This window comes from Cupressus sempervirens, chromosome 1 (assembly GCF_028749045.1).
Source record: "Cupressus sempervirens isolate cs-2001-9-10 chromosome 1, ASM2874904v1, whole genome shotgun sequence".
In the NCBI taxonomy this organism is placed as follows: domain Eukaryota; kingdom Viridiplantae; phylum Streptophyta; class Pinopsida; order Cupressales; family Cupressaceae; genus Cupressus; species Cupressus sempervirens.
This window is the reverse complement of record NC_143118.1, coordinates 266,613,177-266,685,265: the sequence shown is the minus strand read 5'-3', so window position 1 is coordinate 266,685,265 and position 72,089 is coordinate 266,613,177. Positions and strand designations below refer to the sequence as shown.

Here is a 72,089-nt window from a genome sequence, read left to right as displayed (position 1 = left end):
GATTCAAGGTAGAATTCATGAATGGGAAGGCCAAGTTGCTAGATGGAAAAGGAAATCTAATTGGATCTGGCAACCAAACAAAAGGTAACGTATTCTACCTAGATCTTAGTGAAAGTTCATGTTTCATTGCTCAAGTAGAAGAAAGTTGGTTATGGAATAAAAGGTTATGTCATGTGAACTTTGATAACTAGATAAAGATAAGCAAAAACAAAAGAGAGAGAGGTTTTCCTAGTCTAAGGAAACATGATATGGTTCCATGCAAAAATTATCAAATTGGTAAGATGGGCAAGACAAGTTTCAAGAGCAAGAACTATCATTCTGAAGAAGTCTTGGAGCTGGTTCATACAAACCTTTGTGGACTTATTTGCATTGAGAGCTACAGTGGAGATAAGTACTTTATTTTATTTGTCAATGATTATTCTAGAATGATGATAGTAATGTATCTGAAAGATAAATCTGAAGCTTTTCAAAAGTTTAACTGGTATCTAGCAAGAGTAGAGAAGGAAATGAGAAAGAAGCTGAAATGTTTGAGATCAAATAGAGGTGGTGAATTCATTTCCAATGAATTCAATGAATTATGCACTGGAAGATGAATGAAAAGACAAGTATTAGCCCTTGATACACCTCAATAGAATGGTATAGCAAAAAGAAGGAATAGATCAATCATGGATTATGCAAGAACCTTGATGATAGAAAAGAATGTTGCAAGAAAATACTAGAAAGAAGCAACTAGTACAAAAATTCATATCTTGAATAGAGTATAGCTGAAGAAAGACTCAAATCACACTCCTTATGAACTATGGTATAGCTACAAACCTTATGTAACTTACTTTAAAATATTTGGTAGAAAATGTTATATTTTGAAGGAGACTAGGAAGGGAAAATTTGATGTCAAAAGTGATGAAGGAATATTCCTAGGATAATCTAGCAGAAGTAAAGCATACAAATGTTTGAATCTAACAACTCATAAGATCATAGAAAGTGCACATGTGAAGATTGATGAATTTGCATAAAAGAGTGATGCAATAGCAACAAAAAACCTAAAGATTATAGAAAATTTGTATACTTTGAACCTGATACATTGCCCAATCCAATTGGAAGTCAATAGACTTCACTTGCAGAGTCCCCAAAATCTCTAGAAGCACCCGAGTTATAGCCAATTACTCAAGTCACAATCTGAAGGACCCGAGTCATAATCAGAGGCTACCAAGTTATAGCCAGTGCAACTTGAGTCTAAATCTGAAGGACCTGAGTCACAAACAATGGGACCTAAGCATGATGTAAAAGATCATGATGAGGCAAGTGAAACAAATTCTAAATCCAAAGTACCTATACTAGCAAGATATTTCAGAAGGCATCGTGCACCTAAGAAGATCATTGGAGACAAGTCATATGGTATAATGACAAGGAACAAATTGAAACATACATGTTTTCTTACTGAATTTGAATGTAGAAAAATTAAAGATGCTTTGGATAATAAAAGTTGGATTGAAGCAATGAATTAAGAGATAGAATAAATAGAAAGAAATAAGACTTGGACTCTTGTTCCTAGACCGAAGGATGAGAATGTGATTGGCACAAAGTAGGTTTTTAGAAATAAGCTAAATGAAGATGGAGAAATTTCAAGAAACAAAGCAAGGTTAGAATGCAAAGGTTATTCCACTAGTAAATTTGAACTCAATTTTCAACGAATTTTGGTCAAAATTTTGATGCAAGTTGGTCAAAATTTTGACCAAGCAGTTCGTGCTAATTTTTATTGTCAAATTTTTTACCAACCTGCACATTGGTCAAAATTTCGACCAATACATTTGTCAAAAAAAATTAATTTTTGCTATCTCTGATTTATCATTGTTGGTCGAAATTTCCACCAATGTTTGATCAAATTTTTTTAGAATTGGTGGAAATTTCGACCAATTCTTGGTAGAAAACTATCAAGAATTGGTCAAAATTTCCACCCATGTTTGGTCAAAAAAAAATTATAATTGGTGGAAATTTTGACCAAGTCTTGGTAGAAAACTATCAAGAATTGGTCAAAATTTCCACCAATGTCTGGTTAAAAAAAAATTATAATTAGTGGAAATTTTGACCAATTCTTGTGCCGGAGAGGATCAGAGGCGCGCTATATCTCTATCTAAGTGTTCGAACGAAGGGCGTACTGCCCCTTTTCCATAGTACGACATAACTCAACTTGTGCATCGTGGTCGTACTATTTTATGGGAGCAAGCATCGACCCGAAAGATAGGAAGAAAGAAAGTTGTCTAGAAAACTATCAAATTTCCACCAATGTTTGGTCAAAAAAAAATTATGCTATATCAAGCAATTGTTTCTTATCTAAGCCATTTAATTTGCAACCTTTTAAAAGTCTACAAAGATAAAATTGGAGCAGGAGAATTTTTCTTCTCAAAGGTGTCCTCTTATTGTAAAGCAGACAATTAAAGGACACCTTTGAGAAAAAAAAATCTTCTACTCCAACTTTATCTTTGCAGAGATTTAAAAGGTTGGAAATTAAATGGCTTGGATAAGAAATAATTGCTTGATACAGCATGGAACAAAGAAAAATATAAACATATAGCATGGACATGTATTCTTTGAAATGAAAGCATCCAAGAATGTAAGAAAAAGTAGAACTATTGAAGTGTAACATGCCTCATTATGCACTCTTGATATTGCCAAAGTTGACAAAAAAATTTCCAACTATGAATAATGATATATTATATAATCAAAGTAATAAAGAAATTTCATATGATGACAGTAAATTTTCAAAGTATAGTACAGGATAGTACATAAGTTGAAGAAGAAAAGTATCCTAAACTGAACACCACTATATGAAAATTATGCATTTTATCCCACAAGAACTTCATCACTGGAAAAACTACTTTTGAAGTTTATTATGGAACAACTACTTTTGAAGTTTACTTGTGCAGTCATTTTGCTCTTTTTTAGAATTTAATGACTAAAGAGTACTTCAATTTCTTTAAATTGTTATGGAATTCATAGTTTTACTTGTCCAATGTATCCTTCGTTTGCTCCTTAAGAAACGCTCTCTATGAACTCCTTTACATCAAACATAGAAGTTGGATCCTTCTTTGTAATGATACCCTATTTTACACAGCACATTTTGAATATTATACACCAAAATATATATCATGGTTGCACTTGTACAATGTATGAAATGAAGAAAACCAAGTTTGAGATCAAATTATATTTTTTTTGAAATGATAGTTTATTCACAAAAGAGTAGATATGACAATGCACATTTTCAATTATAATGGTTGAGATAAGATTTGAAGGGGTAATATCAAAAGTAGGGTTCCAAACAAAAATCCCAAATGGAGCTACCTGTTGACCTTGGCCACCAAGAGCATGACTTAGTTCTTTTGGTGACCTCTCTTCAATTATTATATACTCACTAGAGGAAATTAAGAGATCCACTAAGGTCAAAGGAGCAACTACATAAATTGGTATTTGATGGTGGAAATTTGAGAGTGCCAGATTATATGTCCCTATTTTAGTTGTTGTGTCACCTATGAAAATATAATTTTCCAACTCAGCAAGCCTTAAAATACAAGAACAAATTTTGTTGGCAAACTTCTGTCAGCCAATCATCTAATGAGATTTAATTTGGTGAACATCAATTTCAAATATCATAGCAAAGAAATTGCAGGATATTAATAATAATTCTACATACCATTTGTTGCAATCCTATCTGCTCCTAAAGTTATAGCATCTACATTACTTGACTTCTACAATGTTGCTATTACAGAATCTACTATAAGGACTGCAGGTATGTGATCATGGACCAATTCATATGCAGTGAGACTTGATCCCTGAAAGAAATGCAAAAAATCTTCAAGTCGATATAAATCTTGATATTCAAATCATACACGATAAATTTGTTTAGATATAGAATTTCAATAAATTGCAGATTTGGATCAAAATGTTCAACAATTTTCATGTTTCATCAACTTTGAGGGATACAACTTTCTTGCGAAAAATGCTAATCAAAAACTTATGTTGCTTTTGAAAACCAAAAATAGTAGCACAAGTAGGACTAGCTGAAATTAAATATTGTGAAAATTTCCACCTAATCTCTTCAATAATTAGTAAGCTTATGAAATTGTCAACCATCAATATACTCTCTATGTTTAGAGAGGACCCTTGATCAAATAATAACTAGAATAGTCTCTTGACATCAAATGAACAATCAGTTGGCAGGTGAAAATCACTACATATGCTAAAGTAGATGACTTTTTAAATTGAAATAATCTATGATAACTTTTCGAGTCAAAATTGTTTATGATAATTTTTCAAGTTACATTAATTATTAGAATCTAGATACAAACAACATTGAACAATTTTCTTGAAGATTTTTGACATGAAGTGAATTCTTATAAACTAAAATGTAGAGTTTGGTCACAGAAATTAACAAAGAACCATCCACAGTACCTAGTTGAATGGTCTTGTCTTTGTGCAAAAAGTAGTCTCTAACAGTCCCTCAAAATGAAGTGCATGAATCACACCAATAGCAGTACCATATCTAGCAGTTGCAAGACTAGCCAAACACATCACTAAGTTATGTTAGAATCATGTAGAGTTCACAAAGAAATGGATACATCAAACATATTATTGAAGTTCTGCCACACCTTCCAGTATTACAATGAGTCAAAAAATTAAAGTTCTAAGTTTTTTTGGTCTAGCATAGAATTAAGTTAGCCCCATCTAAATTGATTGCTTTGTTAGAATTGACATCATCTATCAACATTTCTTCAGCGGCTTCACTATAGGCCTATACTCAAGAAATTTGAAAATGCCATTAGAAATTTAGAAGTATATATATACAAAATGATTTGACCTAAGTATACATAGATTATTAGACCTCAGCAATACTTCATGTCATTACTAACTCAAAGTGCCTTCTTCATATTCCCCACCAAGTCCTCTATTGATCTATCACAACCATTAGTTTCTACATTAAAAATTGGTGCAGGAGCACCAAGGTCACAGGCAGGACTCATGAAGTGCACTAAGGTCACTAATGGATCCTTGGGAGGGTTGGAAGACAAATGGCCTTATAAGTTCATTAAAACTTGTAATTATATTAATCATGGATGTGATATTATTTTGGTCATAGATTGATCATATTGTAATCAAAGCTTTAATGTAAGCCTCAATGGCATTATTGAGTCTAAAAGGTACCTAGGGGTCACTAGGAATGGATTTGGGTTGATCCTAGGTTAGGTGTTAATAGAACTGACCTATAAGGGTCTTAATAGATGTAATAAGGCTAATCAAGCCTTTAAATGTTGCTACAAACACTAAGAGTGCACAATATTGTAAATTTCCTATAATGGTAAACTGGCCTAAAATGGGCTTAATGGGGTTAGTTGGGTTAGTAAAGGTTATAGGGTGATAAAGGTTATCATTAAAACCTTTAGAAGTCTTTTGTTTTGTCATTATATGTTTAGGTTGTCAAGCTGAAAAATTTGTTGTCAACTTGGCAACAAATCTCTAAGTATTTTATGTTAGTGCATAGTCAGTTTTGACTATTGTAGGTAGTTAGGGGAGTTAGTTAGAGGTTGGCATCAGTTTCTTGGAGTGTAGAGGTTTTTTTAGGGGTGATTTCATGTGAGTGAAAAACGGTAAAGGTTGATGTGTAATGGCACAAGTTTGTAATAGTTTCAATCAATGAAAAATGAAATTCTCTGCAATTTTGGAACTCACTATTCCGTGGGTACAATCTAATAATAGCGACTTGTTTGAATGTTATCTATTGTGATCTTTTCTCTAATATGATCTAGGAACATTCCCTAGCATTTTGTTTTAATTCCTTACTTAAACATTTCACTATTTTGTTGATTGGCAATAACGAGAACTTGACTAGTGCTGGAATAGTCATCGGTTACAAGGTATAGTCAGCATTAAAAGTTCGGAAACCTCCTTGAAATGTGAGGCACTCCCACCACTGTGCTAACTATGGTTTGGTGGGAAATGCAAATGATACATTGTGTATATAAGATGTGACGTTGACTATAGGGAAGGGTGCTAGTCGATGGGGAACAAGGAAAAGACTTGTTAAAGTCTATTTTTTTGACCCTACACAGCAACAGTGATTGGTTAGATGGATCCCAATGAAGGAAGGGTATGTTTTATGGGTGATTATGTCTATAAGAAGGTATTTGGAGGTGTAAGAATCTTTATTGGATCTATGTGTTGTAGGGAAGGGAGGTTTTAGTAAAAAAACCTAGGTACCCTAGAAAAATTATGTTTTAGAAGGTCTATGAAGACTGTTTCACACTTGGGAGTCCTGGAGTTAAGTGGGGTGTTCAGTTCCTTCTTTGGGAAAGGGCTAATTAAGATTAGTTGAAGGGATAGGTTGTGAAGGAAGTGTTCATGGTGTAGGAGTACACTCAAATTTATCCAAGGGATAAGATATTTTAACTCTTCATTTCATATTTGTAATAAGTCCAAGTTTATAAGGCCAAGGGACACAAGGTGCATTATAAGCCTTGTCTTCTAACTTGGGTCAAATTGGACATTTATTTGCATTTGCATAATAAGAATGTGATCCTAGGATTTATGAGTTTCTATTGGATTTTTTTAAAAACATGTTTCTAAACTCCTCTAATCAGTTCTTGGTTGGCATTTTTGGAGTTTACAACTTTTTGCATAAAGTTGTCAACTTGCTTAATTAGCAACTTTTTGTCAAATTACAAGTTTTTTGCACTAAGTGAAAAAACTACTCAAGAAACACTTTTTGGTTGGAAAAAATGATGTTTCTAGTAATATGGAGGATTTAATGATGTCCATAGGCAAGGAGATGAAGTGGTTCTATAGCAGGGGTTTTGGAATCAATTTAAAAAAAAACTATGTTTCTACAAAAAATTGACTATTTTTAGCATTGTATGGACTTGTACAAACTTATTTTTTGGAAAACATGTTATGGTTAGATAGAGGTCTGAGATAGCTTTCGAATGCAATTGGTTTGAAGTCTCTATCTATCATAAATCTCAAGTTATTGATATTTTTGTGTAGGTTGCAGCATTGCTACCCATACCTATGGCTTCATTACAAAATTGCTCATATCATGCAACTCCACCATGGGAAAAATCTGAAAACTGGTGATTTGTAAGGTATGAGGATGTACTTTAATATTATTTTGGTTTCATATAGTGGAAATGCAGGTCGTGGGAGAAAAAGCTAAACCCTTGGGATAGGCATTAAGATGTGACTATCCTTCAATGTGCTATTAAGTGCATGGAAAGAGTTAGGGGTGGAATTTTCTCATGAAACCCAAGATTTGGTGTTTATTCATGATATTAGACATGTTCCAAGTTCTAAATTTGATTAGGAGGTTGTAAAAGGACCACTTCCTTTGTCCTATAGCAAATTAGGCCTAGTCCCTAAAATGGTTGTAATAAAAGTTAGTGGGCTTAACCAAAGGTTTTGATTTCCATCTTTTGGAATATCATTTAGTAGGTGTCCAAGGCCATCCAAAACTATTGGTGGGCTTGGAGTGATTTCATAACCTTAATATCAATCTGATCCATCAAATATGGCATTCTCAAAACTTTCTCTCTAAGGACAACTCACATGCTAGAGGAAAGAACTATAAAAAAATAAATATAGATCATCACATTTGATGACCATAAGTGTTCACTTATTGAGAGATAACATTGGCAAGATTAGCTCTAGTAACACCTAACCTAAGAATGAGAATAAAAAGAGGAAACATCAGGGCATTCAATATGTTGTTGGCCCCTGCAAAAGTTTTAAAAACCACACCTCGGGAACAAGCTTATGTGCATGCACAATTCAATAATTTCAAAATTTATAATATGTGGACATTATAAAAAAAGTTGAAATAGTAGTCTAATGAAAGCCAAAGTGAATTAAAAATCAATGAGTGAGTTTGAAAGTGTAGGGAAATCAAGATACCATTTTGATTTATATTAGGATACAAGAATAAAATACAATTTTAAATTTTAATGCAATTGCAAGGGGTACTGACAAGACCATTATACAGGGAAAAGATATAAATATAGATTAGATGGCATAAATACATAATAGCAGTAAAAGGAATGAATGGACTTGCCAAATCGTCATCTTGTCTCTATAACCCACACAAAATGTCAAATATAAGTACCTCACTCTCAATGGTATCAATTTGTTTTCATATGTTATAGATGTCAGGCATATAACTATGGAGGAAGCAAGAGATTGTATAATCAGAACTGAGCATGCATTCACAAGAGTGGAAGTGGGCTTAAATAAAATGTATGAAAAAATGAGGAATAACCTGGCAAGAGATCTCAATAGAAAACTACGAAAGGAGAATGTGGAGTCTAAAGTTATGGTGCTGCCAGAGAAAAATAGAAATAGGTTGCATGAGATTAATATCCTAAAAAATCCTCTTAAAATGCTTCCTAGTGTGTTGAAATAACAATTGATATTGTTTCAATGACTTTTCCTTGCTTTAATCTTGATCCTGTCATCTAAATAATGGAGATGTGTTGTTTCAAAAGAAATGTTAATGGAAGTCACTTTTGTCAATTTATAAAGTTACTTGTTATCAAAATGCCATTTTCCACATGTATAAGCAGTCACTAATAATTAATGATCAAGTCATTTAACTAGCACTATGTTGATATAAATATTGATACTCAGCTGCTAGAATCTTGTGACCACAAAACTTGGCCTTGGTTATGCAAACTCCATTAAAAAATCTACAAAATATATCTCTATATTATTAGCTTCCAAGGAAAAGTAAATGTTCAAGAATATAATTATATGCTGTAGACATTAAAAGAGATAAAACATCCACTTAAGAGAAGCCAATTACAAACTTCCATCAAAATCATATCCATACCTTTCCATCTACACCAAGGCTTAAAATGCTAGCTTCGTCAGGTCTGAACTTCAAGTTGCATATTGTTGAATCATGTGTAGGACAACCAGTTATTGGCAAGCTAGCAGACATATCTTTTACTTTGTCGAGTACAACATATCCAACAGCTAATATTCAAGGACCACACAACATAATATTGAAACATCTCAATACTTGATGGGAAACAAAATGGTAAGATTTATAAGGACAATAGCCAAAAGCATAAACCAAACATCAATTTTTGCTTAAATGGAGACAAAATAGTAAGTTTATAAGGATGATTTGACAAGTTGTAAACCAGACTCGCTAATTTTTGCTAGAATAGACAACAAGAAATTTTCTCTATACAATCAATTGTCCAATCTATTTCCATGCATATTGGACCAATGGGTAATCCTCCTATGCATCACATCAAAGGATAGCAAACATATGGATCATTCTATCTATTGTAGAAGCGGCCAAAATTTTCCCATTATGGTTGAAATAGATAGAAGTAATTGCTAGTGGATCCTCACCTAGTGGAAGAATTGTCTGCAAAAACCAAAATAGAATGTATTTGTTTAGGTAAATAAATTAAATAGCATTTTTTTTCTTTGGAACTACAAATACATTTAAGTGAAGGAAATTGTAGAAAGGATTTTTGTATACCAAAGGTTTCCAAGTCTTCATATTCCATGTTGTTAGGGAGGCAAATCCCATTTTCTCAATGCCTTTACTGCCATGCTTGGAACCACCAAACTATTTGTTAGGCTACGGAGTACTTGACGCACATGTTCAATGCATGTGTGTCTAGTTATTTTTGTATGAATGCAACATATCTAAAAGGTTTTTCATTTAACACTAATCAAAAAATTGTAAAGTTTATGCTAATTCCTTACTCTAAATCAAAATTTGAATCCAATCTTTAAATGCTAAGAATGGACTTCTAAGAATTCTAAATATTAATGAAGTTAGCACCTATTTTGATGTAGATCCAATAATGAATAAGCGACCTTTAATGAGTATCTCTGATATAATTTGCAGGATATAGATGCTTAGAGGAGTAGACTTTGTTGTAACTATGTGTCCTCAATTTGCATCGATAACCTCCCTATATATCCTTCCTAAAGGATATGTCACTCAAAGGGACATAAATCTTTTTCAATAGAGGAACAAAATGTTGGTGTTTCTTTCACTATTGTTGCACCATGATGGATTCCACTGCTGAAATTAGGGCTCTGAAGTAGAAGCTTAGTGAGACAAGCCAAGGGCATCAAGGGGTAAATATATCTACTTGATATCAATGTGGTAGTAAATGATTCACTCATTTCAGAAAGAAATAATCCATTAGAGGCATGTAGTGTGTATACTACCTCTACATAGTGTGTATTTAAGGCCACCAAATCTGAGGAATTGGTGCATGGTATTCAAGTCTCGAATCTAGAGTATCCCAATGTCCCTATTTACAAAATAAAGATGTTGTGGTCATGAATGAGTCTAAAAGGAATTTTTTGCATGATGATGTTTGTGAAGGCATGCATGGCTATTGCTGGCATAGATGGTATTTGCTCATATTCTGTGGATGTTAACTTGTGTAGATTTAAGCTATAGATATTGCCTTGTCTATAGCTTACAACCTTATTCTTTGTAATCTTCCTATTTATTTTTTTATCAAGGTTCAGACCCCAATAAAGCTCTCAAGTAATTATCCCCTCAGAAAAAAAGTAGATGTTCAAGCATTAACATGGTTGACTGCAAGGAAAATTATGAATTTCGTCTTCATTTATAACCATAGCTAGTACTAGCATATAGTGCATCAATATCATTAGAATAGAAGCAATTTAATGAAGAACTGTCACTATAAGGGAATGATTTTCGAGCATCCCACAGATAATTTTTCAATTCTCTACATTATCCTTAATAAAACCAATCTTTCTCATCACACTACAAAAGTAAACAATGGCTGCTTTGATCTATTAGAAAGCACATTCCTAAGCAGCAAAAAGTGATAGAATTCCACTTCCAACACCCACATCAACCACAATACAACCCTGAAAATCTATATGATTTTCTATAATAGCAGCATAGTAAGATCCTGAAAACAATAATAATGCATAAGAATTCAATAGAGATACATCTACACATATAGATATGGAAAAAAATAGATGTGATTCCACAAAAGTTTAAACCATGACTAAAAAATTGAACGTAGACATGCATAAAGCTAAATTAAGGAAATTTTTATTATATTATATGAAAAAAATGGTCTAAGACTCTAAATGTTGAGTTCTAAATAGCCAATAAAATTTCTTCAATACAACCTGTGCACACATAATCTTGTAACATGTTATGCTAACGAAGTTGTCCATAATAATGGAATTACATTTTAGCAGACAATGACTCAATTTTCTTATCAAACTTGCTCTAGTTCCAAGATGTATCGCATGAACCATTGGCCAACTCCCTCCCTAAAACATTACCACAATGTATCAAAATCAAGGAAATAACATTTTAATCAGCTAATTATGTTATTGCAATCAACTAAGTCTTAACAATGATTGGGACTGTTCTCCCAAACATTTTGAAACATCTTTAGTGGAGACGTGATAAAATTTGATAATGTGCAATTGTGTCTATTTAAACTTGAAATATTGGCCATAGGCTTAAATTAGTTGGTCTATTTTTTGTTAAATTTCTATGGCATCCACAAGGAAAATTAGTCACCATACGACATGTACTCTATCAAAATAGAGAATTATATGCACACGTAAACATAAATAAGGTAATAATTTCCTAGAAAAAAGTGCATAACAGTCACTAGTAGTACAACTATAACACTAAAAGGGTTCTCAAGAATCAGTTTCTATAATAGTATATCAAAGCCAAAATTCAAAATGTTTGGTCTATTGCAATTTGCACCATCACTTTTAAAATAGTAAATAAGATCATTTTCCAATCTAGTAAAAAACCAACACAAACATAATTCAAAACAAACAAAAAAGATCAAGAGACAATAGGTAAAGGATCATTAAAAGAAATGATGCAATTTCCAATGCAAACCAAATTTAGAAGAGGAATTAGGAATGCTAGAGAAGGGTTGAACACTTGCCATAAGTCTCACATTTTGAATATTTACCAGATTCTTGCGTCATAAATATTGAACTATGTCCTGTAAAGTCTATTCACCTTCTTGCCAAGCTTTTAAAACTTCTTCATCCTCACTTAAATATTTTATTATTTCAAAAATTACAAAATTATATAACTTATTTTCCAAACATATGCAATGCATTGTCCTTCACACATTTAAAAACATACCTTTTAAACCACTAAAAATAAATTATATCATTAAACTTTCAAATTTTAAATGCACAAAGTTCCAAATTATTACAAACTTGGTGCTACTAGAAGATCCTCCTTTACCATATTTCCACCCCTTTGATGTTATTAGAAGAGTTACATACCTATTATTTGGATCATAGTACCTATTGTTTGGATCAACAACCCTTGAGAGAGATTGATAGGTAAGTGGATATGCACAATATATTAGAGACCATTTTGTTAAATTTTGATAGAATGTCTTGAAGATGAAATTTTAAAGATACTTTTGGGTATCATTTTCAGCTAGAGAATTAAGGAAATCCTATATATGCCTTACCATTCAAGAACTAAGTTTTGTATTTCTGAAACTATATATTTTTTCTCAAGGAATGTCACAAACACCAAACTTACCCAGATCTATGAGAGGTGGTTAAGCCACGTCGCAAACCCCGAAGGAGGTGCTAACCACCAAGTCAACAATCTCCCCCTCAGCACCAACTGAGGGTTCTGCACCAACAAAATGAAGGAGACCTCCTAAGATTCAAACTTGTGACCCAAGGTTCTAATACCAATTATTGGTATGTTTGTTGTTGCGCCAAAAGCTCAAGCTATCAATGAACATCACAAACACTAGACTTATCCAAATCTACAAGAGGTGGTTAAGCCATGTTATGAACCCTGAAGGAGGTGTTGACCACCAAGTCAATGTATTTATATCCCCATTTCTATCAATATTTAAAGGTATTCGTTGCTAAGTGCATTCGATTTCCTTGCAGTTATTATCACACACATGTAAGGAAAAATGTCACTTGTGCATTGATTGTTCACGGGAGTCATTTTTAGATGTTTTAAAAGACACATGAGTCAAGTCCAAAAGTTAAAATTCTAATTAAAGGACCACGTAAAAGCTTTCAATACCTAGCACAATTTTAAGATTTGGTTGTACTTGGGGTTGATCTCACATTGGCAATAATTTGGAGACTTCACTAACTTATAAGGCATTACATGCTCCAAAGGTTTTGTTAAGGGAGAAAGGGACTAGAGGGTCAAAAGCACAAAGTGTTGGATTGCAATCATTGTTCCTTTGATATTAACAAATGCTTGGAGGTGCCTGTGTACTAAGTTTCCCCATTGTCTTGTAAATATTACTACAAATTTACAAACTGAGAAGACATATCATTGATATAGTGACTATCAATGGTGATTACCTTTGAGAAGACTAAAAAATATGTGTTGAATCTTATAGACATATAAAAACTTTCTATTTAATTTTGGTCATGATATCAAACTAGTTAAGTCAAATCTGCAATATAGTTCCAACACTTGAAGAGACATTATGGAGATGAGAAAATTTTGTCTTTCGAATATTAAGGATATCATTATTTTATTTGCTTCACAATTAAAACAAAAATTAAATTAATAGTTCCCATGCTTCACATTATATAAACTATCATTTCTATTTCAAAATTATTGAATCACCACCATCTTAAAGGCCTCGAAGTTCCCTCACTTTTTGTTGTTATCATCCTTAGTAACTTTCTTTGCTTTTTACAACAAATTCATGGTGCTTGAATTTATAAAAGTAGTATAAGTGTTGATCCCTTCACTCAGCTATATATGAAACCTCCATTGCACGTAATTCTTGCTTTTACCTTCTTTCCTATTTCACACATATATTACCTCCTTCAAGACAACAATATAGAATAACTCCTAGATTTGTTAGGTAATCAGGTACTTCATTTCTTCTCAATCTTGTTTTCAAGTGAATATTCAACATGCTTGATTATTTTTAAATTGTAGTCATAGCCTATTAGGTCAAGGTCACATATCACAAAACTTAATGCTTGTGTATAATTTTCTAATCTTGTTAGATAGGTCAAATTTTTGAAGTTTCAAAACCATACTATATCATTTAAGAGTACTGCTAGTGATATCAAACTGAATCTCTACAAAGATGTCTATGTTTATTCCTCTAAAGTCTTCATAAGGAGCATTCTAGATATTTCTAACACTAGAATGCTTCTTCCTCTTTTTTGTTGGGAAGATCCTATTCACTTTCTATACAAGTGTACAAAATATATGTATGGTGAATTGTCCAAATTACACCTTTGCAATGTTGATTGTTAAATTGGCTATAAGACCAGTAATTGCATACTAAATGATTCCCCTCCTATTATGTAATCCATTTATCAAGTCTCAGTAATAACATTCCAATTAATTTTACTTTTTCCAAGATTATTTATAGGTAAAACTATAAAGCACTATTGCAAAGTTTTTGTAAACAACCATTGCAACCAATTGCAACTATCTTTCTTATCAAAAATCTGTTGCACTCTCCATATCTATTTTATAGAATATAGTTGGTTTGCATTTATTTTCTAACATCCAAGTCTTAATTTGGAATTTTATTGTAGGTTAAAATTATTTACTAAGAATGGTCATTACAACTTGCCATCTTTGATTTTCTTTTATATTTTTTGACATGTGACACAATACATACATGTTGCCTTTCTTATTTTCTTGAATGGAAGCCATTGCAACCAATTGTAGCAGCCTTTCCTATCAAAAATATATTGCACTCTCCATATCTATTTTATGGAATATAGTTGGTTTGCATTTATTTTCTAACATTCAAGTCTTAATTTGGAATTTTGTTGCAAGTTAAAATTCTTTACTAAGAATGGTCATTACAACTTGCCATCTTTGATTTTCTTTTATATTTTTTGACATGTGACACAATACATACAAGTTGCCTTTCTCATTTTCTTGAATGGAATTAACAAATCTATTCTTTCTATTCTTTTGGATTCAGAGATATCAGACCTAAAGGATATTGATGATAAAGATTATTTAGATGCATTATTAGAGAGACCAATGCAAAGAGTTCCTACCAATGTGTTTTCCTAGCAAAAACTTGTTCATTCTACAAAAATTGTGCATCCTGATGTTGTTATAGGAGAGGTACTTTAGTTGTCCCTTTTTTTGTGTGTTAATGAAGGTTTTATATTTTTGCAATGTTTTCATCTCTTGTTTGCCCTTACGATTATACCAATTTCAAATTAATAATATATTAGCCAAAGCTAGTATATTGTTGGTATCAGTCATGGTTGTATCCTTATATTTCAAACAAAACTTATTTTTGGGTTATCGAGCATGCTATCATTTTTAATTTTCTAAAATCAAAATACCATTATATCTTTTATGAAACACAATACAATAATTAGGTCCATGGAGTTCTATGGTTCAAGTTCTTGTCTTGATAAATAAAACTATAAGATTGACAACACTGCCATTTCAAAAAACATCAATATTGCTAGATATCATTAAAATCCTAAAATGGCTTTTACTAGGTCTGCAAAGATTAGACAAAATATTTAGGTTACTATTTCTATATTGCATATTGGTTGAAGCTATTGTAAGACTACTGCGGAAGACTGTAGAATACTTAACAAAATTTCTATATGTACAACATTCATTAATATAAGTGAATTGAAAATCTAGACACAAATACTACAAAAAGTGATAATGACAGAAGCCAGGAAGGAAACTAAAAGTAGGAGCTCCCAAGCAAACTGTAAGAAGCTAAATCTGGACTAATTATCAAAGTATGTTTTGGGGTTCTACAATTCAAGTTCTTGCATACATAAGAAATGTTCTATACACAAAACATTCAGTTGCATAACTAAATTGAAAATCTAGACACAAATACTTTAGAAATTGATAATGACAAAATCTATGAAGGAGGCTAAAAATAGGATCTCCCAAGCAAATGTTAAGAAGCTAAATTTGGACTAATAATCAAAGTATGTTTTGGAGTTCTATAGTTCAAGTTCTTGCCCTGATAAATAAAAATTATAAGATTGACAACACTGCCATTTTAGAAAAGACCAATATTGTTTGATATCATTAAAATCCTCAAATGGCCTTTAGCAAGTCTCCAAAGATTAGGTAGAATATTTAGATTACTATTTCCATATTGCACATTGGTTGAAGCTATTGTGAGACTACTAGGACAGGTTGTAACATACTTATCAATTGTTCTATGCACACAATATTCTGTAATATAACTGAATTGAAAGTCCAGACACAAATGCTACATGAAGTGATAATGACAGAAGCTTGGATGGAAACTAAAAATAAGAGCTCCCAAGAAGGTTGTAAGAAGCTCTTCAAACACTTGGAAAATGACTCACTGCACTCTAAATTTTTTACCACTCTTATATTTTGGGGTGTTTATTCATTGCGAAAACCAATAACATTGTATAGAAAATGATAGCAAAGATTGCATTAAACTAAACAATACAATCTCTAAGAAGTAATAACATATTAGGAAAAAACCATAATTGATTATACTTCATACCAATCAAAATATTAGTAGACTATAATGTCACAAGGAGAATGCATTTCTTTTGTCATCTACAAAGTCTAATTTGATAACTTACATACCCGAATTGATTGTATGCTTGTGTTTACTCTTCATGATGCCATAAGTAGCTTAATATGAGAAGGGAAAGTTTGCAACTTAGTTGATGGAGATTAGGATGCCAATCTCTACAAACCATCAACATCTACACTAAACACCTCCAAGGAAGCCATCTAGAGAATAAATGGTAGTTCTGAAAGTTTGAAACCCTCTACTATATCAAGCTGATAAGATGCCAAAGATGTCACTAAACTTTTCTACTAAAAATTGATAGGAGGATGGAGAAATGTGATTACCAATCCGTGATTCTTCCTCAAACCCTAACCATCCCACATATAAGGAAATTCATATAAATAACATCTCCAAACATCCTGAAACCACTCCATTATTATTCGTGAGTTTCCATTCCCTACTTTTCTAATCAGTGGTGTACAATAAACAAGAAATGATATTTTCAACATTGCACATATATATTTTATTTCAAAGCTTAGACCTAACAATCTTACATTGATTATGATCATGCATGGAATTAAAATCTCACTAGGTTGTAACCTTCAAATGGAAAATCATGTGGATTCGACTTGTCTGAAGAAGATCAATTGCATGATAAACTTTGTGCCAAACTTTGCAAGAACATGATCTTCCTCCAATGATTAATTAGTGACCCAATATTACCTGTGAAGCCCCCATTCCTAGAAATCTCCCCAAAGAATCAAGAATTATTATCCATAACCATGGCCTTTTCAAGAATTATTATCTTGTGCACTGCATTGCTTGTATTGAGCATTTGTGCATTTGCACAAGACGAGTCAGATCTCATTCTGTGCCTTGAAAAAAAGGGCAAAACAAACCTAACCATTTCTAATTCCTCCTTTGTGTATGATTCTCTCTTGCACTTTTCTCTACAAAACTTGAGGTTTACTGAACTAGGAGTTTGTAAGTTGTATGTGTTGATTCTACTGTAGAAGAGACAAAAAACCTAAAAATTTCCATGGTACCCTATGTGGGAATGAAATAACGTACTACACAAATATACAAGATTAAATTTTGACATACTTTTTGACCAATACTAAGAAATACTTTATGACTAATACTAAGGAAAAATTTTGACCAATACTTTATGACCCGAGTTAGTCAAAATTTCAACCAACTAGGGAAAATTTAGGAAATTTTTGACCAATACAGGGATGAAAACCCAAAAATAAAAGAAATCATACCTTTGGTCAAAAATTTTGGTAGAAAAACAAGTGCAAATGTACTAGTGTTCTCAAGAAGAAAGTATTGATTATGGTGAAACTTTTGCTCATGTTGCAAGATTATAAGGTCTTGGGACTTTACTTGCTTATGCTACATATAAAGGATTTAAATTGTATTAGATGGATGTGAAATCTACATTGTTGAATGGAATTCTAGAAGAAGTTTACATAGAACAACCTGAAGGTTTTGTAGATCCTAGAAAAAAGGATGTGGTTTGTAAACTGCAGAAAACATTGTATGGTCTCAAGCAAGCTCCTAAAGCTTTGTATGAAAGATTACATAATTATTTGATGAATATTGGTTTTCAAAGAAAAAATGATAATAGTAGTCTATACATCAAAGAAGGACCAGACAAGAAGATTGTGTTAGCGAAAATCTTTGTGGATCACATTTTGTTTACTGGAAATGATGATTTGTGCAAAGATTTTTCAGAGGAAATGAGTAAGGAATTTGAGATGTCAATGTTTGGAGAAATCAAATTTTTTGCTGGCTTATAGATTCAACAGAAGAAAGATGGTATCTACATAGCTCAATCTAAGTATATCAAGGAGATATTAAAGAAGTTTGGAATGGAGGATTCAAGACTAGTTGGAACACCTATGTCTACTAAACATAAGCTTTCCAAAAATGATGATTCTAAGGAGGTAGATCAAACCATGTACAAATCAATGATTGGAAAACTTTAGTATGTTGTACATACTAGGCCTGATGTTGCTCTTGTAGTTGGTATGGTGGCAAGATTTTCAACTAATCCTAAAGAAAAACATATGATGGCAATAAAGAGAATCATGAGGTATCTAAAGGGTACTGAAGACTATGGATTATGGTACAAGAAAGGAGACAATTTGGATTTGAAAGACTTTACTGATTCAGATTGGACAGGAAGTTTTAATGACAGGAAGAGCACTAGTGGTGGAGCATTCCTTCTTGGTAAGAGACTAGTGTCTTGGACAAGTAAGAAGCAAAATTGTATTTCTCAGGCTACAACAGAGGCAGAGTATGTTGCAGCAATAGTTAATTGTTCCAATGTTGTTTGGTTCAAGCAAATGTTGGCAAGTATGAAGGTAGAAATCAAAGATCCAATGGTTATCTTCTATGATAACACAAGTTCAATTAATATATCAAAGAATCCTATGATGCATACCAAGACCAAGCACAATTCTATAAAATATTATTTTCTGAGAGAATTGGTGCAAGACAAAGAGGCAAGATTGGAATATGTGAATACTAAAGAACAAATTGCAAACATATTCACAAATCCATTACCTAAGGATGCATTTTTGTATCTAAGAGGTAAGTTAGGGGTTATTCCCCTATCTAAAGATCACTAAATGAAGTTTAGTGATGCATCAACCAGAGCATGTTGAAGATTAGTCAAGTTGATGCAATAATGAAAAGGTAGATTGCATATGAATCTATACATTAGATACATTGATATTCATTGAATATTGTCATTGTCATAAGATGTCAAAGAGGGAGAGTTTTTGTGTGTCATATCACTAAAAATTTCTAAAGAGGGAGAGTATACATTTTGGAGAAATTTTGTTTGAAGATGTCAAAGTGGAAGAACTTGGTCTGATATCAAAGAGGAAGAGTTTTCTATCAAAAGAAGATGTTGAAGACAGAGTTTTCTGACAGAGGGAGAAACTAAAATTAGAGGGAGTTCTCATGGATGATAATCGTAATGAAACTAAGGATATTTTCCTTACTTTATTTTTCTCTAAAATTTCATTGTATTATGACATGTTGTTTTTCCATCAATGTCAAAGAGAAATATTGTTGATGAATTTTATATTGTCTTTGATGTTACACAAATGTCATATCTTTACTAGTCAGTGTATGTCGAGCTCACAAGGGCAATGAAGATAGTTTTCCATGTCTACCGAGCATTCCAATGTTTGCCAAGTTCAAAAGACAGTGTCTACTGAGTTCACTCAGGTAACAAAGGAAAGTTGGATGGAACCAGTGTTAACTGAGCTCACTTAGTTGCTAAAGGAAGTTTGCAAAGATGTAGTGTTAACCGAGTTCACTTTGTTAACATAGGAAAATCATTTATGAGTTAGTGTCTACCAAGCAAGGTCAACTAACAAAGGATTTTATTTTTTTGGCATATTAAGTTTAATGGATTTGTTTGTTGGTTCTAGCTGACTAAGGAGATGAATATTAATTATTCTAGGTTGTTTTCAATCTAACTTGGCAATGTCCATTATATAAATATAAGGTCAAGTTGAGGATTGAGTGTGTGTAAGAGTGTGTGAAAGATAAGAAGATGCTTAGAGGATGTGAATTGGAAGGATAACCATAATATCCTTGAGGAGCTACAAAGATACATTCAATCAGGAAGGATCAAGTATTTGAGCCAAAATTGAGATCTGAAATCAGCAATACAGTTGCATTAGCAATCAAGTCATATCATTGTTACTCTTTAACCATTGTAGTAGTGTATCAAATCTCTTAACAAAGTTGGCTTAATAGCTATTTTTCAAATTCTCTAACAAGGTGGCATTTCTAGATTGAAGTGTCTAAAGACCTCTAAAATGGCCACTCCTAACAGGGTGATTAAATCCTCTAACAGGGTCACACCTAGCAGTGTGTTTTGTAACCTTTAATAGGGTTGGCTCCTAATAGGGTGTTGGTGTTCTAAAATATTAGGTTTCAAAAACCCAATGATAGGAAAAAATACATATAGGGGAAGCTAATTCCCATGTACAATGTACCCATTCGGACACCAGGGCTAATTATAAGGCTATACTCCTTCTTCTTCTTCAGGCTCTGCAAAACCTCAGTGGGTGAACCTATATATTCTTTCATATGGTACTAGTTTCAAAGCATACAACTAAATTTTATAAAGAAGATAATACCCTTAATCTTCTATTGCTTATGGAAATAATCATAGTATTGAAATAGCTAATAACATGACTCATGAACTTGATAAACTAAGTGAGGGAAACTCTTTTCAACTCTTCAACAAAAAGGGAAAAGGATTTTGATTATAATATTGATTTCAACATCAACAAGAGATGAATGAAAAAATACATAGATCATATAGTTGATCACTGCCTTATCTATTGGGCAATTCCAGAAATCATTAACATACATCCTTGGAAAGTATTGGTACATCTCATATATCAAGACTTCCAAATCTATTCGTTCACCTTGTGAATCAGACATCTACATCACTTCTGAGTCTCATACCTGACCTATCCCTTCATGAAATTGGCAACCCTGTGATGATAAACTAAGCATTTACATGACTCCTTGAATCACAAGCAAAACATATCAACATATACAACCTAAAACAGATTGGAACTGAGTTTTTTGTGCTTTGTTCACAAACTATAAAAGGTTACAAACAACACGAATAGGAGACAAGATTCAAAATCATGCAATCCTTTACTAGATGACCAAGTTCTTTGCATACATAGCATCTTTTGGTAGGATCTCTTTTTCTGAGGTGGGTCTTAATGTAGTTCGGTCCAATGTGCCTAAACTCTCCACATAAATAACATCTACACCAAGTGTTGTAATCCCAACCAAAGATAGCTTTAACAAGTTGTTCAATAGGGTTCCAATACTTGGTTCTACACTCTGAAGATTTATGACCCTGTTTGTTCCATTAGAAACATTTTCCTTCAAATTTTGGTCTCTATGTGCATTCACTTGCTCTATGCCCATGCTTGTTACAACTATACAACATTTGCCATTAAACTTTGACTTTCCATTACTCCAACACTTGTTTGAAGTATGCCCTATTTTTTCACAATGATTGCATGTAGGTCTTTTATTATTTTGAGCTCCTTATTGTAATGAATCTCATTGTTCAGTGTAGCCCAATCTTTCTTTACCTTTCTACCTTTTCTAGGATATCTCAACTAACTAATTCATGCTTGCTTGTGAATTTATCATTCTTTCATTGGTTTCTTTTTCTACTCTAAGATCATTCATGAGTCTTTCATTTTTTGTCCTCAAATGGATGACTTCTTGATTTGAATTGTTCAATTGATTTACCAAGTCTACCTAATGTAGTGAAATCTAGTGGATTTCATTATTATTTTCTTCTATCTTGGTGTTTATTAGTCTTCTATCTTCTTCTACCGTATTTTTGTCATTTTCAAATTGATTCTTTTGTTCCATGGATTCACATATTCTGAATGAGTAGATCTCTTGTTCCCTTTTCAATTTTCTACGTTCTTCTTGAAGAATAAGGTTCCTTCCAACTAGATATTCTATAGCTGCATCTCCTTCATTTGAATTTCTCTCTTTGCAAATATCTTCCACTTTCTCTTCTATGTAGAGATTGGCATTCGTCTATGCTGCGAATTCTTTTCTTCTTCTTAGGGATTGAGAAAGTTAGTCCTTTAGTTTCTTTATTTTCTCCTAGCCATAGGTAGATCTAAATTTTCATTCTCAATGGCCTTCTCTAGCTTGTACAACTCCATTATGTCTGATCTTTGCTCTGAAGCTGCTAAATTTTCTAATACGAGAACTTAGCTCTGATACTAATTGTTAAAAATGTAATACAAACTAGTTGACTAAGAGAGGTGGGGGTGTGGGGGGGTGAATCAGGAACCACTTGAACCACTTTGTTATATGTGTCTAATCTAATTAAATGCATAAAATATTAAATCATTAAAGTAACAACACCATAACACAATATTTAGTAACCCAAAAACCCTCCAAGTAGAAGGTAAAACTGGGGTGGGGATGACACCCACAATGCTTCACTACTACAGTAATTAAGTTGGTCAGTTAAGGCTTACAAATAATCACTTTTGATGATCTCACCCTATTAGGAGTAATAAGGACTGTTAGGTCCACCTTGTGAAAGAATTTATGCAATACAATTAAGTATGTACTCTGTTAGGAGTTTCTACAAAGGATTGTTAGGTCCACCCAATTAAAGGAGTTGGGATTGATGCACTTGTTAGGATGAATTAGTGTATGATCTATGAAATACAACTGAGATTGTTGATGAAGATACTTTCAAGTAAATTGATCACCTAACTATGATAGATGAGTCTCTTCATTTCCTTGTGATGCTTGTAGCCTTCTAGACAATTATCTCTTCCATATTCACTAATGTTTGAATGATGATACAATGAATAATGGATGAACCCACAATAGTGGGTTACACTTTTTCATAGGAAGAAATTCCTCCAAAATCGTGAAAGACGAATTTTTTGCCTTAAAAAAATTCATAGAAAGTAATCACATAGTTTTGATAGAAACTAATAAAAGTGTATCAAAACTACTTTTTAACATACTTTTGATCGAAACTAAGTAAACAAAAAAAATGGGTCCTAAATAGTTTCGATCAAAACTATTTAGTTTCTATCAAAACTAAATATGAATAAATTCTATCGAAACTATCTAAAAACTTTTGATACAAAGTTAGTTTCTATTCGTTATGCACTAATATAAAAGTTCATTGTGAAAGGATGGACTCTGTTAGGAGCCAATAAAATACAATCAATACATATGAGTCCATGTTAGAAGAATTTGAATCCTTGTTAGAAGATTCCAACTCTATTAGGAGTTGTAGAAATCCTATTATGAGTTGAAAGGAGGATTATTGAACCCACTGTTCAAATAGCCTTAGACTATTTTCACCAAACAATCTTCAAGATAATCTATCTAAGTTTTGAACTGACTAGAAAACAACTTATTTGTTGATAAATTTCCTCTGAAGCTTACAATACATCCTTAACATCAATATCTTCTCTGATAAAATACAAATTTGCATCCAAGTTTGCCTAACCAAACATCATAATGCATATGATCTCAATGATCTACACTACCACAAGGAAATGACATTTCCTTTATACCAAATCCTTAAAGAAGTTTTGAGTCAACCTTGAGGCTTTCTCAATTTACAATGAATAATATAGGAATCATTAAGATATTATAATACATGTTATATTATAATTGAACTCTTTACATAATGATTTTATCAATAGTTGGCTCACAAGAACAAACACACTAAACATATTTCATAAGTTATCTCTTACCATAAATCTAATTTGCCATCTAGAACATAACAGATCTTTAATATATCTCTAGCAATCCTCTAAATGTGTTGAACACAATTCCATCTCAGTCAAAAGATACAACCATTTTACCAATACCCACATTCAAGAGAATGTCTTTGAAAGCTACCTTCCAAAAAAAATCACATAACTCTATCATAACTGTATATATCTCTTTATGTGTACTTAATTGTAGCATCTATACACACATCTAAATATATGTCCAAGAGAACACATCCCAACTCATTGACCATTGACTATGCCAAATACATATACCTATGTAACTCTAGAAATATTCATAGAATAAGGTGTGTATTGACATCATGGAGACATGATTCAATGCTTATGTGTTGCATTCATCATAGAGGTTATCATTGATGTCAACATACACCTTACTCTTTGAAGATTTCTAGAGTTACAGAGGTAGATGCATTTGGTGTGGTCAGTGATCAACAAGTTGGGACGTGTGCTCTTAGACATAAATTCAAATATGTGCATAGATGCTATAGTTATGTGCATAGAAAGAGATATGCACTTATGACAAAGTTATGCGATGTTTTTAGGAGGTAGCTTTTAGAAAGAGTTTCTAGAAAGAAAGCACTATTAAAATGGAAGTATCTTTTGACTGAGATGGAATTGTGTTCAAAGTGTTTAGAGGATTGTGAAAGACATATGCAAGATACTATGTTCTAGATGGGAAAATTAGATTTACAGCTTGAGCCAACTTATGAAGCTTGTTCAGTGTGTTTGTTCCTGTGAACCAACTATTGATAAAATCATTATGGAAAGAGTTTAAATTAATGTAATGTATATTATAATATCTTAATGATATCATATATTATTCATTGTGATAACACAAGTACAATGAATATGTAAAAGACTCTAGTTTTACATTCAAAGATAAAGCATATATTTATTAAGTATCACTTTTTGAGAGAGTAGGTTGCAAAGAAAGAGATCATATTAGAATATGCTAGCAAAAAGGAGCAGATAGAAGACATATTTACAAAACCTTTGGCTAAGGACACATTTGAGTATTTGAGAGGTATGCTTGGGGTTATGCCCCAACCTACTTCAAAGTAGTTGATGGAGAGATTGCATCAGTCCAGTATGTAGCAGAGCACTATTTCTTTTATCTAGACTAAATGTTTGATGCTTCTCCTATGGGGGAGTATCTATGCTCAAGAGTTGATTCATTGAGGACTCTTAGTATTGGTATTTAAATAGTGTTTTTGGACACTTGAGCTAATGTAGCCCAAACCCTTCACAACAATAACTTAGAAAATTACATAGCACACAAGTTTAAAAATGCTATATCCTTCATTAAACTTGTCCAACTCTACTCTGCCTCTGTGTAAAAGCACAAACCTGTGTTACGTTTTATAAAAAAATGCGATATTAGAATGCAACAACTCAATATTAATGACAAAAAAAATGGTATTTGTGTTTAGAATTTGAAGATGATGTAAACTGATGAAATTTATAGAATTGGATGAATTTTATGCCTATAATTTTTTTTTTAAAATTAAGTAAGAATTTATTAATTTTCTTTTATTTTGAAGTCCCTTTTTTAACTATAAAAAATATAAGGTGTACTTCCCATCAAACAAGTATATACAAATCATCTTTTTTTGTTCTGATTTGAAAATATCTTATATATGACATGTATAGCTAGGGAACAAAAAAATAAATAATTATTTTTGATGTATATTTTGTTTGTTATAAGTACTCAAGCTTGACCTTATCATAATCCAATAGTTTTTTCCTCCTATCAAAACTTCCCTATCAAATCTACACCTTCTTGAAAAAAAATTACATATTCATGAAGAGGACTTTCTCCTCTAGAGATAAATATAATTTTAAAATTTTTTTGATATGATTTAAGTTATTTTTTCCCTTTTTTGAGGGAGCATCTTCTAAAATGTTGAAATATCAACTTATAATATTTTGAAATTATAACATATTATAACTAATCAAAACACTAAAAAATTTATATAATGATTGTATTGAATCTGAGATATATAAAAGGGTATTTCTAGTTTTTGAAAAAAATTGAGTTTGGATAGAGAAATGAGATTTGACTAGGACAAGTTTTGGTATCCTAAATGGTGACACGGATTTGTGCTTTTATCCCTCTACAATAAAAGAAAAAAACTACTTATTAGAATCACAAAAATTACCATATTTGGCAAATTTTTGAGAAAAATATAATTTTCTATATTTGGTCATTTTCAAAACCCATCCTACGAATTCTGATTTTTCCAAAGAAAAGCCCCCAACTAAGGCAAGATGAATTGCCAACTAATCTACGAAATCAAGAATATGATTTCGGATTTATTACAAAAACAACTTTCTAAAAAACTAGAAAAAAACACCAAAATCCAATTTTAGAAGCCAAGATGATATTTCAGGCTCTAGAAAAATGTCAAAATGGCCACCTATCGAGCTAGGCTAGATTGGCAATGCAAGTAACTCCTCCTCATGCAACTACCTGTAAAATTTCAGCCAAAACCACATTCGAGTCAAAAATTATGGCTCCTAGAAGTTGATCCATCATGAGCTTGAACAAATTATTTTGGAAATGATTGAACTTGACATTGGCATAATGATACCTTTTTTATTGATGTTAATGGGGGAGATATTAGTACATGAAAAATATTACTTTGATACATTCTCAATGGGAGAGAGATCTTATTCCTTATGGGGGAGAGTACATTAATGATAATATTTTATGTATGAGGGAGATTGACACCTTCGTTATGCATATTGGTTATATATGTATCTGAGATTGAGTGATATGTTTACATTCATGGGAAGCATGAATGGGGGAGTAAAGGCACACGAGGAAGAAATATATTTGATATTCATGGTACTTATATGTTTTTCATCTATGTTTCCATCAATGCCAAAGGGGGAGATTGTTAGCATGAATGTTGATAGTGTTCCTATGGGGGAGTATGTTAGCATTGCTAGAGACATAAGCATTGAATAAGGTCTCCATCAATGCTAACATACTCCCCCACAGGAACACCATCAACATTCATGCTAAAAACTATTGCATTGGAAAAAGAGGTGGCAACAACAAGGAAATGCAAAGATTAGATAAAATGGGAGAAGATATATTATGGGTTTATATAGAAAACTCTTTCTCATATGATTTTTGGCAATATTATTTGTTAAATATACTGCCAAATTAGCAAGATAGTAGAAAACTAAAGATCATTGAAAATAAAATAATTTGATCATTTGGCTTCAATTTAGGGGAGTTGTTGAAGAAGTTGTCATGAATGTGGGTATATGGACGAAGTTAGCATGATGAATGTACGGTGCGATGGAAAAAGGTTGTAAATGAGTGGGGGCTATAAATCTAAGCATGCCTATGTAGAAGAAGAAAGACCATTGAAAACACCATATTTGTAATTTTAATGTGAATATAAAATTGGTCATTGTTGCAATCTAGATTTTATGTCGAAGTAGAGATCTATAATTAATTTTGATTTTATGTGTGCAGTTAAATGGGAGTACTCGCTCGCATTAAAAAAATACTTAATTTTATCAACATGATTGGCAGAGAGCAATTGTATCAAAATTGTATTGTCTTGAGAAGAAAAAAATGGTTTAGTGAGGTGTTGAATGTTTTGAGCTTGATTAAGATTAAATATTACATTTTTCTTGGAATTGTAGGTGTAGTTTTTAACATATCTTAAGAGATATGCAATTCTAGAAAAACTATGGATCTCTCCTTTTAATTGATTGAAAATTTATATTCACATAGATGCAATGGATTAGACATGGAATACAAAATTAAAATACCCCATCAATGACCATCATAATGAACACACCTCTTTTTGTGAGATGACAATATGAGATTTCAGGCACAAAAATTAAGTCACAATCCTTCAAACATAAATCTCCAAATGCCCTTGCCATTGCTAGAACAAGAGAGTCATCATATGGTAGCCAAATCCTTGACAAATTAGGCTCATCTTGTAGAGAAAAAAACTCATCCTATGAATTGCTTAATTCTCTGTGCCTCCTCTAGAAAAGACATAAAACTAAATAAATAAATAATCATGTTAACTAAAATGGTCTTATGCTTTTCTACCATCTTATTCCTCCATCCCTCCTCTATAGAAAGAAATAACCAAACAAATGCTCTATTATTAAAAATGAAAGGTTTTATTCTAGTTCTAACAAGGCTTCCAACATTTTTCTTATCTCTAAAAGATTTGATCTACTAAAACTATGTTACATTCCAGAGATGCAAATTGCAATGATAAATAATGTTGGACAATGCGTGAAAAGAAAATATGTTGTATATGAAGAGTGATCAAATATGAATACTTACTTGGAAGATTGAGCTTCAAATCCACTTTCAACTACACTACAATGAATGCATCATTATCATCTATTATATGAAGAACAACTCGTGCATCCCCACATTGCCAATCGCTAGGTCCAAACCCTGGATAATTTGGCAAAAGAATTAAGATATTTAGATTTTAGATTTTGTTAAGTACTTAATAGAATAAGACTATCTAAATATAATGTCATTAACAATGATAGATCTATTAGGGCTATGTAAATCTTCAAGGTCTAAGATAGATACTTCACATTTGACTATGTTCCAAAATTGAGCACGAGACCCAATGAATCCCTACCTGTTTAACTAGAGCTTTTGTTTTAGTTTCACTAGAAAAGAAATCAATCAATGATGGGATGCAACCTGAGCTCCTTATCCATAACCTTGAAAGCTTTGAGAAATGATTCTTTCCAAGAAACAAACATTTATGGGGCTTTCTTTATGCCTTCCAAGTCCTTGTTTTATTTTCATTCTTTATCCATGTTTATTGAGGGAGTCTCGTCAAAATTCATGCTTCCAACTGAGCCATTAATATTGATGTTATTAACTTCCCCATCCTTAGTTTTGCAGTTTCCCATTGCGAACACAACTTTGAAGATATTAAGCACTACACTCTTTATGCAATCAAATGACCAAACGAACCATGCCCATCAAATACTCCTCATAATATAATATCCTTTTCTATAAGAAAAACTAATGTTATAAAACATTTACAAGGTTTCTCAATTTAGCGCGATGGAGCTTCTTTAACTTATTGTTTTATCACCTATTAACCATAACCTCCACTTGTTCGATGACCCATAAGTATGTGGAGTGTCAATGTTGCCTAAATATTGTAGGATGCCATTTTCCTAAAGCAATTGTCCTATTTTTTCTTTGATTTTGGTCTGAGAAAATGAATTTAAAGACTATTAGGAAAAATGAACACAACTAATTAGGAAATAAAAATAAAAATTTAGAATTTTATTTTAATAGAAAAATTCACATGGACCATAGAATTAGTATAATTAAATGCAACTCACTCATTTCTTGAAGAATAAATTAATAGAAAAAAGTGACCTAAAAACATTAAGTCATGCTATTAAAAAACAAAGACTAATTTAATTATAAAATAATTTAATATTGATAAATAACATTACATCTTACAAACAATGTAACCTTGTTATATAACTAAATATACAACATTAAACTACATATAAGTTTTAATATCCAATCCATTTATCCTCTCAAACAAAAACCTTGGGTCCTATACATTCAAGTTGTCAATAAAAAATTTCTTGGTACTCATTTTTATTATTCTTCATGTTGGATGCCTTCAAAAAAGGGTGTGATGATCTAATCAAACTTATTAATGAATTTCTTTGGGATAAATGGGACAATAATAAAGGTTTTATAACCTCTTCATGGACTCACTACATCCAACCCACATGCAAAGTTGGTTTGGGGCTTATTAACACACAAACACAAGGGTTTTGTTTAGCTACCAAGTGTATTATTAGAGCCGTCCAATGGGATGAACCATGGAAGATCTTTATACGAAATCGTATTAATTGTGTCACTATTAAGGGTAAATGGTAGCATGTGGGATGGTTGGAAAAATTTTCCATGCATCTTCATTTTCTATTAAAACTTATTTTTCCCTTTAGTCTATATGGAAGGCTGGGCAACATGCTTACAAACTTTTAACTTGGAGAGGTGACTCACTTTAGCATGGATTTAGTTTTTCTATCTCAACTATTTGGTGGAACAAGCATATCCTTTACCACAGTCAACCCATTGCTTTAATCTTTCCAAAACAGTCTTATGCCCTTTCTAAGAAGCGTGCTTATACTATATGGGATCTTTGGGATTTTCATACTATGAGATGGTTGCCATGACATTATGTTAAAGAACACTTTAACTTAAGTCATAAACACACAGTATTCTTGATTTTTATTCAAGCTTTAGTACCTCTAGAATTAACAACGAAGCTTTGTACTCCTATTCATTGCCACTTCTACAAAAACTAGTTATGGATGGCATCATATCCTTTTCTATCTTTCCCCTTAAAGAAAGTTTAATTAGAGTTACTCTCGAATCCACCCTTAAGGTCTTGATTAAATTCAAAGTGGAAATGCCAGTTTAGGGAAAAAAATTGGGCAAAATTGTTAGCCCAAATATGGAGATCTAAAGTCAATGAAGATGCACAATTAATTGGTTGGAAGATTTTACAATTTAAGTCGCTCATTGTGGACCGGTTGAAATGTATGATGATTCAACCAATCAATTGTCTATTTTACAATAGGCAAGAAAGTATAAAGCACATCTTTTGGGGATGTGAATTTGCTAGGAAATAATGGAATCTTTTACAACATGATTTACCAACTATTTTAAACATAAATTGAATTGGAAAGAGGCATTTCTTGGTGTGCGGTCACATGGTAAGTTAAATGTTGATGGTGCCAGTCATGTTATCTTGTCTCATATATGGCATAACATGTGTAAAATTATCTTTAGTAACCATAGTGATGTTCATTGGGAAGTTGTATTTCAAGGACTTTACTCAGACATTTTTTATTGTCTAACTTCAATTTTTTCTCAATTACGGTGAACGACTAAGAAGAATGTAAAGATTGAATTTGAGATTCAGCGTATTAAACATTAGGTTATGGGTCTCCTCAGTGCAAGGAATGTGTTTATGGCACATGGTCTACGTTCTTCTTATGAAGATTCATAATTTTTTTTTTTGTTGATATAGTTTCCAGTTTGATTTTGTAAGCAGTCAGTTACCAATTGTTATTGCACTTGCCGTAGGCAATACTATTGCATTCACCTCTATTCAATTAATCAATAGTTTTGCACTCACAAACCAATCATAAAATTGTATTTTTTCCATATTTGATTATTATTAAAGTTTCCATAAATATTTATTAATTTTAAATGTTATACAATCGATTTATTTCAATTATGATTGGCTCAATCAATTTGGTCTTATAAGACTGAAATGTCCCTTTTCTGATTTTGTATGATATTTCCAACCTCTAATCAGATTTTCAAGATCAAACAACTAATATCACAAAGATCCACCAAATTTCTCAAGAAACCCCAAATCGGGTATGCCAGAAATTGTGCCAAAAGCTTCACAGCTTCACAAATTATTAATAAATCTGAAAGTGGACATTTTTACAGAAATTTCAGCAGCATAACAGCCTACAAAATGATATTTCCAGATCCGTATAGCCTTTACACAACAGTTCTCAAATGTAGGACAAAAACTATGCTCATCGAGCTCCCGAAATTAACACAAAAATGCCCAGAAACACCACAAAAAAACTAATAATCTATCTCAGAAGTTTAATCACATCCCAATACATATATTCAGCTCTATTTTAATACCTTAAAGTCTGAAATACAGCAGCAACCCAAACTGATATGAAATACTCAACTGAAAACACCAAACTCATACAAAAAACACACCCGAAAACCCACAAATCTGCACTGTTCAACACAAAGGCAAAATCTGTATGAGCATGCACATGGAATGGCTTCAAACTCCCATCCTTAGCCTTCTTGGAAACTTGCAAACTCCCGTTCTTGGGTCTCCCTGGAAACCTGTAAACTCCTGTTCTTGGGTCTCCTTCTCCACAGATTTGGCAGCCTCTGAAGAATAACAAAGAAAATGAGCAAAATCAAGTTCTGCAATCCACCCAAAATGCCTCCAAACCCATTAAAAGAGGGCATAACCGTAACTCACTTCCAAGATTAATGAAATATATTTTAATAATAATTTCATTTATTAGTCCAACGGTTTCCAAAGATTAACCCCCTTTTTCCGAAACTTCACTTTCTTGGGCCTGCCTGCCTTAGCAAAGATTTTTTTATTATTATTATTTGAAAAGGGGACATGACAAGTCCTCCCCTCCCAAACATTGCTTGTCCTTAAGCAATGGTTGAACAATAAACCAATCAATCCACCTAGATCCCAAATGTAGTCATGAACTATACTACTACCAATTAACACAGGCTCCTGCAATATCCTCTGCAATATGACCAAGAGGAATCCATAATCAAACTGACAATTATAGCTCAACCAAACTCCAAAATCACCACTACCATAGTCAAAAACCCATAAGATACAAACTCTTAGAACATCAGAACCCAAGTAAAGTGGACAAATCAAACTACCAACATAGTAAATACCATCAACGCATCCCACTAGCCTATACAGAATGTACAATCCAACTCTGCAACAATGGTGAACGCTCTCGAATGAAACTATACCAAGTATGGAGAATCCACACACTGTACAACTCCTGCAGTCAACACAACTCTGCAAATCACCGGCCACTATCTCATAACCATAACTTCCATGCACTATTGATGGTGAAAAGACATTACAAGATAAAGAGTAAGAAATGGAATCCAAACCAAATTTTCCTGCCATCAACTCCTCAAAACAAGGATCAAATGCTAACTGATGTACATACCCTGCAATATAATGTTGATTAAAAAAACCAACCTCAGTCAACAGCTCACCATGAACAAGTGATACAACCCACTGTGACTGATCACTAGCTAAGTCAAGAGATGTCATAGCCAAAGGAGTAGAATCAATAATAACACCCACTGAAGCATCACTCCCAAACTCCTACTCTAAGTCACATATTATCAAGCTATCAACTGCAGAACCTATCACCATGTCATGCTCATCACAACTCTCATCTTGAGGCATCAAATTGTCCCATAACTGATGATAAGCACTAGGAACCAAAGTACATCTCTGTATCATTATCTCATCAACATGGTCATCAAAGGTAAATTGATGAGCATACCTCATAGTGTAATGCTGATAGAATGCGCCAATCTCAGTCAGTGGCTCAGACTGTAATCCAGATGAAACTAACTGCAATTGATCATTAACCATGTTGGAACTAACTACTACCTTCGAAGATATCACCAAGGGAGTAGTATTACTAGTAGGAACCATGCCAACTGCCGACTCACCAACATCACACATGATCTTTGATACATCTCTAGTCTCTGTGCCATCAATACTAGAGGCCACCACCATGTCAGGCATACAAAAATCTTCTACAACACCCAACTCAACTAAACCTAACTCTAGTGGGAATGAACCTAATATGCCAATGTTAGTATCAAGAATGGATGCATCCCCATCTCCACTGTCTCTGACAATCTCGGCCATGGACATCCTCGGATCACCAAACACCACAACTTGTGACTGTATAGAATCAGGTAAAGACTGTAGTCTCTCTAACTCCATGGTCACCTTAGCCAAATGAAACTGTGAGTCCTTGAAAGCCAACTGTGTACTCTCAAGAATCTCAGAAGTCACCTCAAGCTGCTCAGTAAGCTCACTCACCTCATCTTCCTTGGCCAACAATGCATCATATGCTGTACTGCCCCACTTCATAAGATAATCTTTGTCGGCTACCAACTGCATATAATCCTATCTCAGAATCTGGATAGCCTCCCATAAAGAGTGGAACTCTGTCAAGGAAAGATAACTGCCTCCCTGCTCATCACTAGTAGGAGAACCCCATCCATAAATTGCTAACAACTGACGAGCAGCATCAAAATGATGGCAAGTGATAGCAATGTCTTGGTCAGTAACTCTCAACAGATTAGACACATGATGGCACTGGCTTGACTGTCTCCTACAAACCTCCTCTGATGCACTGTCTAAAGGAGTATCCTCAAAGTTACTAGTCTCTAGAGTATTACCATCCATATCCTGTGAATCAAATCTAAAACTCATATCAACATACGGAGTATCAAAAACATTAGCATTGCTGTCCAACTCCTCTATACCCAAGGAAACTAAGTCTTCAAAATTGCCCACTGCATCCTCCTGGATGTCATCAATGCCAATATGATCCTGGGACTCATCTATACACACTGCCAAATATGAAATATCATCAACACATTCTAGCAAGTATGGTCGACTGGATATATGAACAAAGCCCAACATCGGTGTATAAAAACTAATACCAACATCAGACAAGATACTGGCACAAGAAAAGACAACACCGTGTAATCTGTTAATCAAATCCATGATAGCACCCAAACAAACACTGCTACCAAAAAGTGTTAAAGATCTCCAGTCAACTGAATCCCAAATGCCAATATAACAATCTCGAATCCATATCCATAAACTAGAATCAACTGGTAACTCAAGAAAACTCCTCACCTGAGTAATATGACCAATACCAACTAACTCCACATACCTATCATGATGAGATAATGAAGTCACAATACTATCTTTGTTCACCTTCAGCTGGCTGGACAAATCACGTGAAGTACTACCAGCCTCAACCTCATGTGGTGAAGCATCTAACTGTGCCTGGTACTCTTTCTCAGCAAAATCATGAATTCTCAATGTCTGCTCATCTCTACCAGGTATCTCACCATCCTACACAACAACATCCTCATAATCATCATCTGAACCCACTACACTGTAGTCACTGCCTGTTGTAACTATACCATCCTGAATACCCGTGGCATCACCCTTTGACGACCTGTAAACAATTGTCTCAATTTGAGTATCAAGTTGACCATTACTATCAATCTGTGTAATATCCTTTCCCACCACCTCCTGTGGCAGAGTAGAATCTGAGACCTCTACCTAGCTATCAGCTAGTTTCTCAAACTCTTCATGCAAGTTCTTGGTAATTGTGTCATCTGCCCTGTGATAAAATCTGCCAAATAGAAATCTAGTCAACTTATCCACCTTAGCTGGGTCGAACAACATGTCATTCATTATACGATGGTGCTCAATCAACTGTTCAGACATGTCATGGCTTATTTTCATAAGTTTATCACGAATGTCTAAATAACCATCCTTTCTACTGTTTTGACTCTGGATATCAATTGTCCAAGATCGTGTCCTCTGAGACTCTGTACTATACCTGTCCATTCTGGATAAAGTAGAGTGTAACCCCAATAGGATATAACTTCTTCAAACACCAAGAACTAACATGCAAATGATTAGAAGTAGCATGCAACCATAGATTTTGACATGCAACCACCAAATTCACCAAGAACTAACATGCAAATGATTAGAAGTAGCATGCAACCATAAATTTTTTCATGCAGCTGATTAGAAGCAACATGCAATCATCAATTATGACATGCAAGATCTGGGTAGTTGTCAAAAATGCAAGATCTGGGTAGTTGTCAAAACTGACATGCAAGATTTGGGTAGTTGTCAAAACTGACATGCAAACTTCTACAACCACCAAATTCACCAAGAACTAACATGCAAATGATTAGAAGTAGCATGCAACCATAAATTTTGACATGCAGCTGATTAGAAGCAACATGCAACCATAAATTATGACATACAAGATTTGGGTAGTTCTAAAAACTGAAATGCAAGATCTGGGTAGTTGTCAAAACTGACATGTAACTTCTACAAACCCTCAGGCTGGCAAGATCATGGCTCTGATACCACTGAAATGTCCCTTTTCTGATTTTGTATGATATTTCCAACCTCTAATCAAATTTTCAAGATCAAACAACTAATATCACAAAGATCCACCAAATTTCTCAAGAAACCCCAAATCGGGTATGCCAGAAATTGTGCCAAAAGCTTCACAGCTTCACAAATTATTAATAAATCTGAAAGTGGACATTTTTACAAAAATTTCAGCAGCATAACAGCCTACAAAATGACATTTCCAAATCCATATAGCCTTTACACAATAGTTCTCAAATGTAGGACAAAAACTATGCTCATCGGGCTCCCGAAATTAACACAAAAATGCCCAAAAACACCACAAAAAAACTAATAATCTATCTCAGAAGTTTAATCACGTCCCAATACATATATTCAGCTCTATTTTATTACCTTAAAGTCTGAAATACAGCAACAACCCAAACTGATATGAAATACTCAACTGAAAACACCAAACTCATACAAAAAACACACCCGAAAACCCACAAATCTGCACGGTTCAGCACAAAGGCAAACTCTGTACGAGCATGCACATGGAATGGCTTCAAACTCCCGTCCTTAGCCTTCTTAGAAACCTGCAAACTCTCGTTCTTGGGTCTCCCTGGAAACCTGTAAACTCCCGTTCTTGGGTCTCCTTCTCCACATATTTGGCAGCCTCTGAAGAATAACAAAGAAAATGAGCAAAATCAAGTTCTGCAATCCACCCAAAATGCCTCCAAACCCATTAAAAGAGGGCATAACCATAACTCACGTCCAAGAGAGGTTAATGAAACATATTTTAATAATAATTTCATTTATTAGTCCAACGGTTTCCAAAGATTAACCCCCTTTTTCCGAAACTTCACTTTCTTGGGCCTACCTGCCTTAGCAAAGATTATTTTTTTTTTTAATTATTTGAAAAGGGGACAAAGACGCCTTTTTTGGGAGGAGTACTCCATATTCTTTTTTTTGGCAAGATTTTAGGATTGCTTAAATTTTTTAACTAGCCTTTCAATTAATATGTTGATTTATATTCACTTTCAATTAGTAATATAATTAGGTTAAATGACAACACACTCATAAGGCATGGTTCATATAAATAATTACTTTAAAAATATATAATTTACTAATTTTAAAGATAATAAATGTTGATGTTAATAGAAAATATGTTGGTAAAAATAACTTTTCATTTTCAAAAATATATTCAAATAGTATATATTTTTTATATTAATATTATTTTAAAATAAAAAATTATTATTATTATGTAAAAAATAATCCAATAATGAAATTAATAAAATAACTATATGATTTTTTTTAGTCTTTCTATTTCTAATACAAAGTTGTATTTGTAATTAATAAAAAGTCACATATTTTGATATAGTTATATTCCTCTTGTTATTTAACATATTATATAAAAAAATTGTAAAACTAAAAAATTTCTTTTTAAATATATACTATACTTAATTTTTGTAATTTTTGGAAAAATGTTGGATAATAATATTCATTTTTTACATTTATATAAACGTAGATCTAAATCTAATTGAAAATGCATATTTCATCATTATAACATAAAATATCTATACACAATTTATATATATTAAACACTTTTATTATTAAAAAAAATATCATATTTAAAATTATCAAGTATCTTGTTGCTCTAAAATTAAACTTGAATGTCATTTATACAATAATTTAAAGAGAATTAGAACAATTCTATTTTATTTTTCCTTTAAATTAAATTTTTAATTAAATAAATTATGAAATTAAATTTTAGTTCTAACCTTACATTGCAATTAATTTCTAATCTATTGCCACAACACAAGTACACACCACTATTTAAAATGACCAAGTATCTTGTTTTAACATAATGTCATATTTAAAGAGAATTACAACAATTCTATTTTATTTTTCTTTTATAATAAATTTATAAGTAAATTAATTATAAAATTAGAATTACAACAATTCTATTTTTTTTTGCTTTTATAATAAATTTATAAGTGAATTAATTATAAAATTAAGTTTAGTCCTAACATTATATTGTAATTAATTTCTAATCTATTACGACAAGTACATGCCACTATGTGACACTCGTTTACTATATGTACTGCCTGGTAATCTATTGTTCGAATTAGTGCTTTCTTATAATTTTCATACTTCATCTTATTAATTGTAGTCTACATTTATTCAACCTAAAAAAAGAAAGAACAAAGAAAAAAAAAAGAACAAGAAAAAAGCCTCCCTACCTATACTACCCGCCTAATAAAATTTAACTCAAAATCGTGTCGGAAAATTGAGCCCACGAGGATATTGCGTTCTACAGGTTTCGAAAAAAGGTAGAACACCTCTACTACGGCAGGTGGAAAAGTATAAAACCTAATTAGGGTTTACCGCGGCCCAAGATTCTCGGGAGGAGAGGGTTTCATAAGGTAGGGTTTTAAGCTCAATGTCGTTCTTCTCGAACGTGTGTGGTATGATTCATTCGGATGTTTAGGATGTGATTGAAATCTCGACGGTGTGGTATTAGATTGTTTGTTTTCTGTGTTTTCTGATTTTAGTTTTCAGTGGCCAAAGTGTTGATTTTTTATAAAAGCAGTTTTTTTTCGATTGGACTGGAAGTGTTTTTTTGGGGTGCCAGTGATGTACTAAATGCACGTATTATCTGAACAATACATGTTGAAGTAGCAATTTTGTCACTACCTCTGAGGCACCCTATTTCCATAAATTGTCTGCGATCCGCTTGTTTCGTTTTTGAGGTGTTTATGTCCTTCAGGTTAATTAGGATTTCAGTTAGTATGTAAGGTCAGGTTTTTAATATTTAGTTGATTTCTGACATTCCAGATATGAAATCATATCAAATGCTGGGTTTTTCCTTGATTATGACTATTTGCGATTTGTGTTTTCTGGTTTTATTTATTGTTAGGTTTTTCTAGTTTTCATATACATCTTCCAAGGAATTATGTAAAGGTTTTGTATATTTGTTTCGTGTGATAGTCTTATGCATTCAGTGGACTGTACGAGGGTTTTCACATTTGATCTGGTTACGGTTTTTAATTACTTAAGAAAAATCGATTTGATTATATCCTTGAATTATATAAAGTCTTTTGAGTTTACGTGTTGTTCTGTTCATATTGGATTCAATGTATAATATCCAGACAAAATGGATTTGAAGGTCTAAAATATTTTTTGGTCTTTCCCAAAACGAGATTTTCCATTACAGATCTCGAGCAGTGTGTCGGATATCGCATTTGAGGGCATGCTTCGGTTTTGCTTGTAGCGTGTTTAGGAGGATTTCAACTCGATTTCTCCTCGGATGGTTATCTACTTATTTAGTACAACATAGATATTAAAATCCACATTTACAAGGGCATAAAGGGCATGAAGTTGTAGAGGGTTTCAATAGTTGTAGTGGAAGCTGGTCTCTTAAGGTTTACTTGACTTGTATGAAATTGCTGAAAAACACTACTTTCATTCGGCTTGTTCTGGAAATGTATGGATGCTTTAATTGTCTGAAGCCTTTTCAAGTTCAGACGGAATGCTGCTGCATTTCTTTCGAAATGAAGTAACGTCAGTTTTGTGCATTCTCATGTATTCCAGTTTATCTGACAAGGCTTCTGAGTAGGCTTTTTCAAATAAGCAATGTTTAGCATTGGTTGGAGGCACTAGTTCAAACATGGTTTTTACAGGCCAGATTTGAATAGTAGTGGTTGCTGAGGCTGTCTACTGGTCCAAAGCTAGGAATTGTGAAGGTAATCACATTACATTTCGCCAAGCATATATTAAAGCTCTTAGAAGATATTTTCTTTGTAGTTTGTAGTGTGAACCCTTAGGATTATGTTATATCTGATTCCAAGAAAAATGCAATCGATATTGATAAAATCATTCATATTACAGAATTGTATGATCTAAATATATTCAGATGTCAAATGTGTTAATTATTTATTTATATACTTTCACTTAGGATTATGTTAATGCCTTTAAATAGTTATGAGTTTCTATTTTGTCTTGTTTGTTAAGAGTTTCTATTTTGGGTTGTTTGTTTCATTCTGAAGATGAGTGGGAAGATTCGGGTTTTGGCATAAGCTTGGAGTTGCAGACTCCAAAAATTAGTCCAATCTATTTTTTTTACACACATCAAAAAGAGTAGCCAGACTTTGATTTTCAATTCCTAATTGCTAGTGTGAAATGTGATTAACTGATCTTGAAAGCCTAGTATTCTAATTTCATTTTGCCAGTTTTGAAATATTTTCAACTCCAGAGTATGAAAAAGTCAATTCCCATTGTGATATTGCTATCAGTGAGTCAAACTCCTGAAACCCATGTTTTATGATTAGTGATTCAACATTAATCTATCCCTCAATTCTCAGTCATCTTTTACAAACTACAAACCAAAGGGACATATGAAAGAATATAAATAAATAACTGGCACATTTGACATCTAAATATAATTAGATTCGTACAATACTGTGTTATAAATGGTATGTGGTGGTAACACAATTGTTATCAATGGCGATTGCTTTTTTCTTGGAATCAGATATAAATGGCTGCCATTGATGCATGATTATTGGTAGTATTTGGAACCAGTTTTTGAACTCGGTATCCATTAAAAAGGGGCATTCCTTTTGGAGCTCTGTATCCCCCAAGACGCTTTTTTTATGGGTCGAGGGAGTTTGGTCTTCTGAAGCTTTATTCTTGAGCAGTGGCAATGGGAGGTGTGGCACCTATATTGCCAATTAAATATTTTGTAGTTTTACAAGTTGTTTTCACGGATTTCTGAAAAGCTAACGAGGGGCACAAAGTAAATTGGCAAACGATCAACTGAAATTACTGAGACAACATAATCCAGGCCTTGTCTGCAATTGAGCAGTGGCAGGGGGAGGTGTGGTTACCCTAGATTTGATAGGGGTATCGGCTACCATCAAGCGGTCTGAGGTGTGGACTTACTAGATAACATAGTTGAGACCAATCTGTCTGAACCAATTTTGTATTTGGGTGTTGTGGAAGTTGTATGAGTGATTTAGAATTGATCTAGGGGAGCGTAGCCATATGATTATTAAGCAAAGCAGTATGGGTAGGAGATCAGGGCACTTGGGTATCTCAAATGTAAGAAGCTCAAATCATGAGTCATGACAATAGTTCTTTTTAACAAGAACAATGGTAAAGTTAGCAAATACAATATATTGTTTTCAGTTTCAGATTTGTTATATGTTTTTGCAAATACAATATATTGTTTTCAGTTTCAGATTTGTTATATGTTTGTATAATATGAGACATGTTTAAATGTTTGTATAATATTGTATGAGACATGTTTAAATGTATAATAAGGAAGACAAAGCTTAAATATGAACAAAAAAATCATAAATCAAAAGACTGAAAAAGAGTTTAAAAATCTTAATTAAATTCCTTAGCTAGGATGTTTTCTAGTGGGTACTCAGGACTTTGGGTAACTTGGTGTGAGATTGTTTACCAAGGGTTTGACTTGGGTATGTGGGGACGTGTACTAAGTGTGTGGGTATGTGTACTAATGCAACCTAGTCTTTTAAGGCAAAAAGAAGCTTAGGCTACTTCCTTTCCTTCAAGCCTTTAAATTATCAAATTCTAAAGCCTTATAAGTTGAGAAAAATAAAAAACTTTTTGGCTCACCATAAAAAAACGTTCATATAGAGAAATTAAAGAACTAGTTCTCTCTCAATGAGAAGATACTATAACCTATGATTGGGTTTTTTATAAATTAACTCTAATTTATTAAAAAATTCAACTTTATTGTTTGATGTTTTACCTTAGGGTTTGATGTTTGATTCAATTTTATTGATCATTTAAGATATAGTGTGTTGAAAATTCATTTGTTGCAAGTATGATGAAGTAAAAGTAAAAATAATAATGATACTCTTGAGGTTCTTGAATAGGGTAATATTATTATTGGATTTGAAAATTGCATGGTAATGTACTATCTTTAGTTGTTGCAAGGTTGTTGCAAGTATGATGAAGTAAAAGTAAAAATAATTATGTTACTCTTGAGGTTCTCGGATAGGGTAATATTATTATTGGATTTGAAAATTGCATGGTAATGTACTATCTTTAGTGCTAGGGTTTATATGAGATGTGTGGTTTAGAGTTATAGGAATCTTAAATTTTGTCATTTTTGGGTTGGGTAATATTATTTTTATCAGATTTGATGCATTGATGATCTATAGTGAGTTATTAAGTGTACTTCATTGATAGAATTTTACATTATAAGATTTTCTAGTGAAATTTGTGAGTTTGAATTGTATTAATATTTTCTTTGGTCAAAGTGTGTAACCTTAGAAATGGATGTTTATATATACTTTCAAAATGCTTCTAGATTGCCATCTTATATAGATGCTTTCTTACTAACCAAACCTAAAATCTAAAGCTCATTAGATGACTTTTTGATTAGATTGTAAATTTGAATATGGAACAAAACATATCAAACTCTTATGCAATGCCTACATACGAAAAGACCAAACATACAATCTAAATCACCTTGGACTACTTTTTAAGTTAGATTGTGAGTTTGAATATGGAACATACTACTTTTTAATTAGATTGTGAATTTGAATAGGGAACAAATTAGTTCAATCAAAGATGAGTTGGAAGATGATTTATTTTTGAGTTTGGTTTTTAGAATTTGAGTCGGAGTAAGTTTTTTTTTTTAAATTCGTAGATAGCCTAAGCATGTGGTTGGAGGAGTTTTTGATGGGAAGAAAACATCTATAACTTAACCATTGAAACCTCCTCTTTCTTCAAAGTCAAATTATTTAATTTTTTTATTACTAATTTTTTTAATATAATATTGGTAAATACAATTTCCAAATAACTCCCATTCTCCAATGGTAAATTAGTCTTACCTTAATGAGGTCTTGAGTACAAATCGTTTAGAGAAACTAAATTTGGTAATTAAAATGTTTAATGTTTGAGGATTTTAAAGATGTTTAGATTGTGTGGCTAGATGGAGTCAATGTCATGCATTTGCAATACACATGCAACACACATGTTAGACAATATTCACAAAAGTTGAGAGTTTTCAAGAACAATATAGACTTGGTAATACTAGCTATTAGGCAAGCTAATCCAAATATGTCCATGCAAATAATACATATAGGTAAACAATGAAATACATAGTAGGTATTTGAGCACTAGTTTGAAAATATGAACTACTTTCCATATCATAAGGCATTGCCACAAAGCAACCATGTGTAAAAGTGATTGTAAACATGTACATAATCCACCTTGACAAATTGATTTTAAATGTATCTAATCCAAATAATTATAACAAAAACCAAACATATAATATGTTGCATCTAGATTCCTCCATACTTAATTTATTTATATTTGACTCTCCTTTTTGCTCATTCTCAAGAACCCATTAGCTCTTAGAGTTTCAACCAAAAAATGTAATATGCCTTTATCATAGTGTCTTCACTAAGTTGGGGAATGACGTTGAGGGTATCATACACATTCTTTGAAACTAATTTTGAATCCCTTTTATCCACTTTAATAATATAAGTTTTTGAGAGGCTCTTATTTATCTTTTATTCATGGATTCACATGTGGTATTCATTGAATTGACCATGGCTACCTTCTTTGGCTTTGTTGATAATGTTGGTGATAATCTTTGTTTGTTGCTTGCACTACATTGATTGCATTGAACAAAGTCATCCAAATGAGCAACAATATCAATTGATATGGTGAAATCCTTATCATCATCGAGATAAAGGGCCTCATTGATAAGGTGCCCTTCTTCTATATCTTGATTATGGGTAATCATGCACCCCTCCTCATGCGAGGATTTCCTCATCATAACCAACCCACCTAATATGTGGGTGGAAGTGTCACCCAATCTATTAGGCACAAGGTGTAAATGGTACAGGGGAAGGAGTGTTATATTTAAGTGTATTTTAATTTAGGATATATATATATATATAGAGTTAAGTATACTTATTGTTTAATGTTATTTATTTGAATTAAAATTTTATATTTTATGAAAATTAAGAGAATTTAAAATTATTACTAGTTTAAGGTTGAACTTATATTTATTGTACTTATTGTTTAATGTTATTTATTGAAAGAAGTTTTTTATATTTTAATAAATATGAAAATTAAGAGAATTTTAAGTTATTACTAGTTTAAGGTTGAACTTGTATATATTATAATCTATAATGAAGTATATGATTTATTAATGATGCTTATAAATATATTATACCATCTAAAGAATACATCATATATTATATTATTTCACTGTATATATTATTTCACTATATGTATATTTGGTAAATTATAAACTTAAAACACGATGTTTGTCACTTGAAATCTTGAAAAATATTTGAAAACCAATAACATCAAACTAAAACATTTAGTGAGTAAACTTCAAAAATGAGAAATTTATACCTAAGCTAGTATCTCTTAAGCTTTCTACTTATTTTAACAACATGAACACTATAAACATTCAATTCATTTACCAATGTTGTCCAATAATTGACTTACTCTTGCAACATTTGCAACTTTGAGACCTTTCAAATTGGTCACCCAAGTATTCACTTTTGCATTTAGTATGCTTTATTTCTTTAATCATAAAGACAAAACTAAATCATAATGAGAAGTAATGTGATTGCTTATGAATTCATGAATTGAGAAGTGGAGTGACATGATTAGTGGAGCAAGTTTTTTTTTAAATTTGATTTTTATTTAAACTAATTTTAAGTGGGGTAGATTATGGGTAATTGCTTATGAATTCATGAATTGAGAAGTGGAGTGACATGATTAGCGGAACAAGTTTTTTTTTCTAAATTTGATTTTTATTTAAACTAATTTTAAGGGGGGTAGATTATGGGTAAGCGTGCACCCCTCTCCCAACAAGGTTTTTTCTAAATTTGATTTTTACTTAAACTAATTTTAAGTGGGGTAGATTATGGGTAATTGCTTATGAATTCATGAATTGAGAAGTGGAGTGACATGATTAGCGGAACAAGTTTTTTTTTCTAAATTTGATTGTTATTTAAACTAATTTTAAGGGGGGTAGATTATGGGTAAGCATGCACCCCTCTCCCATCCAAGGACTTCCTCCATCATGGCGTGTCCACCTTGTTGGTTGAAAACCTACAAGCTTTGCCTGCTTGATGTTGAGAAATAAACACAATTGAAGTCAGCAAAGAAGGCTGAAAAATACTTACTCAACCTTCACCCTTCAAGCTCTGCAAGACCTAGGTGGCTGTACCTTATATCTCAACTCATATAGAGGAGAAAAATTGTCAATGCAGACTTCTAATACTCTTAAGTAGGCAAGAACTTTCCCAAGGAGAAATTAGGAATCTCACCTTCCATTGAATTGCACTTTTCCTTAAAAAAATTTAAAAGATCAGTGCTTTCCTTATGGGAGAATAGAGTCAATAACAAAGTTTGTCTGTAATCATCCAATTACTCGAAGACAAGCACACTTCTATCGATTGCTCGATAAAGAGCTTGAGATTATAAAACTATAATTAATTGAATTCAACTCCAATAGTGGTGAAGATCAATTACACAAAACCCGTGCATAGATTTTGCCTATTAAAGATTTATATCTTCAATTTGAATCCATCAACAACAATGTAAATCCAATAAGACGATTTGCAAATAGCAATGATTATGATATATTCTTGAACTTTAAAAGAGACATAGTATTTTTATTAATTTTTAAAATAAGCACAATTGGGCAGTGATCTTTATATATCTATGTATCTTTATCTATAAGGTCTTGGTACCCTTTCTTATAGAAAATGAAAGGGTGCGAAAAAAGCTTTAGACTTTTATAAGAAAAACACTAACTAATAACTAATTGCAACCAAAAACTTTTACAATGATAAGCTTTTTAATAAGCTTTTAAAACAAAATATCACAATTCTTTAATCATATCAAGAATTTCTTGAAAATGTTGGTTCCCACAAAGATCTTCAAACTTAGCCAAGATGGCTCTAACCTTGGATTTATCTTCTTCAAGGTTCAGAGCATTGCTGACATAGCTAGCGTAATTCTTCCGCAAATCCCAGGCTACTACCTACATACTAATAAGAATATCAAGTTGGTCCTCCTCTACCAATGATAAATCCGACTGCATAATTGGTTTCTATAGCAAATAATCAACATACTTCAAATACTTTAGATCTAAGCATTTAGTAGCTCAATTTTTATAGCAAACATAAAACTTGCAATCTGCTGTCCTAATAGTAACAAACTTGTAGAATGTAACACATTAACAGTAAAACATCTCAAATAACATCCACACAAGTATGACACCAAGATTTTACATGGAAACCCAATTTGGGAAAACCACCAATAACATGTCAGTATTTTTTCACTCTTTTGAAGTAAGCTATGTTAAGAGCCTACCTTGTTAAAGGTTACAAAATACATTGTTTTGATTAATTAAAAATAGGTTTTGAAAGAACCCAAAACCTTGTACAAAGACACAAAAAAGATATAACAATGAGAATCTTAAAACAACTGTGGAGAACCACCCAACAAATTAGAGGGACACACTAAGGTTCCCAATAAGAAGGCAAACAACCCAAGAAACCACAGAATCAAGATTTACATTTTGGTCCATTCTTTTGAGAACATAAAGCCATATGATATGAAGGTTTGGAGATTTTTTTCTTTTTTCCTTTAACTAAAGTCCAACCATCCTCCGCCTTTCCCGCAACTTTCTGCCAATCCCCACTAACCCCCAAAACCCTCACAACAAAAGAACCAACAACAGTGTTCTGGACAGAGTCAACAACAGAAGGAACAACAACAAAATTCTGATTCAAAGCTATCAAAGGGACCAGATCAACAGAGTCAGTAGTTGGAATCGGATCAGCAACAACACTTTGAGTCATAACTGTTGTAGGGACAACATGTGAATCATTAGAGACATCAACAAAATCCTCATCCAAAGTGAGATCAGTATGAGAAGAGCTATCCAACGCATCCACATCCGAAGCAACTTTTTGAACCATATAGTCATCATCTAAAACACCCATCCACCAAGAAGGTGATTTCTTTGATCTAACCTTATCAGAGGAGCAGTGAAATGGTTGGTTTTATGACATTTCCTACATCTGAAAGGAATACCTTCATAATCAAAAAGTTGACTCCAAGAACCACTTGAAAAAGCCAACTTCAACATAGTAGGGAGCCCCTAGAGATATCCATCTCCACAAGGATGTAAGCATATGTTGTTCTATAGACATTGGAGGAGACCGAATCAACCAATATGAAATCCCTAAGGGCTTCCCCCATAGCCTCCAAGATTGAGTCTTGCCATAAGTGAAGAGGAAGATTCGACAACCTAACCCAAAGAGAAATCTTATTAAAGGACTCAATAGTCGGATTAAATGTCGGATACCAAGGTTTGGCCATTAGGGGGAACCGTTCCTCTTAGGAGAAACCATGACATAGGATATAATTCCTGTCATTAGCATTAGAAAATTTCACAATAAAAAAACCTTTTGCCATAGGGTAGCTCTAAACTAAATCTAAAATGATTGTTTCCCAAAATTTAGAGATCCAAGCATGCAAATCCGAAAGAGAGGGCCAAAAACCCCCTAAAATGAAAGATAACAACAGTAGCAGAGAAATCATTCACATATGTATTGGTCTCATCAAAAATGTTTGATTCGAGAATAAGTAGAATCAGATTACTTATAGGAATAAACACATTCACACGACTAACCATAGCCGGATGAGACCCCTTCCTTAGAACTAGAGCATTAATACCTGCTTCAAAGGCAACCACTTCTACATTAGAGATAGCAAATCGACCCATAGCCACCCGAGATACATCAAGAAAGGTTTCTACAGCTGGAGCAATACTATAAAATCCTACGGCACTGATCTTAGCCACAATAGGAAGGGGCCCAGGAATCACCCGAATGGAGGAAGCTGCAAGAGAAGATGCGGTAGAGAGACAAACCACAATAGAGGTAGTCATCACACCATAAGCATCCTCCACACCATCATAGGCCAGGGAGTAGTGAGTGGGAGCCGAAGCTTGAAATGCACGGGTGAGAGCCAATGTTTGAAATGCACTAGCGGGAGCCATCGGGCGCTACACTATTTTCTACAAAATACACTGTTAAATGTGATTTTGTTAAAGTATTTAATCACCTTGTTAGGATTGGCCTTGTTAGAGGGCTTTAGAACATTTCATTAGAATGTCACTTTGATTAAATGATTTACAAATGACTATTATGTGAACCTTGATTAAAGGATTTCAAACTGATACATTAGAAAGTAACACCAGGTTGATCTGGTGAATACAACTCACTTTGCAAATACAAATCACAATGTAGCTCATATGTTGATCCTCTTATCTGCTCAACACTCCTTCAAGTGATCACACTTCAACTCTTCATAACTCTTCTCAACCTCCTGCTTAAGTTCATGAGTCAATAGAATCAACATAACATCTACTTGTTAACCTTGATTAGGTCACCCTTATGCCTCCTTAAATAGGTAGTTTTGATCTTTCCCTACTTAAACATCACCGCAGGTCTTAGGCTTTGGTTGGTTTCATCAAATCATTCCATCATTTCATTTCCTCTTTTCTCTTCTAGAAACTTCTTCAAACTTCTCTTTGAATCCATGCATAGAAATCCTCAAACATGGTTTTCTTTGAATTAAATGCTCCAAGTCATCCATCCTTATCTTCAACACGCTTTCCATATTCCAAGAATTCAATTGTGTCAACTAAAAATCAAGATATCCTCTCAAACTAAAAAATGTTGTCATGCGACCAACACTAGGTTCTAATGCTTGATCATCACTGAATTACTCAGTTGATACTATATGTTTTGTTCAACATATTTTTTGATACTCGGTCGATATTGATACTTGGTCAATATTGTATTCTGCTCATCTTATACTTTCACTCAGTGAACACTAGCATCACTTGGCTAAACTTCTAGTTCCTTAATCTTTTGCTCCATTGCTCGGTCAAGCCTATGCATTTGGTCTTCTATTGATAATTTATTCTAGGCTTCAATACAACTATCTTTCAACTTGGTTTATGATTAGACAATCAAATTAAGGATCTTTCGAGGAAGGTGGCTCCCGTCTATGCATTTCAAACTTTAGCTCCTGCCCATGCATTTCAAACTTCGGCTCCCGTTCATTGCTCCTTGGCCTACAATGGTGTGGAGGATGCTCATGGTGTGGTGGTTTCCTTTGCTGCAGCCTAACTCTCTACCGCATCTGCTCATGAGGCTTCCTCCATCTGGGTGAATCCTGTGCCCCCTCCTACTGTGGCTAAGATCATTGTCGTAGGATCTAAAATTGCTGCTCCAACTGTGGATGCCTTTCCAGATGTTTCTCGAGTGGCTGTTAGCCAATTTTCTATCTCCTATGTAGATGTAGCTACTTTTGAAGTCGGTATTAATGCTCCGATTTTGAGGAAGGGGTCTCATCCAACTGTGGTTAGTCATGCAACTGTGCTTGTTCCTGTAAGTAATTTGATTCTACTTAATCTTGAATCAAACATTGTTGATAAGAGTAATATATATGTGGATGATTTCTCTACTACTATTGCTATCTTTTGTTTTAGGGGTTTTTGGCCCTCTCTCTCAGATTAGCATGCTTGGAATTTCAAATTTTGGAAACCAATCATTTTAGATTTAGTTCAGATCTACCCTGTGGCAAGGGGTTTTTCTATTGTGAAATTTTCTAATGCTGATGATAGGAATTTCATCCTGTGCTGTAGTTTCTCTTGGTAGGAACGGTTCCCCTTGATAGCCAAACCTTGGTATTCGACATTTAATCTGACTACTGAGTCCTTTAATAAGATTCCTCTTTGAGTTAGGTTGCCAAATCTTCCCCTTCACTTATGGTAGGACTCAGTCTTGGAGGCTGTGGGGGAAGCCCTTAGGGATTTCTTATTGGTTGATTTGGTCTTCTCTAATGTCAATAGGATAATGTTTGCTCACATCCTTGTGGAGATGAATATCTCTAAGGCGCTCCCTACTATGGTGAAGTTAGCTTCTTCAAATGGTTCTTGGACTCAACTTCTTGATTATGAAGGTATTCCTTTCAAATGTAGGAAATGTCATAAAACCGGCCATCTTGTTGCTTGATGCCCATCTGATAAGGTTAGATCAAAGAAATCACCTTCATGGTGGTTGGGGGTTTTAGATGATCACTATACAGTTCAAAAAGTTGTTTTGGATGTGGATGGATTGGATAGCTCTTCTCATAGTGATCTCACTTTGGATGAGGATTATGTTGATGTCTCTGATGATTCACATGTTGTCTCTACCACGATTTTGACTCAAAGTGTTGTTGCTGGTCTATTTCCTGCTGTTGACTTTGTTGCTTTGATCCCTTTGACAACTTTGAGTTAGATTTTTGTTTTTGTCCCTTCTACTGTTGGCTCTGTCCATAACACTATTGCTGGTTCTTTTGCTATGGGGTTTTTGGCGGCTAGTGGGGATTGGCAGAAAGCTGCAGGGAGGGTGGAAGATGGTTGGACTTCAGTTAAAGGAAAAAAAGGAAAATCCTCCAAACATTCATTTGATATGGCTTTACGCTCTCAAAAGAATGGACCAAAATGTAAATCTTGATGGTCTGTGGTATCTTGGATTGTTTGTCATTTTTTTGGGAACCTTAGTGTGTTTCTCTAGTTTTTGGAGTGGTTCTCCATAGTTGTTTTAAGATTCTCATTGTTATATCTTTCTTGTCCCTTTGTACAAGGTGTCGGGTCCACTCAAAACCTATTTTTATTTAATCAAAACAATCAAATTATCTCATCAAAGTCCAACTGATCAAGTGCCCATTGTAGTTTCTCATAACTCAACCTTTCCTCTAGGTCCTTTTGTTATCTCTTCTCAAATCATCATCATTAATCATCTTAATATGACACTCTACTCAAATAGCAACTATCTTACCAATAAGGTTTGACATTAATGACAACATAGCAATTGTTCCAATTGTAGTTCCAATACTCTCCCTCTTTGGCATTGATGGCAACACCTCTAGTTACTAGGGAATCCAAAACATTCAACCTTCTTCAAGCAACTCTTTTTTATGTTTAGTATCATATCTTCTTCATTCTAATTCTCATCCATGCAACTCTAATATGCAACACATAGACTCCCTCTATCATATTAGATCATGAAATCAATCATTTTGCACTGAGTTGCAACTTTACTTCTCTCTCTATTACATCTCTCGAGCTCTATTTCTAAACACATTCTTCCTCTAAATGGAAACTTCATAACACCTCCCTCTTTGTAAAATCTCAACACTATTTGCTTCTTCAAATGGTAACTGTATAATATCTTCCTCTTTGACAACAATGCCAAAGACCCTTCATCTTTCTCATACATCTTCTCTATGTAGATATCTTCTTGTCAATACTTTTGAATTTTATTCACCATTTGTCATCTTTGCTTATGACTGATACAACACCTTGTCCTTCTCACTTCACTACCATAGGCAACTCCTGAAGTATGACTTTCTGCATCAACTTGTAAGACATTCCGATTAGCACATTTGATGTAGAGCTCCATCTTATCTTAAGTAGGCTTAGCCAAGGGAATCATCCCTAATTTATCTCTTAGATATCCATGAGCATCCTTCGGCTCAGTGAAAATGTAAGCTATTTGCTCCTTATTATTCACATATTCCAACTTTTACTTCTTTATTTTGAACTAGTTCCCTCAAGTAATGATACTTGATAGCAATATGCTTGGTCTTTGTGTGCATCACAGGGTTCTTTGATATATTTATAGCATATGTGTTATAACCATAGATAAAAACATGATCATTGATCTCTTCCTTCATTCCTTTTAACAATTGCTTGATCCACACAATGTTAAAACAACTAACTATCGATGCTACATATTCAACTTTTGCTGTTGATTGTGAAATGCAGTTCTACTTTTTGCTTGTCCATGAAACCAATCTCTTTTCGTAAAAGAAAGCTCCACTACTTGTATTATTTTTGTCATCAACATTTCCTACCCAATAAACATCTATATACACTTTTAGTTCAAACTTGTTATTCTTTTTGTAATACAATCCATAGTCCTTTGTTCCTTTCAGATATCTTTGTATTCTTTTCATTGGCATCATATCATTCTCCTCAGGATTTGTAGAAAATCTTGCAATAAGCCCAATTGCTAATGCAATGTTTGGTATGTTGTGAACAATATATTGTATCTTCCCAATCACTAATCCATACAATGTCTTGTTTACATCAGTAAGATAATCATTCTTAGACAACTTATGTCCACTAGCCATAGGTGTGATGACCAATCTTGAATCTTCCATCCCAAAAATTTTTAGTATCTCCTTTATATATTCTGATTGTGTAATGTAGATACCTTTCTTCATTTGATATACTTCTAAACCAACAAAGAATTTGATTTCTTCAACCATAGACATTTCAAATTCCTTTTGCATCTCTTTAGCAAATGATTTGCATAATGCATCTTGTCCTCTAAATATGATATCATCCACAAATATTTTAGCTAATAGTATTCCTTTACCACCTTTAGTTTTCAAGTACATATTATTGTTGTCATTAGTCCTTACAAAACTAATCTTTAGCATATAGTTGTGCAATCTTTCATACCATGCTCGAGGGGCTTGTTTCGTTCTATATAGTTCATGGTGTAGTTTACATACCATGTTCTTCTTGTTAGGTTCTAAAAATCCTTTTAGTTGTTCAATGTAAACCTCTTCTTCTAGTATTCCATTTAGAAATGTAGATTTGGCATCCATTTGATATATTTTAAATCCTTTGTAAGTAGAATATGCAAGTACAATTCTAACTCCTTCCCATCTTGCAACTTGGGCAAATGTCTCCCCATAGTTGATGCCTTCTTCTTGTGTATATCCTTTGCATACCAATCTAGCCTTGTTCCTTTTGACTTCTCCTTTTTCATTTATTTTGTTCCTGAATACCCCCTTGGTTCCAATAACATTTTTGTCCTTTTGTTTAGGTACTAGTGACCAGGTTTTGTTCTTCTTTATTTATTCAATTTCTCCATTCATTGTTTGAATTCAATCTTTTTTATCTAGAGCATCCTTCACTATTTTAGGTTCAAACTCACAAAGTAAACATGTAGATCACTTCTTAGTCTTTTCCTTGTCATAACTCCAAAGTCTTTATTTCCAATTATCTATTCAGGTGCATGATGTCTTCTTACATATTTTTTAGTGTAGGCTCTTTTCTTCTTTCTTCTTTCTTCTTCTTTAAGTTCAACTTGAGAATTTATTTCAAGTTCATTTTATATCTTTGCTTTTGCTTTTGGTTTCTAGGAATTGTCTTCCAAGAGTTTGACAAGCTCTTGTTGTATCTTAGCTTCATTCTGCTAACATTTGACACCTGCAATCTGTTGCTCGGTAGCCTGCTGCTACAACTCAACATTTACAATTTGTTGTTTCTCGATAGCCTTGTTCTTTGGCCCAGGTAAGGTGCAAGGAACACCTTCATTGACATATATGAATGTGTTGTAATCTTCATATTCCTTTTTGCATTCTACTTAATTCTTTTCTTCATATTCAACAAGTTTCACATTTGTACTTTCACAATTTTGTTAGTATTAGAATTCAAACTTGATCTTAGTGGAATATCCTAGGAAAATGCCTTCATCACTCTTAGCATCAACTTTTTCATTTCTATTGTCCTCCAGTATATAGCATTTTCTTTCAAAGAGTTTAAAATATTTCACATTAGGTGCATACCTATATCATACCTCAAAGGGTTTAATATTTGTACCTTTCTTGACTTGTACTTGGTTCAAAGTACAGTATGTTGTACTTAGCTTCTCTCCATTATTTCTATGACACATCCTTCTGTCATCACTTATCTAGCATAATCCATAAATGATCTATTCTTTCTTTCAACTATTCTATTATGTGGAGGGGTTCTAGATACTGACATCTGTCTTTTGATTCCTCTATCATTCCAAAATATGTTGAATTCATTACAAATAAACTCTCATCCTCTATCAGATCTCAAGCACTTTAGATTTATACCTGTTGACAAATACCACTTAAACAATTGAAAAACATCAAAATTTTCTTTAAGAAACATCACAGTCATCATTCTAGAATAGACATCAACAAATAGAATGAAATATTTGTCAACACAATATCTTTTCACTCCTATAAGTCCAAAAAGCTTAGTATGAACCAATTCTAAAATGTCATTAGATGAGTATGTCTTGCTTTTGAAACTAGACTTCGTCATTTTTCCCAGGTGACATTGTTTACACATAACATTATTAGGTTCCTTCAATCTTGGTATTCCTCTTACTCTTTTCATCTTAGTAATTCTTACCAAATTATCAAATTTCACATGAGATAACCTTTTATGTCATAGCTATATATCATCATATTGTGCAAACGAAAATGTCTCATCAGATAAATCTAGATAGAAAAATTCACCTCTTGTTTGTTCTCCACTTCCAATTAGTTCATCATTAGCATCAAATATCTTGGCCTTCTTGTGATGGAATTCAATTTTATACCCTAATTTATTCAATTGTGAAACACTCAAAAAATTATAGTTAAGTCATTCAAAAAAAATTGTCACAATTGATCTTATTAGTTAATTTTATTGATTTTTTACCTTTCACAAGACATAATGCATCATTACCAAACTTGACACAGTTACCATTATATTGTTCCAAGGTTTCAAACTTACTTTTATCACCAGTCATGTGATTTGAGCAACCACTATCAATTATTCATCTATCACCTCTACTCACATATGAAATTAATGCATTTTTCTCATCTTCATTATAATCTTCTTTTATAGTAACATAGACAACTGCTTCATCTTTACTATCAAATTCATTGTTAGTTTCTTCTTCAACAATATAACAAGATTTATTACCTTTATCTTTGTAGTCATTTTAACAAAATTTAAATTTAAATTTATTTTATTTTATGTTGTCTCTTTCATATCTTTTTCCTTTATACTTGCTTTCCCTTCTTTATCCTTGTCTTCTTTGTCAGGACACTTTGCAACAATATGACCAACCTTGTTATTTGAAGAATATATTATAGGAAGTTTACATTTGAATTTTTCTTTGCTTCTTGGAAGTCTTCTATCTATTAATGCTTCAAGTTCATCAAGATCATCATCAAAGATATCACTATCACTATTCGCACACTTTCCTTTTCCTTTTTTATTAAGAACTAGTTGAGATTCAAAAGCCGATTCAATAGTAGAAGTAAAATTATCAAAGTTTGACAATTCAAAAGCAATAAGCATACCAATCCTTCTAAAGTAAGACTATTTCTAGGTGTACATCTTAGTTCTTGTATTATAGAGACTCTAATAGTATATATAGGAAGCAGGGTTCTCAGTACCTTGTAGATCACAATTTTATCATCAATCTTTCTATTGGATCCTCTTACTGCATTTACCACCTCTTTGACTCATCCACAAATTTGAGCAATTGTTTCACCTTCTATCATTCTTATCTCATCAAACTTTCTTCTCAAGCTTTTTGATTTTTCTCTTAAAACATTTGTGTCTCCTCCATAGATGGTCTCCAATGTATCTCACATTTGTTTGGCATTTTTGCACTCCTTTATGTCATCAAAATCAGTATAGCTTAGGGCTTATGTAATTTCCAACATTTCCTGATTGTGTTCTTGCTTCTCTTTCATCTCCTAATCTATCAAAGGTCTTAGTGTCACTACATATGCATGTTCCACATAAAGTATTGCTCATTCTCAAATTTCTACCAGATGTAACTTCATCAAACTCTACCATGCAGGGAAGTTCTCCTTGTTCAAGCTCGACACTTCCCTTTTGTAAATCTTGATCTTTAGCTTTAAATACCTTCAAACTTTTCTTTACAAGCACCAATACTCTAATACCAATTGTTAGAATGATTTAAAATAACTAAGGAGGGGGGAGGGGAGGGGGAGGGGGAACGAGGAGCGATAGCGGTGAATCAATTATCCTCAAGTCTAGATGTACCAATTTAAATACTATAATACCAATTGTTAAAATGATTTAGAATAACTAAGAAGGAAGGGGGGAGTTGGGGGTGTGTGGAGGGATAGGGGTGAATTAGTTATCCTCAGGTCTAGATGTGCCAATTCAAATTTTAATCACTTCAAATACTTTAGATATAAACATTTAGTAGCTTGATCTCTATAGCAAATAGTAAATAACATAAAACTTGTAGTCCACTATCATAATAATAACAAACTTGTAGAATGTAAAACATTAATAGTAAAACATCTCAAATAACATCCACACAAGTATGACACCAAGATTTAACATGAAAACTCAGTTTGAAAAAAAACCACCAGTAACATGTCACCAATTTTCACTCTTTTAAAATAATCTCTATTAGGAGCCAACCCTGTTAAAGGTTATAAAACACATTGTTAAATGTGTCTTTGTTAAAAGATTTAATTACCATTTGTTAGAGTGATTTAGAAAATTCTATTAGAATGTCACCTAGATTAAAGGATTTACAAATGACTATTAGGTTAACCTCGATTAAAGGATTCCAAACTGATACAATGGTTAGAAAGTAATAACAGGTTGATTTGGTAAATACAATTCACTTTGCAAATACATATCATAATGTAGCTCATATGTTGATCCACTAACTGACCTCCATTATCATTTTTCTCTTTGATCTTCTTGGCACTCCTTTAAGTGATCACACTTCAACTCTTCATAACTCTTTTGAGCTTCTTGCTTAAGTTCACAAGTCAATAGCATCAACAAAACATCTACTTGTTAACGTTGATTAGGTCACCCTTTTGCCTCCTTAAATAGGTAGTTTTGATATTTTTTCTCTTAAACATCACCATAGATCTTAGGGTTTGGTTAAATTCATCAAATCCTCCCTTCATTTTTTTCCCTCTTTCCTCTTCTAGCAACTTCTTGAAACTTCTCTTTGAGTCCATGCATAGAAATGCTCAAACATATTTTCCTTTGAATTAAATTCTCTAGGTCATCCATCCTTATCTTCATTCAAAGAATTTGAAAGTGTCAACTGGAAATAAAGATTTCCTCTCAAACTGAAAAATGTTGTCACTCGACCAACACTAGGTTTTGATGCTCAGTCATCACTTAATTACTCAGTTGATACTATATTTTTTGTTAAACATATTTTTTGATACTTGACCAATACTGATGCTCGATCAACACTGTATTCTTCTCATCTTATACTTTCACTTGGTCAACACTAGCATCACTTGGCATAACTTTCTAGTTCCTTAATCTTTTGCTCCTTTTCTTGGTCAAGCCTATGCATTTGGTCTTCTATTGATAATTTCTTCTAGGTTAGTGATCAAGACCTCTTCATTTTCCATTTGAGAAGATTCCTCCACCTCGCTAGCTTCACAGGTCATAGTCAGGTGTCCACCATGTTTCACTCACTAGCTACCACGATTTGGGAGTCGACTCTCCTCTCTATCCCTCACCGCTCCATTCCCAACACTCCCAGATCCTTTCGATGGAATACTTGTCCCATGAACCAGTGGCTTGATGAGGCCTATAAAACCTTCCACCATTCCTTACACTTGGCTTTTGATACTCATTCCCCCGCTTTCACCAATTTATGACTCTCCTACAAACACTTTCTTTGCCATAAGAAGTGATTATTTATTGCTTCATAGGGCAGATCCCTTCATGACACACTTATTCAGTATCCCAAGTTGTTTTGATGCATCATGTTCCCTCAACATAGCAACCTCAGTCCACCCCTAACCTTTGCCTCATTTTCTCTTATGTCTCCACGTTGTATGATATCCTAGGTCAACTTGCTCCCCTTCCTAGCTCACTCGCCCATTGTCACTTATTCTCCACCTCTAGCATTTATGAGGCCATTAGACTTAGACAGGGTATTTGATGAGGAGGGTTTTCAGGCTAAGATATTCAAGCTCAACACCACGATCTTGGGCCTTATCTCTACACTCTTTAATAGAGTGGTTTATTTTGGTTATCTGGACTCTTGGTCGAGACACATTATTTACCTAATCCATAAGTCTAGGCTAACCTCCGTCCCAAAAAATATATGACCATCATGATTGGGAATTCATTTGCCAAACTTTATGCTACAACATTGAATACTATTTTATCTAGTGAGCTCGACAGGAGGAATTAAAGGGCTAAGGGTCAACTAGGATTCAGGGCAAACTACCAAACCATAGATTACATCTTTACACTATGGGCTACTATTGAGGAGGCTCAACAGCACTCGAAGAAAGTCTACTATTGTTTTATGGATTTTTGTAAGGCTTTTGATTCCATCCCCAGAGCGGCTCTTTTTCAAAGACTGAGAGATATTGGTATTTCTGAGATCTTATTGATGACTATCATGAGGTTATATGAGACAGTGACTGGTAGACTCAGGATCACTGAGGGCCTCTCTGACTCTATCCAGAGTACCATTGGAGTGAAGCAAGGCTACCCTCTCTCACTCACCTTGTTTGAGATTTACATTGATGAGCTCGAAAATTTTCTCATTGACTCCTTGCTTCCAATTGATGGTTGTCATCTACACTAGGTATTGATCTCCATCCTTCTCTTTGTTGATGATTTGATTCTTCTTGCTTCTTCTCTTGAGGGTCTTCTGAGGATTTTGGATAGACTTGCATCTTTTTGTGACATGAGACAATTGGTCATGAACCTTGAGAAGACTCGTGTCATGGTCTTCAATGGTTTGAAGATCTCACATCTCCATTTTCACTTTCATTTTTACATCATCTTACACATACCTTGGGGTTAAGTTTTTTGGATCTCATTTCAGCTTAAGATCATCCATTCAACCTCACATCAGTAAAAGGTTAGGTTTCCTTGCCATGCTCGAGAGACAGTGTGTTAGACACTACTTTTAGGACACATCATCTAAGCTATCCCTCTTGGATTCTTTAGTAAGACACACAATGCTCTATGGTGTGGTGGTTTGGGATCCTTCCCTTTTAGACTTAGATTGGGCCATGATCAAGCATACCCAAACTTTGCTCATCCGTTGGATTATCAGATGTCATAGATCTACCCCCCATAGTATTATTTTGGCTAAGTTTGGAACTCACCCATTCAAGCTTGCAACCATTTTTGACCTGATCTAGTTTCTCCACTGTATTCTTGGTTTTTCAGACTCAGTTGAAGCCAATATAGACACCCTTACTTAACTTACTGATCCTCAGTTGCTATTGTAGACTCTAATCCAACTACTAGAGCCCACTATTGGTATGCTCAGGCTATTATCTTGCTGAGTTCAGTTGGTATCGACATTGACCATCTCCCTCCATACCAGTTCTCATTAGACACTCCTGCTCATCTACTCCCCTCTCGGTAGGAGTTGAACGGGCACGTCAAACTTGACATCTACAAGTAGTATATCATACAGACCTGGTTGAATCCTCCAAGGGGACCACATTCGAGGATGAATTTCTATGCTGAGCACTTCTTAGATATTTGGAATGGGATTATTGTTCACCCTAAGTACTTACACAAATATTGAACATATGCCCTATGTATCTCCCTTGGATATTTCAGGATGGGCTCACACATACTCTAGATCTAGGTCGATCACCATGTTGCTAGATAGGATCAGGTGTGCACACTTTGTACCTTGGCTGAGGTAGAATCTAAGACTCATTTTCTTTTCAGATGTCCCATATGATACAATATTAGAGGGGTATTTTATTGTCTTTTTAGAGATTGTAGATCCCTCTCAGATTTTTTTAGGTACATTGATCAAAGTTACATTGTGCTCTATCTCTGTGAATCCTTGCAACTTTGTGATTATACTATTCAGCTTTCATTTCCTAGGAATCAGGCCTAGACACAACTCGTTACAACCTTCTTCTTGTCCTTAACTTTGGTTTAGGGTGTGAAGTGTCCATACAGTTTCCCTAATACAGGTTATTCTAGATCTGTGAGACCCCATAGGGGACCTCTTCACTAGTGACACTCCTCTCGTAGAACTCAACTTTATCACTAGGCCTCTAGTAGCCACATTGATCATTCATTGTTGGACTTTTTCCTTGCGAGGACGGATACCTGATCTTTTTCGTGATGTCTCCTACTTTCTTCTTCTTCTTCTTTTGTTGTACTTGTTCTTTTGTGGTCACTATTTGGTGCTTCATTTGTCTTCTATTTTCTTGATGTAAGCTTCCAGTCCCATAGACCCTCATTGTGGTGTTTTGTTGGACATTAATAATATTATCTTATCTTATCTCATCTTATCTAGGCTTCAATACAACTATCTTCTCCACTTGGTTTATGATTAAACAATCAAATTATCTCATCAAAGACCAACTGATCAAGTGTCCTTTGTAGTTTCTCATAACTGAACCTTTCCTTTATGTCCTTTTTTAATCTCTTCTTCTCAAATCCTCTTCATCAGTCATCTTGATATAAAACTCTACTCAGATAACAACTATTTTACCAATAAGGTTTAACATCAATGACAACATAACAATTGTCCCAATTGTAGTTCAACAAATGGTATGGGCAGGGGGCAGGGGGGGGGTAAGAGAATTAGTAGGTTTTTTTGTTTTTTTTGTAATATGATTGTTTAATGGGGTTAAAGTTATATTTTTAATTTAGCTAGTATTATATATTATATTATATGTTATACTAAATTAAATATATAAAGTACTTTAATAAATTGACAATTTAATATATTTGTAAAGTTAAGTATACTTATTGTTTAATGTTATTTATTCAAAGTAAATTTGTTATAATTTAATAAATATGATAATTAAGGGAAATTTAAATTATTATTGTTTCAAGGTTGAACTAATATGTATTATATTCTATAATAAAGTATATGATTTATTTAATGAATGTGATAATGGTGCTTATAAATATATTATAAAATCTAAATAATACATAATATAGATATTATTTCACTATATGTACATTTGGTGAATTATAAACTTAAACATGATTTTTGTCAATTGAGATCTCATAAACGATTTGAAAACCAATAACGACAAACATAAACATTTAGTTAGTAAACTCCAAAAATAGGAAATTGATACCTAAACTAGTATCACTTAAGCATTCTACTTATTCTAACAACATGAACAATTTAAATATTCAATTCATTTACTAGTGTAGTTGTGGTACAACTTAGTTAAGTGATCAAATAACCTAGTTGAAAACATGTTAGTAAAAAAAAATTGTTGGTGTGTTTTGTGTGTGTTTATGCCATACTTTGGGTATGACAAATATATCCAACCACATTTTGTCCAATAACCAACTTACTATTGTGATATCTGCAACTTTGAGGCTTTTCCAATGAAATGACTTAAACATCAAACACTAAGCTTAATTCCTAGACCAAAAGTGTTAAATAGTCAAAGTTGACTTTTTCTTCTCAAACTTAAACTCTTCCCTTAGTGTGTGATGTTTAAGGGTGGCCCTTTCCAACTAGTCACCCAAGTATTCACTTTTTTATTCAGTATGCTTTATTTCTGTAATGACAGAGAAAAACTAAATCATAATGAGAACAAGCAATGTGATTGCCCATGTCTTTATGAATTTAGAAGTGGAGCAATCACCGCTCAACAAGATTTCCATCATTGTTAGCAAGGTTAATATTATCAATATAACAAAAACATAATAAGAGCAATTTGCATTGTGCAACAAAAGTTGTATAATGTATAACATAAGGAATATAAGCCTATAGGATGTCTACTTGAGAAGGGAAAAAGAAGCTTTCTACTACTCTAATAAATAGTTGTCAAATTTGTATGAAAAGGCTTCTTTATAAATATACTCAAACTATTGTAGTTGAATCAATCATTTAAAATGTGTATCTACATTAGTTGTGCGAGAATCAGTTCCATCAATTGTTTTTAACTTTAATAAATTTTATGAGTTTATGACAGTTGAGATGATTTTTTTTCTGGCTTAATAAAATTGCTCAAGTTTACACTAGAATGTAGTTTCTAATTTCTCTCACATAGCATGGGAAGAATTATTGTCTAATAGAGTTGAAAGTATGTTGCTTCTGAATTTGTCGTTGACTTGTATTTTTTGAGATAATTGTAATACAATTCTTTATATGTGAATTTGATTGCTTGTAATACATTGTATGATTATAGTTGAGTTTCATGCCCAATTTATATTTTTATTTCAATTTAAATTTTAAATACAATTAGTAAACACCCCCATAATTAAGCTTAAAATAAGAAAGAAATTAACTATCTTTGTGAACATTTTTATCCAATCTAAATTTTTGTAAAAGTCATATATATTTATTTTAATTTTATTTCTTTTTTTAACATAAAATAGAGCCAAAGGAGAAATGTATCAACCATATTTTAATAGTATTCTAACAAAAATTTCTTAAGACACTTTCAAGCCTTAATGAGTAAGTTCCTATATTAAGTTTTATATCAATATCAATAACACGCACCAATTTTCTTTACAGCTACAACTCTTACAATTTGATTTTGGATTGAAAATAAATCTGCACTTTTCTTCTAACCAACATTCTTGAAATCTAAAATTTCCTTTAACAACTAAGACAAATACAAGAGGTTACATTTAGTTGGGAGAATCTCCCATATGTGTTACAACAAGGAAACTTATTATGGTACAAGGGGAACAAAATAACAGATCTTCACTTGTGAGCTTTAAAAGGACTCCTCAAGTAAAACCTGTAACACAAGAAAGAAAGACTATAACATAGAAATCTCACCTCCCAACCATAGACCTTTTCAAGGCCCCCTCTAAGCTAAGAGAACTAGGTACCAAATAGATATTAACATTCACACACAACACTTATAAATTTGCATTTTCATTTTACACATAAGCATACAAAATAATAAAAAATTCAATATTTCATGGCATAAACTTGTCCATCCCAAGGCTTACACAATAGGCTACAAAATATCCCAAAAGAGGGGTGAAGGTGAAAATCTCATTGAGGAGAATTCCTCACAAAAAATACCAAAAGAGAAAATACCTCACTAGTCATCATTATCACAATACTATCACATAACAACCCCATAAATCCTTATGACCCCCAATAAGGCCATGCTAGCCAAAAAATCCCCTAATGTCCCCTATTTTCAAGTGGAACAAGGAGCCCATACATCCTTGTTACATCCCTCTCCTCCTTGATGAGAGACTATATATTCTAATAAATTTGCATTTTTCATTTTACACATAAGCACACAAAATAAATAAAAATTCAATATTTCATGGCATAAACTTGCCCATCCCAAGACTCACACAATAGGCTACAAAATATCGCAAAAGAGGGGTGAAGGTGGGCATCTCATTGAGGATAATTCCACACAAAAAATACCAAAAGAGAAAATACCTCACTAGTCATCATTATCACAATACTATCACATAACAACCCCATAAATCATTATGACCCCCAATAAGGTCATGCTAGCCAAAAACTCCCCTAATGTCCCTTATTTTCAAGTGGAACAAGGAGCCCATACATCCTTGTTGCATCCCTCTCCTCCTTGATGAGAGACTGTACACTCTAATAGAGTCACCTCCCATCTCCCCCAAGGTCATTTCAACTCGCCAAGGAAGAGATGACCCTTGCACCCATAACAACTCAAACCAATAAGAAATTGAAATCACAATAAAAAAATTCTTGTAGTACATCTTGAAACAACAAAATACATATACCAGCCTTCATCTAGAATTTTCAACAAGAACATAAATTATGCAAGGTGAGAGGAAACCGACCTTAGTGCAAACTATGGAAAGACAAATTGTTGAAGAGCTCTCATTCCCAATCCTTCCCCATTCTCTTACTCCTAACATGTTTCCAAAGTTGGAGAGTTGGTGAACACACTCTAACTTTTGAAGACCCCTCTAAAATGGTTCTACACACTTCTCATAAGTCTCTTGGGATAATGAAAGAAATCTCATTGGTTGGTCTTCTCAATCCCTTACAAGCTTCCTAAAAATAGGCCTTACAAAGGTTGCTTTGATAAAAGGAACAAGTTACTTGATCACACGAGGGATGGTGATGGGAAAAACACCTTGTTTCTATTGGAAGCATGAATGTTGATAATATACCTATGGGGGAGTATTGTAGAAACATGATTAGATCATTATCATGATGATATATCACATTCATGATTGTGTTTGTCATTGATGTTAACGTAGCAATTTTCTATGGTATCTGACAAAAGAATAATTGTGAAGATCAAGTTGGTACATACAAATAATTGAGTATTTTCACTAGCAAGGTTAATGGGAGATACTACTAGGTGTTTAGTATATCTAGCTAACCTTGGGAGCAAAAGATATTAAGTCTGGAAGAAGTTATGTAAGTTTTGGTGAAGACTATTCAGAGATATAGTTTACAGAAGCATGTTCTGGTAAACTTGTTATATCTCTTATTATTTTTGTTATTCTAAGAAGCAAGGTTAAAGGCATGTAGAAGACATGTTGGAGATGACGTGGTTAAGCTTGCTCATCATAATATTACTTGTATGAAAAGTTATTCAAGTTACAAGGCAACTGATTAATGTTATTGCTAAGTATAATGTGTTCTTAATGAGGTCCTAAAATAATTAATTGAGAAGTGTAATAGCCAACTCAGGGAATTATTTTATGGATTTGGTATAAAGGAAGGACATTTTACTTTTTTGTTATGTATGAATGTATGTACAATTGAAAGAAGCACAAAGAGTAGAATAGAAGAGAAATAAGTTGATATTGGAGGATACGAAGAGCATAGCGAAGTTGGAGAGAACTTCATTGCCAAGGTTTTATTCTGAGATCCAAAGTTTGATATTTGGATCCAAGGTTTGTGACCTAGTCTACAAGGTTTGACAGTGATTAGTCTAGTTGAAAGGACAGGGGAAAGAGGATAAAGCATAGTACAAACAATTATTCAACAAAGAATAGTTGAGAGATCAGTTGGATAGTGAAGTTCAATGGTCTTACCCTAGGAACTATTTGGACAGTGGGTCCTTCTACCTTCTACAACTCCTAATAGGGTTGGTACAACTCCTAACAAGGTTGGAATCTCCTAATAGAGATTCAAAGTCTACTAACAAGGACTCTTATGTACTAAATGTGTTTATAGACTCCTAATAGGGTCCATCCTCTAATAAGGAATATATATATATATCTTTGTGGGCATCATTCCCACCAGGGTTTTCCCTCTGATCCAGGGTTTCCCTAGTTAACAAATCTAGTGTAATTGTGTACACGTATCTTGTTATGGTTGTTGTTTGCTTTGATTGAATGGTTAAGATTAATTAAGGTTGATAAATGTTTTAATTGGATAATTGATTCACCCTCCCCCCCCCTCCAGTTATCTTGGTGGACTATTATTTCTAACAGTTGGTATTAAGGCATTAGGTCCTTGAAGATCAAGTTTAACAACTTTGGGAGACCCATGGGAAACATATTAAAAAAGGATAGTCTGAAGTTTGATGGAAAAAATTATGACAACAAGAAGGAATAAACCATGACGAAACCTATGCTCCTATGGAAAGAATTGAAGAAACAAGGTTATTCTTAGCCTATGCAACACATAAGAAATTCAAAGTGTATCAAATGGATCTCAAGTCAGCATTCCTGAATGGAGAACTTGAAGAAGAGGTATACATAGAACAACCTAAAGGTTTTCCTTTAACAGATGACAAGGACATGATATGCATATTGAAGAAAGCATTATATGGTTTAAAACAAGCACCCAAAACCTAGTATGCAAAGTTAGACAAGCATTTGACAAAACATGGATTTAGCAAAGGTATGGCACACAATAATCTATACTGGAAAGAAATAGATGATGGATTGATAATTTTGGTAATATTGTTGATGATATCATATTTGGAGGAGATGATGATGAAAGTGACAAGTTTGCAAAAGAAATGAAGAAGGAATTTGAAATGAAATGAGTATGATAGGAGAAATGAAATACTTACTAGGATTACAGATTGTGTAGGATAAAGAAGGAAGATTTATTTCTTAGACTAAGTATTTGAAAGATATATTGAAAAGGTTTGGTTTGGAAACATGTAAACCAATTGGAACACCTATGGTAACTGGACACAAGTTATCTACAAAGGATGAGACACTTACTGTTAAGCAAATAAAGTACAGATCTATGATTAGAGGATTGCAATATTTGACTCACACAAGGCTGGATATAGAAAATATAGTTGGAATTGTTGTAAGATTTCAAGTTGATCCTAGAGAAGAAAATTATACAATAGTTAGAAGGATATTTAGATATTTGAAGGGAACACCAAAGTTTAGATTGTGGTATGAAAGATCTATTGATTTCACTTTATATGCTTATATTGATGCTAATTGGACAAGTAGTATGGATGTCAAAAAGAGCACTGATGGTGGATCATTCTTTCTTGGGGGCAGATTGGTTTCTTGGTTAAGTAAGAAGCAAGACTATATCTCACAAAGTACAATAGAGGCATAATATGTTGCAACAACAAACAATTGTAATCAATTTGTTTGGATGAAGTAGATACTAAAGGATATAAGGATAGAATTTAGTGAACCTATTGTCATACATTGCGATAACACAAGAATAGTGAATATGTCTAAGAATCTAGTGTTGCATTCTAAGACTAAGCACATTTCTATCAAATATCACATGTTGAGAGAGAAAGTTGTAGAAAAGAAAATCTGATTGGAGTATGTAAGCACCAAAGAATAGATTGCAGATATTTTCACCAAGCCTCTTCCCAAAGAGACTTTTGAGTAGTTACGAGGTATGTTAGGGGTTATGCCCCTACTTAAATTAGAGTAGATGATGCAAGAGTGAACTAGTCTAGTGATACATAGCACTATTATTTGTCTAGATTCTATGCTAATGCTTCCTATATGGAGGAGTATCTGTGATGGACAGAGTCATCTAGGACTCTTGATAAATGTTGTTTTGAACAATATCTTTGGACACTTAAGTAGGTCAAAGATAGTTATTGCAGCAACATATGGTTGCTAAAACCTTTGACATTGATGCCAATGGGGGAGAGATTACAACATGAAAAACAAAAATAAAAATTTGATACATGGAGAAGTTACAGAGTGCATTGAGGTATATCAATGGGAGAGACTAATTAATGAAGAGGATTTGAAAAGAAAGGATAACAATATTTTACAATTGGTATTCTTGGAACTACATGTTTTTCATCTATGTTGCCATCAATGCCAAAGTGGGATATTTTTGGAAGCATGAATGTTGATGATATTCCTATGATGGAGTATTCCAAAAACATGATTAGATCATTATCATGATGATATGTTATATTCATGACTTTTTTTGTTATTTATGTCAACATAGCATTTTTCTGTGGTATTTGACAGAAGAACAACGATAAAGATCAAGTTAGTACGGATAGATCATTGAGTATTTTCACTACCGAGGTTAATGGGAGATACTGCTAGGTTTTTAGTATATGGAGCTAACCTCAAGAACAAAAGATAGTAAGTATAGAACAATTTATGTAAGTTTTGGTGAAGATTGTTCTAAGATAGAGTTTACAGAAGCATGTTCTGGTAAACTTGTTAAATCTCTTAGCAAAGTTGTTATTTTAAGAAGCAAGGTTAAAGGCATATAGAAACATGTTAGAGATGATATGATTAAGCTTTATCATCATAATATTACATGTAAAAAAAGTTACTCAAGTTACAAGGTGATAGATTAATGTTATCGCTCAGTATAACATGTTCTTAATGAGGTCCTATAATAATTAATTGAGAAGGTGTAATAGCCGACTCAGGGAATTTTTTTATGGATTTGGTATAATGGAAGGACATTTTCCTTTGTTAAGTATGAATGTATGTATAATTGAAAGAAGCACACAAAGAAGAATAGAAGAGAAACAAGTTGATATGCTAGGATAAGTAGAGCAGAGTGAAGTTGGAGAGAACTTCATTGCCGATGTTTTATTCTAAGACCTAAGGTTTGATATTTGGATTTGAGGTTCATGACCTAGTCTACAAGGTCTAACAGTGATTGGTCTGGTTCACAGGATAGAGGAAAGAGGATACAACATAGTACGAACAATTATTCTGCAAGGAATAGTTGAGAGATCAGTTGGACAGTGAATTTCAATGTTCTTGCCTCAAAAGTTGTTTGGACAATGGGTCCTTATGCCTTCTACAATTCCTAATAAGGTTGGCACAACTCCTAACAAGGTTGGAATCTCCTAACAGGGAATCAAAGTTTCCTGACAGGGACTCTTATGTACTAAATGTGTTTATAGATTCCTAACAGGGTCCATCTCTAACAAGGAATACATATCAGTATATCTTTGTGGGCATCATTCCCACTATGGTTTTTCCTTTTATCAAGGGTTTCTATAGTTAACAAATATAGTGTAATTGTGTATGTGTACCTTGTTATGGTTTTTGTTTACTTTGATTGAATGGTTAAGAGTAATTAAGGTTGATAAATGCTTTAATTGCATAACTGATTCACCCCCCCTAGTTATCTTAGTGAATTATTATTTGTAACAATTTCAAGAAAAGATGATTTCAAAACACTCAACTAGATTGTAGGACTAACCTTATTACTCCTTCCTAGATGCTCTAATGCCATCTCTAATCTTTCTTGTGGAAAATTGAATCACAACATTTACTATAGTGTCTTTCCATGCAAAAGAACACCTTTAACACACTCCACACTAGAGTGATTCTTGATCAACCTCTAGACTTGGAATCTATGGGCCTCAATTTTTCACTCAAGTAGGTTTAATAGGTGTTTTAGATCACATCCTATTCTTATCTTCTTTACTAATTTCAATATGCTTCACAAAACTTGTAGTAGCCCTATAAGCCCCCAATTAGGCCTCCTTGAGTTGTTTTAGGGAATTTTCTCCAAATCTTTGCAAATGACCTCCAAAAAAATCCCATATCTTGGTACCCTTTTGAATATACTCAAGGTTTTTTGAGGTTTCATCTGCTAGAATTGTCCACACAATACCTTTCTTCAATCCTAGGATTTGTGAGGGTTTTAATGGCTTAAAGACTAGTTTGTGTTGTCAGCTTGTTTTTCTCCACCAAATGGATTTTTGAGAACTCTATATTACTATGAGGGTTCTTCTCTAAGTTTCATTGCTTCCTATATGAGATTTGATAATTTTTTCAAACCTCTTTTCAAGCCTTTGTTCAATTCTTGTGCTCTACAACATAGTTGGGTTAAGCCTAAACTTGCCCAGGGATGGATAGAAAAAAGAGAGACTTGCATGTCTAAGCTCCAACCTTTTTCATGATATATTACAATGAGTAAATATTCATTCCTCCAAGTTTCATCAAATTTCAATCATAGGAATGAAAGCTAGACTCCATTCTTGGGTCTTTGCTCAGTATGGGACAATTACTAACAAAGTCACAAGGAATTTTATCTCTATCTACAAAAATCAATCACAAATGATCAAATTAAGAACATAAAATAAAAACAACTCTATTTAAGTAAGAAACCCAAAAACAATGCTTATTTAATCCATTTTAACTCTATTAAATCTATTGGTAAGGCTCTATGATTTTTTTCTCATTAAATCAAACTATAATGCTTATTAGATCCATCAACCAACAACGACATGGTCATGGTCTAACCTTAAAAAGGCCATTCCTAATTTCCCTAACTATTTATGTTGGTGTTTGAAAACTACTGAACAACAAAATGTTCAATACTAGAATAATAACACTCATATAACCTAAGGATCAGCCAATTCCTATTATCAATTATATAAGTAAACCATTTGGACCCAACTTCAACAAAACCAAAGGATGGTTTCCTACTCTTTTGACTCTGCTAAACTAAGGCAGGTATACCTAGGGATAATTCTAGTGCAAATTGCTATGTAGAGATTCTTTTAGTTTCATTCTGATTCTCATCTATTACCCACTAACACATGAGCAGTTTACTTCACTTCTTTTAATGTTCTCAAACTTGTATGCATCCCTTATCAGCAAATCTGGTCGTCATTCTCCTTGAATTTACAAATATTCCTAACAATAGCAACTACCTAAAACTCAGAGAGTAGATATAAATGAGTAGTGACCAACATTTATAACTTTGAACAAAATTGAATGAAAAATGATTTTGATTTTATAATTGTTATGATATGCAGCAACATAATTTATCCTTGTTCACTTCTAACTTATATGACCAGTGCCTTATCCATTGGGCAAAAAATTGACTATTGGTCGGAGATCTAATTCAATTAACTTGTAAATGAATTAATCAATTGTAATCACCCATTTCCATTCTTATGAAGTATCCTTTCTATAAACTCATAAATCCTACTAATTCATTGAAGCATTTCTATAATTCCTTGAATTAAAAGCAATAGTTATATCAGCATACAACCCATCCAGATTGCATTTAGCCAAATTAAACCTTAGCTAAAATTATTTCAAAGTAAACAAACCCATAAAAAGGAGATATAAATTGATGACACAAATATAGTGTAAATACCCCTTTGTATTATCCTTTTAGATGACTAATATAATGACCAATAGAATTCAAAGGACAACCCAGAACAATTTGCTAGTTCTGTCATTTCAATATATCTTTAGAAAGTACAACTAGAAAATAAACTCAAAACAACTACACACTATTGGGCCGACTGTATTCTCTCAAAGACTTAAAATTATACAAAATTTGGACCATCACATTTCCTTGAAAACTCACTTATATAGGCATGAGTTGCAACAATCAAAGGGCAAATGTGATTGATAGGTGTCCTTTTACAAAAATGAATATACTACCCCTTTACAAAAATATTTGAACACCTTAACTCAAAAAGAAACAATAGAAACAATCGTAGATGATAGCTGGAGCATAAAATCTTTAACTTTGTCTTTTTCTCTAACTGCTCCCTGTTGGTAAAGCTTTGATTTTTGCAATCTCTTTCCAAACAAATACCTCTCTTTTGGTGGGCCATTCACATTCCTTGACTATTGTTAGTTCATCAACAGTTTTCTGCCACCTGGCATCAATAATCACCCTTCCTTATATGGTAAACCTATTCATTTCAATTTCAACCTTGAATAGTGTATCAATTAGTTCATTAAAAAGACACTCATCAATACCATCTTGGAAAATGGATACCACTTGTGGCAAGTCTATAATATGATCAAAAGAACTAGACCACTCATTAAAATCCTTTATTTTTTCATTAGAATTAATAACAAAAAGAATTAAAGAATAGAAACCATTTGTCAGCACTTTCATTTTGCTTTGAATTACTGCCAGCTTCCCTGTGAAGATTTGCAATAAGTCTTTCACTTTATCCATACCTTCCTTCATAGTAATAACTTTATCTGGGAGATCTGGCTTCTTGGCTAACAAGGGTATCAACCTGTCAAAGAATTGCATATATGGCCCCCATTATTGAAAAATGGGCTCAAGCCATCTAATTGCATCATTGCATACCTGTTCTACAGATTGTAGATTGATGAATGCATTATAAGCATCTTGAGATATTCTTTTCAGAATTCTTATTTTATGATTTAATACATTTATCAAAGCATTTTTCTTGGTGGCACTATCAGATTGGGAAACTCCTGTTTTCACACTAATCACAGGAACAGGCATTGTTACCCCTATAGGTATTTCTTCTATTTGGGCCTCTGCTTCTACATCGTGCCTTCTTTCTTCCTCTTGCCTTGGTGCATGTTTTGCCTCTGTTGCTGTCTTGAGTTGTTCTTTGAGGGATATTATTTATGTTTCCAGATTTTTAATTTTCTCCTCCAACTCTTCTATTCTCTTCATATTTCCTTAATAACTCATCAGCCTCCCTTGTTTCTACTATGTTGGAAATTAAGTCCTCTACAAGGATTGGCTTGCTTGGAGGCAAAATGTATCCCCTAATGGCCTTGACCTCATTGGTAATGTAATTGTCAAGGTCATACATCCTATAGGGCCCAGTAGCAAATTTGTACTGACCTAAATACTCACTTAATTCCTCAAATGCATTCTTACCTATTTCAAAATCTCCTACTTTAAAGGTTCTACAGACAAAAGTAGGCTTGTGCAGAGAGGGAGGGATCATTTCTTTATTCATCAATAAAAATTGCCAGAAGAATTCAATAATAGCCAATCTAGGGGGTAAATATTTAGGCAAAAGATGAGGAGGTTGTGGGCACACAAACACTCTAATCAAAGTGCACTCCTTGAACAAAAAGATACTCCCCCAGTTATGATCTAATTTGGTTTTTTCATCTAAGAATGAGGACCTAAGAAAATTCTTCAAAACATTTGGTGCCCTAAAGAAAGTATGATCTAATTGCCTCATGATAGTAGAACTAAAAAAATTAAAAAACACAAGGGCATTTGAATAATAGAAATCCTTATGCCAAATATGAGTCCAGAGTTGCACAAGTAACTCACCAAATTCATCAGAAGTTTGATCAATGAAGTCCCCACTGATGTATCCAATGTTGTTATATAGGATAAAGTGCA

The 72,089-nt window shown here is 33.2% G+C and overlaps 1 long non-coding RNA gene, 1 other non-coding gene and 1 pseudogene across 2 annotated transcripts; 2 read left to right on the top strand and 1 right to left on the bottom strand.

The window, feature by feature from the left end:
- Positions 1-3,030: 3,030 nt before the first annotated feature.
- On the bottom strand, positions 3,031-8,977 carry LOC149577145 (methylthioribose-1-phosphate isomerase-like; annotated as a pseudogene).
- A 28,941-nt stretch (positions 8,978-37,918) lies between these two features.
- Positions 37,919-40,933, top strand: LOC149577143 (uncharacterized). The gene is made up of 2 exons (XR_016362795.1): positions 37,919-38,111; positions 38,903-40,933. It is a non-coding gene; the product is annotated as an uncharacterized LOC149577143 (long non-coding RNA).
- On the top strand, positions 38,315-38,392 carry LOC149577144 (small nucleolar RNA snoR122). The gene has a single exon (XR_016358100.1). It is a non-coding gene; the product is annotated as a small nucleolar RNA snoR122 (small nucleolar RNA).
- Positions 40,934-72,089: the final 31,156 nt, after the last annotated feature.